This window comes from Polyodon spathula, chromosome 52 (genome assembly GCF_017654505.1).
Source record: "Polyodon spathula isolate WHYD16114869_AA chromosome 52, ASM1765450v1, whole genome shotgun sequence".
Taxonomy (NCBI): Eukaryota; Metazoa; Chordata; class Actinopteri; order Acipenseriformes; family Polyodontidae; genus Polyodon; species Polyodon spathula.
Genome location: NC_054585.1, coordinates 2090779 through 2152814, shown reverse-complemented (window position 1 = coordinate 2152814; position 62036 = coordinate 2090779). Strand labels below are relative to the sequence as shown.

General features: G+C 36.5%; 1 protein-coding gene and 1 pseudogene across 1 annotated transcript; one reads left to right on the top strand and one right to left on the bottom strand.

The window, feature by feature from the left end:
- Window positions 1-8010: 8010 nt before the first annotated feature.
- On the bottom strand, window positions 8011-21173 carry LOC121307069 (annotated as a pseudogene).
- A 461-nt stretch (window positions 21174-21634) lies between these two features.
- On the top strand, window positions 21635-27561 carry LOC121307085 (NADH dehydrogenase [ubiquinone] 1 alpha subcomplex subunit 8-like). Its single transcript, XM_041239202.1, has 4 exons — window positions 21635-21834; window positions 24555-24718; window positions 25260-25425; window positions 26957-27561. The coding sequence occupies exons 1-4, from the start codon at window positions 21784-21786 to the stop codon at window positions 27092-27094; spliced, it is 519 nt and encodes a 172-aa protein (XP_041095136.1). The 5' UTR covers window positions 21635-21783; the 3' UTR covers window positions 27095-27561.
- The last annotated feature ends 34475 nt before the right edge of the window (window positions 27562-62036 follow it).

The window sequence follows — 62036 nt, the reverse complement described above, 5'->3', positions numbered from 1 at the left end:
TTGGGGATATGTTATTCTAAACTGAAATGGAAGTCAATGTTACAACACTAATTTACATATTGGACAGTTTATTTAGTTCTAAACAGTAACAGGTACAGCTGAAGGTATAGTTGGTGTTACACATTCTTAACAAGCAGTATTTTTTTCTTACATTGTTTGTTAGTATGACTGATTCCAAATTTAGAAATGAAAACCTACTAATACATCCTGAATGTGTCACTCGCGTAGGGATAAGAAAGGGTTAACCCTTGCACATTTGTAAATGCTTTACAAAGCAGACCACCGCCTGCCTTCATTTTCCTGTTTTTTTTTAATTTATTTTTTAATATATTATTAATCTTCGTATGATTATATTAGTAATGCTGGGGCAAATATTTGAATATTGGATGACTATGTCCCTATTCGTTTATATAACCAAATTTATAAATGAATGGATCACAAAGATATCATGCAAAGAAAACCAGAGCATGAATGGCACCTGAAATGAACTCCCCAAACTCAGCTAAACAGAATAGCGTTTCTCTCCTTTGTGTGACACGGGGTACCGCTTTTCTTTTTACTCCTGAGAGATTTTCTTTTTTTCTTGTGACAGTATGAATTATTCCAGTTAATCGAATTTGAATTTATAGTTGAACATGAACAATCCATGCTTGTTCCAGGACTTTATATTAGTGTTGAGAAAAACTTTTTTCTGTTTGAATATTATTTTGCAATTCAGATGAATGTTCTAAATAGATTTAATTAGCTAACAATGTATGATGCATTACATCATATAATAAATAATTATATCTAGAGCAAAATAACCCTGTCAGGCATTCATCAGTGTTATTCAATTCAAACAGTGTTGAATAGAGGATTATTCAAATGTTTGTCCCAGCACTATATTATATAAATCGTTTTTATTGTATTTTTGTTTTCATATGAAAATAACCCTATTATACCCAAGAATATGTTCCAATAAATGCAAGGACAATTAAGACAAATAATACTTTAATCACCAGATAGACATCATGAATGGTCTTTTACAAAATTAGATGTGCCCGCTTACATTAAATTACAAGTAGCAATTTAATATTGAGTCATGAAGGGAAAACCCTAGCTGTAAAATCATAATAAGTGATCACCTTTAAGACAAAATACAAAAAATCACAGTGTTTTAGTTTCTATAAATTCACATTTGTTTGTATGCCTGTATATATGTATTTATTTATGAATGAATGTCTGTGCATTTATGTACGTGAGTGTGTGTCTGTTTCCCTCCTCTGTATATGTTTTTTGTGAGCTGTATTTGTATAGTAAACCGTCAGATTCCTGTTTAAAATCTTAGCATAGTAGGGGCATTATTCACAAAACTTTAAAGAATGCTTATTAAGACTGTTTATGAACATACTCTAAAAGTCAAACCGCTTTAAAAAAATTACAGTAAACTCTCTCTAAAACTGTTTAAAAAAAAAGGTTTGTAAATAGATTTATTCATCAAAATAACAATAAAAAATAACATTCCTTAAAATATTCCTTTAAGGTTTATAAAATGGCCCAAGGTGATACCAAATGTTTCCTTTTAGTATTACAAAGAATCAACAGAAATCCACATCAAAATGTGTAGCATTGTATGTGCAGTGGACACGTATCCTGTTGATAAGGTTTGCATCTGTATAAAAGAAAAGAAAAAAAAAACTATTTGCAGGATTATGATGGGTGAGGTGATCTCATGGAAACTACACAAATTAACTGTGTTCCATGTAAATGTTAAATATCTTCCTAGCTATGCTGTCTTGAATCTACACCTTTAACAGTGTTGTGCACTACTGGACAGCGTGTTCCTTTTAAAGTACATCTGTGCATTCCCATCGCTTCATAGAGCCCCAGTTTTCCCTGTATAAAAGACACACACATTATGGTAGGTGTAGATTTGATTTTAACAATACCAGAGAAAGCAATGGATAGTGAGGAGCTGCTTCTATGAGCTTTACAAGAACTCAAACTCCCATTCCCAGTTGCCTCATTCTTTAGCCCTCCTCGCTGCTTTTAACATATGCCAGGCCTCTGAGTTCCTTCACGTGACCTGAAGTCAAATAAGACTGGCAGATACACATTTAACGTAATGCGTGTGTCTTTTATGCAGGGAAATGTAAGACCTATGAAGTAATGGTTATCCATAATTAAGATATACTGGGCGTTTTGTGTTCACTCTGTGTTACGTACTGTTTATATTCATGCTACCATACTATCAGCACTGGTGCTGAAACAATTTTTATAATCGGGGTGCTGAAAGCCATTGAACAAAACCGTAGCTCCGGCTGTATATGATGGAAGCCATGTATATGGTCGCTATTCGTTAAGAAAACGAAGCCAGCATCAGCACCTGTTTATCTATTTAAGTAAAAAAAATAACCAGAGTCTCTGCAATAATGTTTACAAAATGTTAACCGGAAAAATATTTAGCAAATCGAAAAGGAGCGTGTTGCTATGATGCTGTAATTTAGAAATGTTTACTGGTGAGAACAGATTGAACAGCTGTATTGGTTTGAGCTCTGCTGTCATGCTTGTGATTTTTATCATGAGGAAATGGACATCTAGCACGTCCACAATGTAACTGTACGTGTGTTTTTAATATTGCTCCACAAAGCAGCACCCACAGTTAGCTGCATTTGTGACAAACTGATTTTAGAATGCAGTGCCAATCAGAATTTACCAAAAAACTTGACATTCTTTTTTTGGGACATTTTCAATAACCACCCTGCTGTATACAAGCTTCTAATCCAGGCCAACTACTAATCGTGAGATAGCAACCTAAAATACCCCTCCCCTGTTCTGACCCTCAGCACTGATTGCTCTGTTATTGTTTGTGTCCAACAAAGGAAAAAGCAGTGCTTTGCAAACACAGCTCATAATATTCACGAAACTAGCAGGGTTTGTGATTAAACTTCAAACCAGGGAGTGCACCCCGCTCCTGACTATCAGTGAAGACTAGAACTAAGCCCGTTTTAAAACAACACATACAACTTTAAATCAAAACATATCACAGAAGCAATGAGAATCACTCTGAAACAACCTTGGTGTACATTAAGATATCTACAAGGTTTCTTTAAGAAGTATTTTGGTTTTAACAAGAAAAAAGAATGTGGGATTGGGGAGGGGGGAGAACTGGTACCGTTATAATGCTCTGTCATTGAAGCATGTAGCTTCTTTTAATACTGTTTCAGCACATTTCTTTCGGATCTGGTCAAATCTGGGTGTATATACAGTAGTTGTTTACAGCAGTCTTTGTGCAAAAGGGATCACTGCTTTGTATAAAGCTGTAAGTTAGTATGTCTTGGGGTTAAGGTTCACAGAGTGTCCCTAATGAAAAGGGCAGGCAAGGCATCACTGTTCCAGTATTTATTGAAAACAGTAAAACACATGTAAGCACTTTTTCACATGTCTGTTTTGTTATATAAGTTGGTTTTCTTTAATTGTATATTGTAAAATGTATTATTTGTGTAATAAATGCAATAAAAAATGAGCATAAGGAATGCTACACGCATCACAAACAATGTTTTGTACAGATGGGAACCAAGGCAGAATGAAAAGTACTCTTGTAAATAAAAATGTTTTGAAAATGACTGATTACAAGACTGGTGTTTGACAAGTTAGTGTTCAAAACAACGCAACCATATAACACAAATATGTTCTACGTAGGGGCTGGTCATTTTACAATCATGCAGCGTAATTACAAGAGTAGCCAATCACCTTTGGTATAACATCTTTTTAATCTTTTTAAAGCAATTTCGCTTTTATCCAGATTGCCCAATATTATACAATATTACAGGCAATACAAATGCAAAACAAACACATATATACAATATATGCAAAATAAATACAAATAAAGGAAAATACAGAAAGGCATATAAATAGGAATTTACAAATAAAGGTTGAATACGTAGGTTATGAGAAGATGGCAGAAAGCAGTAAAAGACTGAACAGTCCTGAGGAGAACGGCTCGCTGGTTCCATGAAATAAAAGAAATACGCTTTTAAAAAAAAAAAAAAGTATAAGGAAAAAAGGACAATGATGACTGTGACATGGTTCAGTTGCACAATCGTTTTTTTTTTTTTTTTAATTATTATTATTTCTAATTATATTTTAGTTTTACACTTAAATACTGAGTTACCATAGCTAACATTAGATTCAATGTCAGATCCTTCAGCATTTGTTTAATTGCATATTAGTTCCAGTGGGGTTACCACTGAATTAAAGGGATTTCTAAGGCTCTGAAACCGCTGGTTGGTGCTCGTCTCGGAGGATCGGTAGTGCTTTAACTGGATGAGCCACCAGGGAGCCCCCACAATTTGATTTTTAATTGGATAATTTATTACACACACTATTTTCTTTAAATTCATCGGTTCTCATTTCATTTTCAGTGATCTGATTGGCCAAATTAGTATGTGTAAAATAATTAGAATTGCAACACATACTAATGCCAAATTAGAAAGCGTACGAAATATTTGAAACTCATACTAAACCCGTGTGGGCTTCCATAGTAAATTGCCTTGTCACGCTAAAAAGCCGTACAATTGGCTAAAAACTGTACCTTATGCTTACAAGACTTCAGCAGTGAAAATCCCATTGGTGACGTAACCTCACATCACTTTCTACAACAATAAAGGCCAGACCAAGCAATCCTTTTATTATATGAGATTTGCTGGAAGTAGCCATGGCAAGCTTCTTTGTCCAAACAGAGAAGACTAAGCAAACAGACCTCCATTGTTTTATTTTTTATTTGTGTGACACCAGTTATTAATCTTTCAAATTATTGCCATTTGACTCATAAAATGATAGTGCTTTATAGTTTGACTGTTTATCAACAAGGTTATAAAAATTATTAATGCTACTACAAATAAAAAATGCAGCCCTTTGCAAAACATACATACATAAATAAATAAATAACGAATCTTCTTTGGAAAGCACGGATATTTTTTTCATCCTTTTTACACTTTTGCTATCTTCGTGTTTGGTGATCGGATAACCGATTGCTTTAAGCTTAGACTTTTGTGTCCCTTAGCTATAAGATGCAATCCACTGCACACAAGCCTTAAGTAGCATATATCATGGGTACCTACCAAGGACAAAAAAATATAAACTCTGGAGTTTTAGAGACATTTCGTCAAACATAAAACTAATTGAAAACACCTTTAGACCATTTTATAGGTTCCTAATTATTAATCAGCAATCTAAAGGAAACTCATCAGTCTCACGATCCCTGAGGTGCCTGTTCAAATTGAATAAGATTTGTATTTCATTTTGACGAATGTCAGGCAGCAATCATAAGTCTAAAACTCTATTGTCAGGGTGTTCATGGTTCATAGTTCTTAGTAAAGAGTTTCCACTACTGATTTGTGCATAGCATGTCAGAAAGGAAAGTCATGCATAAGAAAAGGATTGATCTTATATTGCAAAGAATTTCCAGAATCCTGTTTCAACCAGGGCAGGTTTAGGGAGGACATGGGCATGCAATAATTTTCAACCTCTAAACCACACCCAGATAAAAAACCAAATATGCAAGTACATTTACATTTATTATTGAGCTCCTTATTATATTAAGGAAAACTATGAGAATTTGATCCACATCATTTACGCAGAAACAGACAATGTAATAAATGGAATCACCCTAAAATCTGAACACAACCATCCCTGTTACAAGCATCCCAGCTCAAATAAGTTGTTATAGAAAATACACTTTTTCTAAATAGAAATGTTAAACAATTCCAGAAACCTTTGACAACATGTGCTTTCAACCACTGGCTCTGAGTTACACTCTAACAGTAATATTTATATGAAATAAAAGAGGGATTTTATTTCACTTTAGTGTAATGTGCTACAAAAACCAGGTCCACTGAACAACACTGACAATATTGATTGTCTATTTCTATGCTTTATTTAAACCTTTTATAGTAATGATATTAAATAGCCTAGTAGCACTTAAGCCAGTACTGGTCATTATATTGCAGTGGAAAATTAAACTGGAACAACACAAGTAAATATGGGATATAGGTTTTTTTTTTTTTTTCCCACTTATTGGTGAGATTGTATTCATCTTGGTCTTAACCATCGAACTCACCAACTCTTCTGATCAATTTCAAGCTGAGCAATTTCCTTTCTTTTAGAAGTATTAAGTGGTCCAACTGTGATTTGATTGCTCTAATGCTCCATAATAGATTATTTGGAATGTCAGAACCTTAACTGAGAAATACTCCTTTGAGGTTCATTCGATTCTACATCAAACAGGACACACTAAACACAAATATTAAAGTAATCTGGGGGTTCTTCTTTGTTGTGCTGCAATTAAGAGAAAATGTTCTTGACTAAATATATTAAACTGCATATTACAGTAGTGTATGTACTAAACTGAAACAAGTATTGAGACAGATGAATGAATGCAGAATGACTGAGGTGGATTATATACACTTCCTAGCCCACTTAAACTCCTTGCTTACAAAATGTCCCTAAATAGAGAAGCATTGCCTCTTGAGATATATGCACAATAATCTAATGTTGTTCTTGCTGCTGTTCCTAGAGGCAAGGCGGCAGCCCCCTTCTTTACCTTCACTGGTTTATCACAGTTGTTTAAAGCTGGGACTTACCTCTTTTCTTTCGGTTGTGATTACCCCCTTTCTTTCACCTGCATTTCCCTTTCGGAGGGTTAATGGGTCCCATCACCTGACCTTGGTTGTGCTCTGACAGCTGACATTAGGAGGGTGGCTCCTTTCAGGTCGGTCTTATTCCCGTACTGAAATAATGTTAGTTACTAGCTACAGTAGGCCCACTGTACTATTTCACATACAAGAACAATCAATACAAACTTTGGAGTTGATTATAAAGTGGCGTGCTTGTTCTGCTAACTGGATTACCATGTTTTCATACAGCATCTCCAATTAATTAATGACACATCTACTTCAAAACTAAAGTTAATAAGAAAAAAAAATTGGCAAGAATATTAACCCAGCACAAACAAATGTCTTGTAACTTTAATTAAAACAAAAACAATTGATACAATCCCACAACTGTGTATTTTTTACCCACAAAGAGTGTTATTAATTTCAGTTTACAAACAACCTAATTACCAACTACAAGATCCTTCTCTACTTGCAAGGATCTCATATTTAAATGCACATTATCTGCTGTCAATGTGCAATCTTCACATACTTGAACTGTAATGTCAGTATTCAAATCCAAGGCCAGGTTATTTTTCCAGTATCTTTACAGTACATTTTTACCACTTTACCACTTGTATTTATCTCAGCCATAATTATAAAAACACTCAATGTTGGTATATGTAGTATTACTAAAAGAAACAGCTGAAGACATTAAAAAAGACAACAGTCATTGAATTTAAAAGTTTATTTTTTTGCTGTTATAATATATTCCAAATTATTAGCTTGACAGCTTTATTTTTGTTTTACCCCACCTAGTTTGAACAATTGCTTAGTGTAAAACACAGGTAAATATTTTATTCCCATTCTTATTTAAAAAAATACCCTAACAACTATCACAAAATGCTGGCTTGCATTGAGTCAGTAATACAGTCTTTAGAGTTTCCATTGATTGCAACCTACACTTATGATATCATCTGTATTATACAGAAAGCAGATATTAATGTCTGGTTTGGGGTTTAGTTATATTACTTCAACTCCTTCTCTACCATATTATTTACCTTTCTTATATAATTAAATGATGCAACAAACATACTGTAACAAAGGTAGCACAATCTATATTAGCTGACCGAAATGTGACTGTTTTGTATTTCAAAGTTCTTGTCTGTTTTCGGACTATTGCCAAAACATCATTAAAATACCAGATTTGTGTTTTGTATATGAAACAGGACCACACATCTCAAAAATGTTTGAAAGAAACCTATTAAGAAGCATTCTGCTATCACACAGACTAGACCGCGGTATATTTGCAGCTTCTTTCTGAAACAGAAAGAAAGTAAAAAAAGATAAACCATGAAGAAGCAGAGAATGTCTGTCGCTAATGTTTAGGCTTGTATCTAGTTATCTCATCCCAACATTTTCGACAGGTCCTGACAATCCATTCATGCTTATCATCATCTGAAAAGGCAGATACACACATTGTCAGACATGTCAATCCTGTATTAACAAAACACAGTGGATACTGCTAGGAGACTTTAACTGCAGAAATTGCATGTGATCATTGGTATGCACATATCACTGAAGAAACCTAACTGGAAGCATTGCTGACTGCACAATAGTTTTACAACAAATATTTCACCGTTGCATGGCACCACTGTTTGATAAAATATCAAAACACTACAGTTGTGGCACAATCCTATCAATGGTTAATACCACTATGCTACTTTGTTCAGAACCACTGCATTGATTTTGCAGATCACTTAGTATAGGTTCACTATAGGTATAACTATATGTTATTGTAGTAGCTTTGAAGTATTTAACATGCTTTATTTAATCATTTGTAATGTTCAGAAATATATTGGTCCTAGGCTACAATATGTATATATTAAGGATCTGGCCTTCACTGTATAAACAATTTATTGAAAAACATTATGAACATACTTCATTTTGTATGTATTTCTTTTATATTTATTCATCCCTGATGCTTTCCTATTTTTCTTTCTTCAAAAATAGCTTTTTCTTAACAAGACAATAAACACTGGCGGTTATCACTGATTGTGGCAGAACTGAAGCAGAATTGTGTTTGCAATTAAAATAGGAGACTTGCTTTCTGAACAGCAATTTCTTTCTGCTGTGTTTACAAGATAGTTATTATTGAAATGATTAATTTAATCTAACGAAAGAGTAACCCACAAAATAAATAACCATAAAAACCTCCAGCCCATTTCAGAAGGATCTCTTTTACACGCAAGCTTTCGAAGGGTTAAAACATTAGATTATAAATATACTGTTTTTTATAGTTGAAATAGAAACGGGGTGCTAATTACAGCGAGGTAGTTCTTTTATGGTGGATCTGAATCACTGCGTGCAGCTGCAACCTCTTCAGTGGTAACCCCTGAAACATGGCAAACTGGGCCTATTGTTCTGAACAGGTCTTAAACCCCTGCCTGATTGTTGGTAATTGCCAGCAATGGCCTTAACAGCCTCTTGACTAGCCTTTTCACACTCTACCTGGCTGAGCAGCCAACCATTTAAATCACAGATGCCTGGTCCACACTGTGGCAGCTGCATGCTAACTAAATATTTCCCCTATTCTTTCCCTGCCCGTTTCCACCACCCACAACATGGAGGTCAGATTCAAGAAGCACATTTCATCACTATTTAAAACCAATTAATGCTTTTTGGTTTGATTGGTAGTAGCGGATAGCTAACTGTAATTACCGTTTCCCAAATTGTGATTCTGTGAATATGCTAATAAGAGAGAGGCACAGGCACATTTTCACCTTTGGTATAATTTTCCTTTTGAAACAGCCGTGATTATTTTCTAGGACTCTTTAATCAGCTCAAAATTGTTAAATTAAAAAGCGTTTCATTTTTTGGCACAGTGTAAATGTCTCTTTCCCTTTCTTTTCTGTCATGAATGACACCAGGAAACATATTACAGTAACAAACGTCAACTGTGAAAAAAAAACAAAACATGCTGTATAAGTGGGTGGCTGGAGTTATTATAATTCAGATGCAATTCATAAGCATTTGAGCTCCATTAGAAACTCTGAATGATAATATATTCTGATGATCGATTTAACTTGAAAAGTATTTAATTGTCAATGCTTGGAAAAGCAGATTTCACCACAAAGGCTGATTGCAATTACTACATTTAGAACAGCATTGCTTTGAATACTGTGAAAATAACTTATTTTCATTACATTTTGTTTATCTATTTATTTATCCAATACAATATACGAATGTTTTTAATCATAGTTTTGTTTTTGCAATTCTTCAGCACTAGTTATTTCTTGGTGTATCTGTAAGGTACGGGACGTGACACAATAGATTCACCACATTACCCGTTACATAAACTCTGATGCTTACACTTACTGATTGGAAGTGCCTCACAAGGTTTTAAAAATAGTTTTCAAATGTTTCAGAAAGTTATTACCTTTTAAGCTCATGTTGGAAATATCAATTCTACAATACTGTTAGGTGTCTGCTGTTTTGTGAGCTGTAATAGAGATTGAAAATGTATATCATTTATAAAAAAAGTAACAGGTTAATCCGGCAGGTTAATTATTTTAATGTAAAATGCAGGAGAAACGGCTGCTTTAATACAAGTGGTAGCTTTACAGTCTACATAGTAAAAAGCCTTCTGTAGCAAAGACATTATTCATTAAAGAGCACAAGTTCTACAATGTTATTTCACAGCCTTGAGCTAATATTCCTGGCTTTGAAGACATGACACACTGACAGAGAAAGTTTACTCCTTCAGTAGCTGGGCTAACTTAAGAAAACAAATCCCAGTCAATGTAATGTTTTCTCAAATCCAAAAAGCACGACTTGAATATAAGTATTGTTTAAATGTGAAAAATGAATTTATTACACATAGTGCCAACTGGCACACGTGTAATATACAGTACAGGAAAGGAAGCAGTGGCACCGTGCTAAAATATGTTTATCTTAATCCGTAAAATATACTCAAAAGGAAAACTGTTTCTTCCAAAACAAAAGAGCAAGAATAAATGAGGGTAAAAAATCAGACTGACTCTCAATAGATTTTTACGTGCAGTACCGTGCACACATAATTAACACAGGCGGCATATGTATTTAGATCGTCATGGTTTTTTGAATGGTAAAGAGGATAATGTTAGGATAATTGAAAAACAGCCCAGAGGTTGAATTTCCATTCCAGAAAGAACCAGTTTTGGCACAAACACATGGATACTACCAGTGGCGTAGCTAGGGGTGGTTTTAGGGCTTTGAACCCCCCCCCCCCCCCCTGAAATTCATTATTCGATGTGGGAGAGAAAAAAATCAGTCAAACACATGCCTAGTTGTGATTGAGCAGTCATTTTTACACCAGATTCAGCCTTCGTCTCCTTTGATTGGACAGTGCGTGTGCACAAACTGTTCATACCCACATGCAATGAGACGTCGAAGTCAAAGATTAATATAGAAATGATGGCCTCAGCTAATACTAGCATTAAGGAAAAAAGAAAAACAAAATCAATGTTTTTTCATTTGTCCTACTGCCTTTAACCCAGTGATTTTCAACTTTTTCATCTGAAGTACCAGTGTTTCCAGCAGGGACCGCCTGGTGTACCAGTAACTATGTGCAATCTAAAGCCCAATTCACACAGAACTAAACATCACCACATAAACAGGTGGTTTCAGAATCTTTAACAAAATTGTTGAAATTTAGTCCTGATTATTTTACAGGACACTGGAAACTTCTGTAAAATTTCAATCCTGCGTCTTTTTACACTCGTGCAAATCGACCACGTCAGAGTTCTGTCAGAATTGATACAGCGTTTCCAGGGTATTCAAAGCAACACCACCCTTTACAATAAACCATAATATAATATTAAAATTGGTATGATCTGCCCTGAGAGTCTACAGTTTAATAAAAGTCAATGATTGGACATAACCAAATTGGGGACGGGCAAAAATACAAAACATAATTGTCTTTTAAAGGTGCATTTGAAGATATGTATGGAAATGCATATGACTCAAAAGACAAAATGGGTATTGTAGCCTTTGTAAAAGAAATTACAATGAAATCAGTTATTTAAACCCGGTCCACTGCTTACAAATCATGCACAAAAGTGCCTTCTCTGGCCACAACATTGCACCATTTTGAATTTACTGACTTTTGTTCCTTAAAACTAACCCATGTCTGGGAGGTTACTAGGTGTCCTCTGCTTCTGACCAGGGTAGTTAATTTTTACTTACAGAAACATTTGTATAAATTTTTACCCATCTGCAAGAAACACACCACTGCATACTACACTAATACTATCTGTTTAAAAATCTTTCATTTGACTTACAATGGAATGGCTGAGACTCCAGTCAGGTTGTTATCCTTGGCCACTCAATGTTTTCAATGTGATCCTTCACAGGTTTCAAAGGGGTAATTATTTTCAACACAGGAAACCACACTGAACAATACACCAATAAAGGTTCAAGCCACTTACTGGAATGTTATAAACAAAGGTAAAGCAGGAGTCAGGATCAATTTGTGAAAAGGAAAACAGGCCCCATGACATATTAAAAATAGATCTGCTTTTCACTGTCTGGTGAAGCAAAGGCTTTCTCTATGTAGGTTTCTGGATGGTGAACTTTAGTAAAGGTTAATCAACCTCAGTTACAGGAACACACTGACCTTAAGTGTATACTGTAAATCTCAAACTAGATCTACAGTTAGGATTTCAAATTGTCAAATTACTTCACTAAATGTACCAGTTACAGGCCGTTTGCCATTTTTTAAATTCATTTATTTATTTTAATTTAGTAGTCGCCAATTGTTTTTATAATTTTCTCCCCAATTTGGAATCGCCAATTATTTTTAGGCTTAGCTCACTGCTACCACCCCATGCGCTGACTTGGGTGCGGCGAAGATGAACACATGCTGTCCTCTGAAGCGTGTGCCGTCAGCCGACAACTTCTTTACACATTGCAGGCCCACAAGCAGCCACCTCAGAGCTACAGCGTCGGAAGACAATGCAGCTCTGGGCAGCTCATAAGCAAGCCTGCAGATGCCCAGCCAGACCACAGGGGTCGCTGGTGCGCGCGGTGAGCACTTTTTACCATTTTACCATCTACATGTTCAGAATATAAAATGTCTTACCTATTTAATATCAGATTTTGCTGTTTTTGTTTAGATCATTTTTTACCAAATTACTAACTAATGTAATTTTTCAACCACACATGCTGCTTCTGAAAAGACTACTTAAAGCTTACTTGCTGAAGTGTGGTCTTTTTAGAAAAAAATTAATGCTTCTGAAAAGACTACTTAAAGCTTTTTTTTTTTTTTTTTGTTATTATATTATCAGCTTTTTTAAATCTAGTTATGGAAAATGTATATTTGACAGTGGCCCTGTTGAGAATAAAGACCAAAATAGCTGTTCCAAAGGAGTGCCTCTGTTTCCCTGTTTTGCAGTAAAAGCACAGCCCTCCACAAAGAACACGGGTGAAAGGCCAGAACCTGGGCATCCTTAAAAATACCACTCCCAGACCTGATAGAGACAGAGCCACTTTCGGTTAACCTGTCTAGCCTTTAGAGCTGTGTAAAGAACTTCCTCAATGTTTCCTACCATCTGCTTTTGCTGCTTTTCAAGACTTGGCCTGAATCCTGGGCATTTCCTGTCCCTTCCTGCCCAGCCTACAGAGCAGTAGTTCTGGGCCCGGTCCCTTTTATTCCAGGCTTTTTCCCCTAGTTCCTCCCACCTGCAGCTGTTCCTTTTCTTTTCCTCTACTGCTCTGGCCCTGTAGCCTGTACCGTCTCTCTTGGGGGAGTCCAGTTCCTCTTCATGTTGAGAAAGTACTGTTCTCTGATACACTAGTGTTCCTAAAGGAAGGCTATTGGCAATATATTTTGTCTTCACACCCATTTTGACAAATGCACCTTTTGTCCAGAAAAGTTAAAAATAAAACAAGGGAACTCTACACTGTATTGAACATATAGTTAATTAAGTTTATTTTAACTAGGTATTTTTCTTGTTCTTGATAGGTCTTTGCTAAGGCCACTCTTTAAAAAAAAAAAAAATACTGGTTTGCAGTAACTCGACTCAGAGGTCAAATCCTGGGTAGGTACTGTAGGTATTTGATTCCCTCCCCCCCTACACATGGTTATGCACTGTGGGCCACATTTACTGGCCAAGCTATTGCTCTGCTTTTTTATTTTTTTTTCCAAAGAGCTGCTAGAAGTTTAGGAGCCCTTAAATTAAAAACTTGAGTTCACGTCTTGTTCTAAAATATTAGCAGTTTATTTCATGTATCATCAACGATGTACTTATCAATAAGTCTTATACGTACTGTGTGTATTAAGCAAATAAATGACTGATCGCTTACTAACAATAAGATGTTAACTACAAGATGGTATTGATGCTGGTATTAATCAAAAGAATTATACAACTGTATTTGGCATTTTCACCTACATTGGTGGCTTACCCTGGGAGTCCAAGCAATGATAATGGACAAATCTGGTTAGACAAAATGGGACAAAAGAAAAACTTATTGGTGTCTTCATCACATTCTATCATAGCCTGCTCTTCTGTTTATATTTTCTAGTGGTACTTTTAGGACAAATAGGTTTAGATTCTCAAAGCTATTTACTCCAGCACACTCTTATATTTTAACAACTTTCTGTTAAACTGTTTAAAAAGGGAAAAAAAATTACCAACCAATTAAAACATACAACATATATTTTCTCTACAGATCTTATTTTACGACACAATAGTAAAGACAGATACAAACACACTCTAATGCCTCTTGCTACACATCTGTCATTTACTAAAAAGTTTAAAGACTTGGAATTGTATACAAAGGCTAATTTGCCTAATACATGTATTTCAACCCTTCTTCCAGGAATAACAGAAGCCTACTTTATATGACTATGTCTCCAACAAACACAATTATACATAAACCAGAGAATGAGTAAAGGAAAAGTTATTCACTTCACTGAAAACCTAAGGTGGCAGACTGACAATTCAGTCAACATTTTCTATTTTGTGATTGGTTTCCTCCACAATCCTAGGGCTTTGTCTATTTTTTCTTATGCCTGAGATTTCACTTGGATGACACAGTGAGTTCATGAAATTAGCTGCTCACGCTTGCAATCCACACATTCATGTCAACAACAGAATCAAAGTATTGGCTAACTGTACGCAATCAAATATTCTTTTGAATATTATTACTGAAGCCTTTCGCCAAACATGTTGTTCTAAAGTAAAGAGCTTTGTATTTGGTAAAGAGGCGATTAAAACCACAGTTATAGGTCAAGACAGTGAGAAACTGATAGCTGATCTGTTTGCTTTTGATATAGCTTCAAGCAGTTCTAAATAAAAGAAAAGAGCTGAGTGACAGGGCAACACAAAAGAGATCAGCAACACATCACTGCATTGAAGTACAAGTACCACAAACCAGTGAAGGAACATATTTGTAATTGACTTGAAAGGAGTCAATTAATTTGGATTACTGTGAGCAAACTGTTTATTTGCATCTATTCAAGCACCACAGTGCTAAAAACTACAAACATTAAAAACATTACACAAAACCATCCTTTTTTTTTTATTATAACATTTTTTGGTCTTGTTAGGGTAAAAAAAAAAAAAAAGTCAAACTCTCAGTATCCCCCCTAATCTAGTCTGCAGTATCCTGGGACCACAATCACAAAGTGCAGCTACTTTTTAGTGTCACGTATTAGTGTCTGCGACATTTGACTGCTGTAAAATTCTCATTCAGCATTTTTTAATCTGAATGTATTTCTCAACACAGTAATCTGTTGCCTATCCACCCATCACACCCAGAGTAATGGTGTTGAAGCTGACACCCTGGGATCCTTCAAGAAGCTGCTTGATGAGATTCTGGGATCAATAAGCTACTACCAACCAAACAAGCAATATGGGCCGAACGGCCTCCTCTCGTTTGTAAACTTTCTTGTGTTCTTATATCCGCCAGTCACATATCCACACTAACCGTTTATCCGCCATGATTAATCTCTTCAGCAACATTAGTTTACTGTTAAACACAGAAGATTGTAGATCCCATCAAAGTTTTCATACAGTCTGTTGTATTGTGTTCTGTGGGCTGCCATTGCTGGTAGTGTCAGGTGAGCTGTTCAGTGTGTTGATATGTAAATAAATCCTGTTCGTCTGCAGGGCATATCAACTTCAACCTCCGTCTCGCTCTCCTGCCTGTCACAGCAAATGCACACACTCACACGGCAGACGGCTACTCTGTCACAAGCATTAATACCCTTTCTAAACAAGGGATTTAGGGGAGCTCCCTAATAAAAGCTGAATCTCAAAACAATAATTGTGTGAATTTAGTAATTGTTACAGCTGTGTGTAATTATTATATCTATTTTTATGTCTCAATATCACTATTATTAAATCAAAAAGTATCTCAATATAGCCTGGCACAGTACAATGCAATGTACATCCAGACCTGTTCGCAAAAAACACTAATCAAATCAATATACCAAGAGCTGGTTACGCCAAAAGTTGTGTGCTTTATCCCCCAACTTTGTGGAGAAGCAGATGTTGGGTGTTCTCTCTCTCTGCAACAAGCCACATTGTTTTAAGTCTGAAATAAGTCTTAGTAACCCCGCTACACAGACCTCACTTATGTAACCTTTGATCCAATATTTGGGTGCAGATGTCAACTACATCCCCTTCCCATAATGCTCTGTGACCTGGGGTGCTGGAGCACATCTGTTCTTACTCAGACAATGGATCGCTGAATCGCTCGTTAAGGGTCTGTCAGGGTCATCCTGGATCAAGAAGGTTGTGCTGGTGACCCATTAGTCTTTTACAGTTAATGTACAGTGTGCTACAGTCAGGCTACTGTGGAATCAGTAGCCTCTCTATGCTTATCTTGTTTAAACAAATAGACTGAGATGTATATCATCTATGCATAACTGGCACATGCCACCTTAAAACTCCTTGTTATATCACAGACATATTTCCAGTGTATTTTATTGTATTCAGGGATTGCGATGTAGTGGCGTGCAGTCAGCTGGTCAGCGGCAGAAATAGGAAACCCAGTTTAAAGCACCTTGACGCACTTTTAATAATAACACAAATAAACACAGGAACAAAGCAAAGGGTTGCACAAACCACTATAACACATAAAACAACACTAACCCTACAGCTATCCCAGAGCTGTTTCTCTTACTTTTTATATCCTTTCCATTCAGGCTTGGCAAACTGCCTCCACTGACCCACCTTTCCAAACACACAGTTCCTGTGTTCTTTTATAGGGTGTGGCCAGGGGTAACTGACTTCAATAATTAAATTCCCACACTTTTCTAATTAACTAATAAAACAATACACAATTACACAATGTAACCATTTAATTATCACGTGGCTGTGCAAAGGCAGCCACAAAGCACACATTTCTCAGTGTGCAGGGCCTCTGCCCTATCACACGTATGTTAATGAGAAGGACAATTCATCTTCCTTGGCAGAAAACAATAGTGGGACTTATATGCAATTAACAGGAGGTGGTATTTAGCTCCGTCACCTTTTAGATCATTGAAATAGTGCCCAATGTCATTAAATAATTTTACAATGCTATTAAAAAAACAAACTCTTCAGGGCATTATTACCGTTCTTTTATTCAGCTTTTATTTCCAATATAATTAATATAACATAGAAAAATAATGTAATTCTTAGTCTTCCCTGGTTTATGCACATACATACCTCAGCTACCACAATCAGTAAAAATACTGAATTATATGTCACGTGGGTTTTGACAGCGGATATAAATGAAGAAATATATTGCAGGATCCTAATGAATAGTTTTGGGGTTTGCTAGCAGATATACATTACGTTCTTGCAAACTAATAAAGCCTTAATTAAACACTCACCTTAACATTCTTTGCAAGCAGCATCAGCATCATGCAAGTAGCCACAAAACAAAACCACTAATACACACTGCACCTCAATGAGGGTTTTCCACAGACCAAAACGGTATCACAACTGCACCGCATTTTGGAATAAGACATTCACTGTACAGCGTTGTTAAACTTTAACAATTCCTAACCCATGAGATTTCCTTTTTGTTGTATTATTGTAAAACACTGGCATCCAAATCTGAATTCCTGTATGAAAACGTGACGTACTGCATTCACTTTAAATCACAGTGGTCGTGGAGGTGTGCGTCATATTTAATTTTAACCCTGAAGGTCCTGGTGTTTGTGTATATATTTTAATTAAACCATTACAGTCTGAATGTGCCAAATAAATCACTTCTCTAGGATCACCACTGCTCCCTCTAGAAGGCAAAGGCTATGACAAGAGCATACAAAGTGCAATTTATGTATGGCAGTAGGTCTAACCTGATCAGTGACCTGGCTGTAACTTCATACAGCTCCTACCTGCCCTGAAGCTAAAATACAGAAACAGGCAACCACTGCTGATTATAAATTTGGCATAGTAACAAACTGGGCTCCAGCTCCAAGGATAGCTAGTTCTGATTTTCCATAGTATGACATATTCGGGTTTTCCATTAGGAATGCTTTTCTGCACAACCCGAGAAGAAGGTCCTGAATGCAAGGCAACAATTATGTGATGTCACCTTACGTATTCACTGCTCCATTCTGCTTTTTCTTTATTAATTACTATAGCTGTTTTCATATCTGCGCATGATGTAACCATTCATAAAAAGCAGATTTGCTAAATACAAGAACCACTTCACACCTTTATTAAAGTATTTTACTACAGTATGCAAATTGCACTAAAACATTTGCAAAAGAGCTACCACTCTCTCTAATCTTACCTGCATTTCTCAAAAATGTGTTTTTGTAATCTATGATGACTCTGGTCTGGGGGTTATAAAATCCATCGCCACAGTCATAACACCCCTCCGGGAAGTTGGTTAGCTATGAACGACCTTGTGAAAAACAAACAAATTCAGCAATGAAAAATACCAATATATTCATCAATTTGACACTTGTGATCAAAGCTCTAAGACTCAGTTTCACAGATAGCAATTACCTACATAAACGATAATCGATACAATTACAGATGGGATTCTATTTAAATAAAAAATCAAGTACATTTCTTTACCTGCTGGTTTAAGTCCATTACAGATTTCTGTGTAAAACATCCTGTCGTAACCGTCACAGTACTCCCAGTCTTCATCATTGTATTTAAGTCCGTCTGCAAATGTGTACTTTCCCTATAAAACAATCACATTTTTTTTTTCTTCAACATCCCAAACATTAATGATGACTTATACAATATCAAATTTAATCAACTGAACCAAATGAGAGGCCATTGCCATAAATGTATTGTAATATAATCTGCAGAAATAGGAAGGCTGTATTGCACATTGGCCTACAATTATCATTAATCATCTCTCTTTAAAGGCCACAAAATACTTATGTCTTGAACATTGCATCTGAGACTGATGTGCAAAGGACTTGTAAGCTTTTATTTTACAGAAGTCAATGATGGCATTTTCACTACAAATTATTCTGTCCAATAAGGGACTGCTTATCCCTCAAAAATGCGTGTGTGACATGTCACAGGTTTTAAATTTTTTTTCCAGCTCTATATAGTACACAATGAATTGGTCTTCTGGGTGGCTACATAGTCTTATCCTTGCACTATTGCACTACTTATATGTCCTTGTAGATATAATTTGCTGTAATTCTTACTTGTTGCATCCTAGTTCATGTTGTGCTTTAGTAGTATGATTTTCACTTACTGTAAACTATACTGTATTGCAATGCTGTACTTAATAACACCTAAGCAGCCTTGGATAAAGGTGTCTGCCAAATAAATACATAATAAATAAATAATAATAATAATAATAATAATAATAATAATAATAATAATAATAATAATTCTCTCACTACACAGTGACCTACTGAATATATTTTGTTTTAGCAGCATAGACACAGATGAGCCCAATCCAGGATGTAGTTTTCATAGTAAACATCTGGCATTTTGAGTTGATGTCATGCATCACTTGTTCTGGCTTACTCTTATTCAGAACTGAATATTATAATTTCTGTTGCGATACCTCTTTTATTATCTTTCTTTTTTTTCAGAAGACACATCTTCCCATAATGTGTGATTTAACCCTTTTCCTTAATTGACAGTGAGTAAAAAGAAAAATGAGTGCATGTCAACAGAACTTGCAATATACGAAAGCAGGAATAAATGTAACGTTTAATGCAATGGTATCTTCATTGACATGTGATTCCAATAACACCGTCCACATCTGGAACTGTAAACCAAAACCAGTCTATGATCTCAGCCAATTATCTCTGTGCAGGGTATCACTGCTCAAATTACATTTGGAAAAATGTAAATTAAGCAAAGTATTTGTTTCTGATATACAGTACTGTAACCAAAATATCACATCAAACTTGATTTAAGCTAATGACGGTGCACACAGCAAAAGACACATTTCTCCAGATACCTCTCCTGCTATTCCTTTTTCCCAAATTCCTTCATATTTATTTCCAAGGGGGAAGTGGAGCGTTCCTTTGCCATGATACATCCCATCCTTCATTTCCCCTTCATATCGAGTCCCAGTTTGGAGGGTATACACTCCACTCCCTTCCAACTTGTAATAATAAAAGGGTCTTGCTCATGTCAGTAGATACCAAAGCTGCATGTACCAAATCACTGTAAAACATCTTTAGAGGGTCTACAGTAGTTTTTACTCCAGTGCAAATTTAGCCCATTGTGATTGGAAAAAAAAGCAGCTAATGTTAGGGAAAAAGACAACTGTCCACAATCAAATAATAAAATAACCCTGATTTTCAGGTTTTAAGTTTCCATTAAGGGGGTAGGGGAAATGGTAGCTGTATTAGTCCAGATATGACAGACAAAGAGAAGGATAGGTAATACCTTTTATTGGACTAACTAAACAATAATTAATCAAGACCTCAGAGGCCTCTTCAGGTGAAAGTGGAAAGATTCATGTTTATATTTGGGGGGGCATCAGAACTTTAACAAAAAGAACCCATTTGAATCACCAACATTGTAAATCATTATTAGAGGTAGAAAAACAAGGAAAGACCAAATAAATCTGGGTTTATTTAGTTCAAATAGCACTTGGCCCTCTGGGCTGCCAGGTCTTGAAATGTCAAAGTCCAGTATTTGTGAAACTCTGTAAAAACAATACCAACGAACTATAGCAGTCACTGTTAAAATTGTGTGCAGCTGCAACAAAGAGAAAATGTACACCAAAATGTGAATTCTAAAGATGTGCTGAATTAGCAATACTGTTTTTATGTTGCAACCAGAATCATATATTGGACATAGAAAGTGTTCATGTTTGGTAATCCAGGATGTGAAAAATTATTATGGCAAGCTACTCGATTTATTATCCAATTTGAGCACAAATCACTGACAGTAAAGTTTTTTTCATATCTGCCATTATTGTAATCTCCTTCATAGGTGCTCCCAACATATTCCATTTCAATTATTATTATTTGCAATTATGTATTTTTTGAATTTTTTTATTTTGTTTAGCTGTTCTGTGATATGTAACCGTCGATGCTGTTTCTACTGCTGCTCCCTAGAATGTACTTAGCCGGGTTTGTGACAACGTCTCCATGACAACACGTGGTCCACGTTATTTCTAATCATAGAACTCCCCAACATACGCAATACACTACGTATGTAGAACGGTAATACAGTATTTCAAATTGGTAATACTTTTACCATATTGTTTTGTACAGTTAGTTAGTTATACGTTATAATTGTTGCTTGCGCCAGTGAATTGCATGCTAAGCAGACAAGTAAACGTTATTCACCATTGAAGCGGAGCGCCTGAAACATATCTATGGTCTGAAAGGTTAAGTTTACGTACGGCGTAAACTGCGCAAGAAATAACATTTAATGAAACTGTCACCATTCCGTCTCTTAAGTGGACTGAGAAGTTACTTAGCTGTATGGCAGATTGAGCCAACATGGCGAAAACAGGGATACAGTTTCATCATAGCCTTGACGCGGCGGCGTGGTGATGTGACGCATGCGCATTAGATTGACCTTCTTTGTGCGGCCTAGACTGTAGCCCTGAGCCCTGTCCACCACAGAGTCAGGGGACCTTGAGTATATTTCGGGTTAGAAACGGGTGTAAATATTTTGTGTTGTCTATGTTTAGACTTTGTATATAATCAACTCTTAGTACAATGCCGGGTGAGGTGGAAATACCCACTCTAGAGGAACTAAATGTCAACGAGGTAAGTACTTTAATGGAAAAAAGATGCGGTGTTCTCTGTGTTGAAATTGAGAATCGGTACACAACTGAGTCTTTAGTTTTATAAACCATCAGATATAATTTATTCTGGTCTTGTTTATGATTTAGCCATGACAGTGGGTAAGTGTTGGTATGCTGCGATGTTGTATATATGTTACACTATAAGGACGGCTATTTTGTTATGCATTTTGTGCTCTGCTAACATAATATGTGTATTTATCATTAATGTCATTATACGGTTGCTTAATGTAACTCAAATACGGTAGAATTTATATATTACGGAATTATTGACCTCGTTCCCTCGTGTTTTTGTGAACGGAGTCTGACAATGTCATTCATTGTCAAAATACACAGGGGTTGCCCGACCGTGTAAAAAAACTTAAGAGATTCTGTCGAGGAACCATATTGATTTATAATATTTTAACTTGTTATCCGACCAACAGCTTGTGATTTTTACTTGCTTTTTTGTATACCGTTGGGCATTTGGACATGAAAACAAAAATGTACGATCCTTAGCTGCTGTTATTAATGAATCATTAGTCAAAGTTAAAGTGACGGTATGTGTTAGCTCTGACTTGGGGTGGACCGTAAAGACCTTTGCGGTATAGATGCATTTAATTAATTATTGTGCAAAGGTGGTATGGAGGTTAGGGCTTAACTTCGCTGAAACTGCCCACTGTCATGTCCAGCCAGGCACTTTTGTATGTTTGTTATTAGTGAGTTTTTTTTTTAACATTTAACAATGAATCTCCGCATTGCTAAAATGGTGCTTTTCAGTTAATTAACAATGCAACGTTTAGCTGCACTTTTGAAAAATAAGTACGATCAGTACTAATGTTAATAATTATATTGGTCAGCGTTGTTCAAGGCGTGTCCAAGTGCTCAGTGCAGTGTTTCACACGTCAGTAACTCAACATGCCTGCTTTGGCTTTGTTTTGTCAACAGTGGTTTAAGTGGGTGTCAGTACAGTCAGACCCTCTTATGGGACCACAACGGCTTGAAAAAGTACAATTTCTGAAAAAAAATCTAAATATTAATTATTTGATATTTATTTGTATACACATTTATAGAAGATGACGGTCTGCTGTTTTTTTTTTTTTTTTTTTTAAACTTGTCAAGAGTTCTAAATACGAAGAATGAAGCCTTTGAAAAGATGACTGTCTCTGCATTATTTGGTTTTCTTATTGCTCCAATCCAACCAGTTCCCTCTGGAACGAAAGCTTTACAAAGTCCAGACTTGTTTTTTTGTTTTGTTTGTTTTGTTTTGCATTAATTAAATTAGTTTTGACTAAAGTGTTTCTGCATATTATAACTGTTAATGCAAGTATCTTTCTGAAAGAAGTTCAGGTCAGTGGTTTACTGCACCCTATTAATGACTATGATTAAAGACACTGATATGAAGGGGGAGGTGGCGGGCAAGCTTCAGCTGCACTCCTAGGACTTGGAAACTGATAGGGCCTGAAAATGTAGCATTTGTTACATCGGATAAGTCATTAATATCAGGAAAGTCCAAGTACTGGGACAGTGATCAACAGAAAATTCTTGTGTTTGACACATTAGAGGACATTGTAATATCTAAAATATATCTATAGCAATATGATGTTTGTTACAGATTTACTTTCAAACAGTGACATTATATATATATATATATATAATATATATCTATATATATATATATATATATAACATACGCATGAAACCTATCATAGAAGTAATGACCTAGACTGCAAAACATTGAAATATTACTGGAATGAGTAATAACTTGCATTTACTGGATCTGTTTTTTGTAATCTATTGAGCAGCAACACTCAGTGTTTTTAATCATCTTTTCAGTATCGCGTTACAGATGTCATTGTGGGTATGGGAAATTAATTGCACATAGAACAGACTAATAGCCTGAAGCCTGTATGTAACAGGGTGATGGTCCGGCCTTACCCCCACCCACAATCACATTATTCCCAGAGGTTCGTTGGAGCGCAGGAAAAAGCAACTTGGTCGTGTTCACAGGCATAAATATTTATTTTGGCACTGGAAGAATACTTCACACAAATTACAAATGACAACTGACTAACAGGCTGTACACAAAATGACTGACATTCACAAAGACAATTGCACGAATGAGACAAAGCACAGGAAAGACACTTCGTTCAATAATCCCCAGCCCCGCCTGCTCCTAACAGGATCAGTTAATCAATAAACAGTTACACCTGGAATGATTTCATCACAAATAAACTATTATTATTATTTAAACATTCATTCCATTTACAATAAACATTCGTATCTTTTACAATAAACAAGTTTCTTCTCCTTTACACGTTTTTATTTAACCTGCAGGAATAACTTCTTTGTTTACAAACAGACAATCGATAAACTATTCCATTATTCTATGTTTACTCGTTATCATTATTATCATTATTATTGTCTAGTCCCTACCTCTTCTTGGAAGATTACCGAACATATGGCTATAACAAAACACTTTAAAGCTATGGCAACTTCATTAAAGTAAGCGCCCCAATCCAATTAAAGCAGTACACCGTCATATCTAAAATATACTTGCTCAATAGCATGCACTATTCATAACCCACGGCTCGAGTATTTCCAGTATAATGACAGTAATAAACACAATAACATGCATTTACATATTACAGTGAGGGCCTCACACTCCCATGGGATTTTGATTTCTTTTGTCTTGTCAATGTGAAGGTGAATGTGTCCTCAGCAGTGTTGAAAGCAGCAGCTCATCACTATGGGTCGCAGTGTGACAAGGCCAATAAGGAGTTCATGTTGTGCCGCTGGGAGGAAAAGGACCCAAGGAAATGCTTGAATGAGGGAAGGAAGGTCAATGAGTGTGCTCTGCAGTTCTTCAGGTAGGCCTTATTGTATGTGAATGGCTGGGGAAAACTCAAGCTGATAACCTGCATGAAACCTCATCGCCAACATAGATGTCATATAGCTACATGTCCTATTGAAAAAGAAAATAATACAATACAAAAAAAGAACGCAAAGATCAAATGCACATATATCTAGGACATTCTCACAGTAATACCCTCTATATTGTGAATTACCAGAGATTAACAATTGTTTTACTGTCAAAAACCAGTCATGACATGACATAAATGCTGTATGTTGTGATTTTTTTTCCCCTCTATGTAACCGGAGACCTGCTTACCCAAAAACACACTGTTGTAAAAGAGTTTGCAGACCACGTTCTGCAAAAAGTAGTGGTGGTGATGATAGGGTGTCAAGTTGGTATTTACTGAAAGTCAGTCATATCCCTTGATTAAGTTCAGAATGTTAGTTTTCTAGCATGTTTTAAATCACAAAAACCATTCTGTCAAAAAGTTATAGTAAAGTAAGTATGATATCAAACTGTATCTTCAAAAACTGTTCTTTTTCATTATTTTTCAGGCAGATAAAGACTAGCTGTGCTGAACCCTTCACAGAATATTGGACCTGCTTGGATTACTCCAATTTGTCCGAGCTGCGCCGCTGTCGCAAGCAGCAACATGCATTTGACAGCTGCGTTCTAGACAAGCTGGGCTGGGAGAGACCTGCTCTTGGAGATCTGTCAAAGGTAAGAAGAAACGTTTGCAGGTAGTCTGTCAGATGAGGCCAAGGACCTCTCCAGGCCAGGGACGTGCGCCATTGCTGGAAAGCTCAAATTGATGCTGCCCTTCTGAGTTCTAGTTAAATGAAGGCCTTAAGTTTCAAACAAGCACCAAATTCACATTTAGAAAGAAAAGATAGATCCCAATCAAGTTATCACTGCTTCTGTTTCCATGTTGTCGACCAAAATACTCACTGGTCAAGAAAATAAATGTACAAGAATTTTTCTCAGGACCTCAACAAAATGGAAGTGATTACTTGTTTTCCTGACTTAATTTATGTAAGGCTCCTGAGATAAATAAATGATCTTGAGATCAAGATCTAGCAGAATGGTAATACAGTGTTCTCTTAGCCGAAATATTCTTTAAGACTGAGTTGAGCACCGGACACAATATGAATCATTAAATAAATAAATATGTATTACTTGTCATAACGCACGTGCATCAACTTATGAAACGAATAAGTAAAAAGTAATAAAGCACTAGAGAATTAAAGGTAAATATTTAATTAATTGTAAAATTGATTAAATATCAATTGATTGCCAAATTGTTATGTAGAGTAACTGTTATGTTATGTAAACTTCTGATTGCAATTTTAACGTTATTCCAGTGACCTCCTAACCTCTGCTCTTTGATCATGTCTAGTTTCCACCATTGGTTTGTATGTGCTTTAGCTCACAGTATTGAATGACTGCTTCCTGCTTGTGTTGCAAAGAGGCACAGAGAGGGTCATGCAGATTGATGAATTTTTATATAAATAAAATATATATATATTATATAGCCCCATATATATATATATATATATATATATATATATATATATATATATATATATATAAAACTTGGGAGACACTGGCACAAAAACAAGCTTAGGTTTTTTTTTTTTTTTTTTTTTTTTTTTAATAATTGATCCTACTATGAATACAGTGTTTTTTTTTCTTTTTCAATTTTCTGTACTGATATGAGATTATATGTCTGACTTTATGCACATAACCCTTAATCACTGAATTGTCATTTGGTATTCACATATGGACTATTCATTTGCGTTTGCTCCTTGTCACATTGAGTGCAAACACCAGAAACAACACCATGGACCGGATGTTTATACAGGAAGTATGGAATCAGTAATGGGCAATGCAGTACTTTTATTATGCTCTAACTTTATATACACACACACACTACTTCAGGGCTAGATTTTGTTTTTAACTCCTAAACTGAGTTATTCAGTAGTTAAACTACCTCTGGGGGTAGGATTAGTTAATTTAAGAGCTAACTAAGTTAGCTTGTTCTCAGATTGTCATCTTGTGTAAAGACCAGCAGTTGCTAATGTAGCCAGTGTTCTCTAACTATTGAACTCACTACTTGACTAAACTTATTATAAAAAAGAACTTTCAGGTCTTGATTCCAGAACCTATGGAGCAGCTGTGGTGCATGGAGGAGTGCTCCATTTACCTCGGAATGAGACATATCTTGTGTTATAAAACCCTTCTGTTTTCTCAGATCACCAAGGTCCAGACAGACAGGCCTTTCCCTGAGAATGCATATCACTCGAGGCCAAGACCAGAGCCCAATCCTGTCATTGAGGGGGAGCTCCAGCCTTCCAAACATGGCAGCAGACTGTTCTTCTGGAACTGGTGAAGAAGTGTCTCACCTACTGAATCTGAATGTTTAGTGAGCCACTGCAGGCTTTGAAATGTGCAATGCAGCTTGTACCATACCAATCTGTTTAATGTATGTAAAAAAAAATTTAAAAAAATAAATTCCCTCCCAAAAATAAAAAAAAGATTAATTTAAAAACTTGGCTATAAACTTCACTGATGTGTATATAATGTATACAGACTGTGGTTTAAAATATAGAGCCGAGACATTCTTTAATGTCTCCAGAGTAGGGATGTTAGTTTCCATTTGTTTTTCTTAAACATTTAAACTTTAAACTAATGGAAATGTTTTTTACCAATCAGAAAAGCCATCAAAAGAAGCCCCCCATAGCTATTTTATAAACTACTGCAAAATTTGTGCATTAGCATTTGTGTTTAAGACTGCATTTGTGTATATGAAATACAATGAGGAACTATTCAATAAACATACTGTGTATTTGGCCTGCATATTTGACACTGGTTAAACATTCATTAAAAGAGTTTAATACTTGGCTAAAATGTTAACATTTATATTAATAACACCCATACTCCTGAGCAAAACTGATGTTATTCATTACTGTTGCTTCTTTCTAGTATATTGTGCAATTGCAAAATGGCATAAACATTTGTATATTACAGGTAAAATAACCTAAAAGATGCATTGCTCCAACCTTACATGCTTTTTGAGGATTACAGTGGGAGTGAAGGACAAACATGTGAACAGAATGTCCATGCAGGGTGGTTTCCAGAAGAGTTTAGACATTGCACATGAAGCCCATTGTGTTGTGTTTGGAAAGTAAGAAGACAGGTTATGTTTCATTGCAGTGGCCAGTCTTTGAATTAGACACATATCTGCTTCATGTCTGAATCCTAGGGGACTTGTTCAAGAAGAGCATGGGTATTATCCCAGGGCTCTGACCAATTTCCTTTCCTTGCAGCTTTAATTTACTTCCTCACTCAGGTCAGGGGACCTTTTTGTATATCACAATACAGGTTCAAAGGACTGTTCTTCTAGAAAACTGTAACACCTCTTTGTAACACAAACCTGACAGAGCACTGGAGTTTGTAATTGAACCAGCAGTGGCACATGCATTCTGAACTTATTAGGTACAGCTGTAAACAATACCCAAACTATATAAGGTTATGTCCATTCATCCAATCAATCGTTCAGTCAATACTTTATTTATATAGCGCCTTTCATACAAAAAGTATATTAAAGCACTGTTCAGGTGTGTGTATCCAATCAGAGGTTCATGTAGTGTAGTGGTGATGTATGAGTTAACACTGGATCCGACCATGCATTCGATTTTAACGTGCGTGTGCATTCCCTATTGCACCTTGCTCACCGAGTCCGGCATTGTACAGCGGTGATGCTTCAATTTTAGAATTGATACAACTTTGATTTAATGTTCGTTAAAAATTATATTGACCAATGAAAAACGACTCTGAAGACACATGGATTCTTGCAGTTCCCTGAACAAAATGGAAAAACTAATTGTGTACATTGCCAAACAAAAATTACTTTATGATAAATCCAACAAAGATATTATCAGTGTTTGCTGATCATTAAGTTTATACTACATGTAACATTTATTTGTGTTCAAAGTTCAGTAAGAATTAATAACAGAATTGTATTAATTTTTTTATTAAAATACTGAAAAGGTATATTTACTACAAAGCCTCCACTGCAATTCAGAGCTCTGAAGTTATCTAGTGTGCAATAGATTGACGCACGGCCTTTTCGGATGACGGATAATAAATGATGGGATGGATCCAGTGGGCAAAGCCCTTTAGACCTACAACCAATCAAGAGTTTCTGAACCAGGTTCCATAAGCAGCAAACAATATCTGCACCACTACAAGTCAGTTGTGTGTGTCTGCAGATTAATCTCAGATCTGGAAAACTGTTCCCAATGTCCTAAGTAAGTTTTAGTTTTAACACATTACAAAAAAAAAAAAAAAAAAAGTCACTTTTATGTTGCAGAACTGTGCAATTTTATTGAAGCGTTAAGATCCTAAAAAAATAGTTAATTTTGAGAGTTTTTTTTCTGCTCCTTTACAAACAGATTTTCACAGTTGCACTCAACCACCTTGACAGGTAACACGTTAGATCCTCTACTTCGGATGACATTAACATCTGCTGAAACGTGTATGTTCTTGAAATTTGTGTGACACGTCTCACTCAACATTTTTACCTCAACATATCTGCAGACATGTCCTTATGAATATACAAAAAATTGTGGTGTTTTTTTGACACCATTGAAAACAAAAGTTTATTCTTTCCTGATTATCAAATTTAAGAAATAATTCAAGTGGAATTTTTGATAGGAGTGGCCTAGGATCTCGCCTTTCAGCTTAAAAGGAGCCACCCTCCTTATGAGGTGAGACCTGATAGAAGTCCGAAGTCATCCAGGCCTGGGTAATGGAACCCATCAACCCCTAAATAGAAAGCAGAGGGAGCAGAAGAAAATAAACTTCAGGACAGAAAGAAATTCCCAGAATAAAAGCAGGGCTGTCAGCTTGCTTCCAGTATATCAGCAAGGCTTCAAATAATTGTCTTTCTTGATAGGACACCAGAAAACAATTTCATGCAGCAGTGTTGGACAATACATTAATAAAGGTATATGGGTATCAACAACCCATTATCTTTTGGTCATGACGCTAGTCTTGATACATAGACTAAAGGTGGACAGTTAAGGAGGTCTACTGTACAAAGGATCCCAATGAAAGTGCCCCACTGTAATGTTCAAATTTACACTAAAATATACTGAGGGTCATTTAATTAGGAAAACCTGTATATTAGGTCAGGCTAGAGAGACTTTGTTGGTTTTGTTGCTGGACTAAGGTTGGGGAGTAGGCTGGAAAAAAGACATCTAAAAATATTTTTACTGTCTTCAATAAAAGAGCATTACACATCTGCCTGCCTTCCTGGGGTGTCGTCCGTCCCCCAGTCCCCATCCCCCCCCCAAAAAAACTTTCCAATTCACTCCTGGCACATTTCCATCTGCACCATGAAACTAGTCTGTAAACCTCAATGTCCTCTTGTCTCATTATCAAACTGGCTGCACCCATCTGCACTTTACAATCCAATCAGCAACCTGACGTTACACAGGTCAAAGATCACCAGTGTGTATCACGTTTTGTATAATTGCAATTTATGAATTCATTTATCAGCCTCTGACAAATACTACTATTCAGCCCTCGTGTTGTGTATGTGCATCATTTTTCTGCAGTCCTTTGCGTTGGCTGCTTGTTAGGGCTTATAGAACCCATACTGAAATTGATTTAATCTTGCTCCGCTGCTTATAGACATGAATGAGTCTGATTTTCAAGTGCTTTCAAGTAAGTCTCAGTGGCAGATGGAGAAGTTGAACTAAACCTTGTTAAGCAGTTTTTTTTAATAATATGGATGTGCCAGATATAAAATGCATGTTGTACAAAATGTTCTACTTTATCATAGAACATAGAAAACATGTTTTTACTGCCTAATGTCCATGAAGTATACAAATTCAATTAAATATTCAAATGTTTTGAACTGTATTCTACTTTAGCTATAACCAAAACTATTTGTATGAACTATTTGTATGCCCAGACAAACCTAATTAAGTCAAGACTTAAAATGCTGGTATCATTCCTGACCTTGCCAAAGCAAATCTATTCTTGGATGTAATTTAGAACAGCGCTTTTAAAAAATGAAGTTTGTTATGGTTATGGAAATTATGTAAAGAAAACAATGGAGAGCATTAACAGATCTACGATGTGAATCAAGCTGGAAAATGAATAAAGAATTCCAAAAGGACCCAGAGATATTTTAATTGTATGATCACTGCAGTTGAAGACTATAAAAATAATGTCCTCACATATAATATATATATATTTTTTTAATGTAATTACTCAAATATTTTGTTTTTTTTATTGGTAAACCTGTGTTAAAGTGCTTTGAATGAGTTCAGGAACTACACTTTAGTTCTTGTTGCCTTCCATAGGCGTATGTAATGTAGGCTAGATCAGACAAAGTGGAGTAAGCGCCAGCACCATCTAGTGGTCAGCAGTATTCCAGAAAAATGCAAGGAAACTTGATCCAAAGTGTAAGATCACTAGATGGCGCTGGTGCTTACTTTTATAAAGACACTGGCTGATCTAGCCTATGTTACATATATCTTTGGCAGGCAGCTTGAACTCATGCAATATCCTTAACAGAGAACTGAGATTAGAAATACTATTTGCATTTGAGTAATTGTAATAAGAACATTGTAGAATAATTGCAAGCATCCAGAAAAATATGAAAAGATATTATTATTTTTTTTTTTTTACAATACTACAAGTTTACTTTCCAATGTCTAGAAGGATAAGTCATAAAAACTATTCACTCTATATCCAAACACTGGTTTTGCTTAGTACTAGTCAATTATCATTTAAATATAAGGAATTTCTTTCTGAAACTCTAGAACAAGCCAGTGTCAAGTCAGAGTTTAAAACATCTTTGTGGAATTTACCCTGACATTTCTTTGGCAGTTTGAACGCAATGACACGCAAGCTACACACTGGGTTCTTGTAGTTGCCAGTAAAACGCATTATTTGCAAGAGGGCCTGAAGTATGTTACCTGGCCAGATCAAGAGAAAAATAACGCTTAAAGTCAGAAAGCTGCAGTCATGTTCGATCACCGTTTAAATGAAGACATCCGAAAATTTCTGTATGAACGTTTCTGTGTTAACCTCAAGAGTTTTTCATTTGGGGATAACCGGGTGATTTTTAGAACACTAATGCATTGCAACCTCTGAACGTTTTTCAAGTTAAGATTTATTTCCACAATTTAATAACTAATAGAAGGATTTAAGCTGTGGTTTATGATTGTTCCCTAAAACGGAAATACCACAGAGGTGGCCTACCGTACAGGCATGAGAAGGATTCTGATGAGACCCATTCACATGTTTGCAAACCAAATTCAAAGTTTTAAGATTCTAGACGTGTTGAAAAAGATAACTATTTTCTGTTTGTGTAGTGTAATGACCCCTAACTAAGTCCTACTACTGAATTCAGTAGTGATTGTTGAAGTACCACGTTTACTAGGTAGCAAGGTGCTTCTAACTGCATGTTCCACATTCTAAAACCTAAATTCTAAATTCTAAAAAGTACTGCATTCCAAGTCGATTCAATTTCTTTGAAGAACTTTTGAACAAAATGTTTCTGAAATGTCATGCCCAAGCTCGCTCTGATTGGTTCGCGGGTTGATTAATTATTAGTAAGTTGAATCAATTAGTATATTTACAGTGATTTTATGATTTCTTCTAGTTTCTGTGTTTTAGTCACTTGAAAAGTGCTTCGGAATGGTTGTTGACAATCTTGCAAAAACACTTTCAGATTGTTGCTGACATAGCTGGTGCCATTTGAATATATCAAATGCACTCCTCGTCAAATACGCTGGATGCAACTTTGATTCAATTTAGAAGACCATGAAAACAGTGCATCCAATAAATTGGTTAATCTTGAATCCAGCTTCTTTAACTGTGAAAACACACCTTTAAATGAGATGCTGATAAATTGTAAAGCATAAGTGCATTTCTTTTCCTACTTAAGTTTCTTAAAAAAAAAAAAAAATTGTGCAAAAATACTTCTTTGTTTAATTAAATTTGTACTTTGTGTTTTTTTAATTTTAACTTTTTTAGTTTAGTGTGCCAAATTATTTTACCCCTGATTTTCTCTCCAATTTGGAATGTCCAATAATTTTTTCCCCTCAGCGCAGTAATTCCTCACACAGCTCAGGAGAACTGAAGGTTCAGTGGGTTTCCTCCAATCCCATGACCAAGCCAACTTCCTCTTTTACACCCAGGAACCAGCCTCCTACCAGCCTCTGGAGGACAAAGGCCAGTCCTGGAGATGTTTGTCTGAGCTCACTAGGTGCCTGGCCAGCAGGGTCTGCTGTAACGCGATGAGGAGAACCAGTCCCTGACGGTTTTGCCTCCCTAATCCATGGGGGAGCGCCAGAGCCAATGAGCCGCTCCCTTCAAAATCCCCATGTGATTTGTTAATAATACACTTTTATACAGCCTTCGTTGCAGTGCCTCTGAGCAGGTCTTGTGTTGGCCCTTCAGCATTCAGTTACAGACAGTGCACTTTTGATATTGTCTAACAGAGAATACAGGATGCAGCAGATGCTTAACCCAGATGCCTTGTTTAATTGTAGATGAATGACCAGGGTTGAATACATTTGAATAAGTAAAATGCTACAATGGAACTGTGTTGATCCCAGATTGAATGAACGATTATTACTGTTTTTAAAGTCAGATTTGGCTGTAATGAGTTATTTTTTTTACAAGGTGCGTGTTTATAGCTACTGTGGACTGTTGTTGCTCAGCTAGTCAGGCTACTCTTGCAGTGGGTTCATGTGTAGTTAAAACATTAATAATAATAATAATCAATAAAAGGGAAGCAATGCACCAGTGGCTATTGAATACTATCCAAGTAGTTTTCCCTAAGTGATACCATGAATACTACTTGGTGTGTATCTGGGTGCTTTTTTTCATTAACAAGCTCTTTCTGTACAAATGGCAATTTGTTTAAGCATTTTAGAATCATTTCAGATAAAATTATTGATATAATGTAAGAGAAAACACTTTGTGAAAACAATTTGCTATTTACATTTTTTATTTAAGGCCTTTCAATGTCCTAGCTAAGTCAAGTGCTCACATGTTTCAGCTTGTGTCTATATCGATTTTCTTCATAAAAGTACATTGAGAAAGGCACCAGCCAAAAGGTTTTTCTAAATTGTACTTTGGAATTCTTAAAGGATTTTTTTTTTTTTAATGTCAATAGATATTTAGTCAAACACACACATACACATACAACCTTGTAGGACAGAATTTGTCTGCTGCTAATTATATTGTACTGTATCCGAAATCATGATCGTTTGAACGGAAAATACATTCCTATTAGATTTCATCGTTCACTTCATTAACACAAACTAGCAAATGTAGCAGCTGCTAACCCGAATAACTGTAATGCTGTGCTATCCATCATATCCATTATATGACTGGAGGCACATTACCTTGGGATGGAGCTACTGACAGCACTGGCATGAGAAAATGACAAGCTTGTACTGTACGCTCACTGTAAAAACAGTTCTAAATGCATATTGTGTCTATCCTTTTATAATGTGATATTTTTTTAAGTTTTTAGCTAGTAAACACATAACAAAGGTTTTGTACCAATACAAAATTGGTACAGTACCACACTTTTCTAACTAAAGTCAGTAACTGGTGTAGAAAGTTTATGCAGTAGTCCGCGTATAGGAACACCTCCTAAGAGAACACTTCGCCTAAGAGAACACCCACCTGTGAAACTGATTTTTCCCATTGAAAATGCCCTGCTTAAAGGAACAGGAACTTCTCTTAAAAGAACACCTTGGCACCGTACCAAACCAGTCTTTAAAGTGAAAAACAATCATTTCAAGGGCTGACATGCATTTTGATAAGGGCAGGAGATAAACCATAGCTGCTTGAGCCCATTATCATCTATGATACAGAGATAACCCACCTTGCCTTTGTGTTGCTAGGGAGCACACAATGGTTGCCGGGTTCCCGTGGTGATTCTCCCAGGCTGGGTGGCTGGCTGCCACTCCAGGAAGCCGCAGACAGTCGGTCCCGACCTTGGCGATGTGCATGCGGCAAGAGACCACGACGGGCCTGAGGTGTGGCTGCAGGGCTCGTGGCAGCTGAAGTGTGGAGCTCTGGAGAGGAAGGGGGGGTCACTGTCGGTTAACTCTGCCCAGGCACAGGAAGCACGTTTTGGCAGAGGAAAGAAATACAACGCAGCAACGGAATCAACTTTCAAAAGCAACGATACGCCAGGGAGGTAGTTGTGCTAGCGCAGTGAAGCATAACAGCTAATTTGCGTTTTTGCCATTGTTCTGGAATAACTTTGACAGATTAAATAAATATTTGAAAAAAAAAGTTGGAAGCAAACACTTTTTTTTTTTTTTTTGAAACCCTCAGAATATTTTATCACTTAAATTAATGGTAAATAAAAAAAGGTTGGACACAAATATAATAGACACTGATATTCTGATAATGGTGCAAATGTAATAATTGGCTCAATCTTTTTAATAAATTTAGTGCTGCAATTTTCAATTTGAAATGTCCAATCGTGTTTGCCCTCACTGCAGCAATACCCTACACAGCTCAAGGTTCCGTGGACGTCCTCCGATTCCACGACTGAGCCAGCTTCCTCTTTTACACCCAGGAACTCGAGAGCGGATGTGAGCAAGCTACTGGCCTCTGGAGGACAAAGGCCAGCCCTGCAGGTATCCTCTCTTGAGCTCACTGGGCACCTGGCCAGCAGGGCTCACTGTAGCGCAGTAAGTAGAAACAGTCCCTGCTGGTTTCGCCTCCTTAAGCCACGGCAATTATGGACACATTTACAGTCCTGATTTGACTTTAATTTAAATAGTATCTATCCAATTGATCTAATTAGCGATGGTTCTACAGTAAATACCACCATCCTTTTAAATCACAAAAATAAAATATCCTCCTTTCCATGTTCAATACTCATTAAGACAATGTCATCATTCATATTCGTTTTTTATGATGGACACGCATTGATAAATAATGCTAATGCCCTAGATGCATTTCTGGCTATTTTGCAGTGGAGCATCAATGGAACTGGTTCTTTGCCAGCCCCAGTCACAAGAAAGACTACATGTAGTTATATTTTTCATACAACTGGCCACTGGTCAAAAATGTAAATTTTTCAAAGAGTAAACAAAAAACTTCATAATTAATTAATTTCATAAATAATGCATGCTTTGATGCATTCCTGTATAGCAATTAATATATGTAAACTAATTACAAACAGATTGACCCTGCTTACAGGATTTAGTTGCTTGGTTTGTTAAGAGAAGTGGGAGCAGAGATCACTGCTGATCTTTAGTCAGACATTCAGTATTTCAAATTGATACATACTGTGCTCCCAATGTCTCAACTTCAGCAGCTTGGCACAAGCAGGATTTGAACCATACTTGCTTGAATCACTCTGTGTTCCACACACCAATGCTTTTATTAGGTGAGTCACGTTTACCCCAGTACTAGGAACTTTTTAAATCTACTGTACTATATTTGAATCTGAAAATACCCACAAAAGACAAAAAGGTAAGAAAACGGATTTGAACACCATAGTTCTGACTTATTTAATGCAAACCTTTAAAAAGATAAAGAAAATGAAAAACTTCAACCTTCTGGTTAATAGGCAATAGGATAACTTATTGACTATTAAGGCGTGTGTCACCTAAGTTCCTTTCTATTTCATTTGTGGAGAGACACAGTGCAGCAGGCCTGCAAACCCCTCTATATCATCTGCAAGTCTGAATAAACAGGAACATAAAAAGCGACAGCTCTGAATCCAGGCACAAGAATAAGCAAACCTTTGTGGTTTTGTTTACAGCCGTTGATGTTTGATCAGTGGCTTGTTTCCAATTCTGAACATATTTCTCATCATGAGCTAGAAATCGCAGTCTTTGATTGAAGGGCAGATGTTCTCTTGCTAAGTTTGTTTAAGAAAATATGTCTATTTCTCCTAGTGAAAACTGAGTCTGAATGATTTTGAAAAGCTATTGTCAAATGATGGCTATTGCATGAAGTATATATATATATATATATATATATATATATATATATATATATATATATATATATATATATATATATATATATATATATATATATAGTTGCCTGTGTGTCTGCATCTGTCAGTGTCTCTTGGCAATAACATTTCTCAAACACCTTTGTTAAGACTGTTTTTGTAATGTATTGCTACTGTAGCTTCTTGCTGTATGGTTACAGGTGAGTGTGTATTGTTAATAAGGAAGTTGCTGTGTTGAAAAGATGAGATGAAGCGATTGACTGACGAAGAAGCAGAAGTTTTTTATGTTAGAAATGTTATCACACCAGTGGTAAAAACACATTATTCATAAACAAAAAAACAAAAGTAATTGGTTTATAGCAGAATGAATACCCGTTTCAGGGGTAGCCCTGCTGATTCAGTAACGTGCCCCCGCCCTCGCGTAGGGGGCAGCAGTTATCTAACAAGTAACGCCTGCTGCGTTGGACACTGGGATTTCATTCACTGCAGTATTAAATATCAAATGGTTGTTCCATTGCTTTTTTTGCATTGTGTCTGTACATTTTCAAATCCACATATTTACAGTCCAGACTAAACCAGCATTTCATGCATATGCTGAACAAAATTCTTCCCTCTGATATTAATTGATGAAAAAGTTGTGATTAATTTATTTAAGGGACATGCATCAAGCATGGTAAACTTAAGCTTCCAGCTAAATTAGCTCTAGAAGCTATATACAAATCGTTTAATGTATCTGGAACACCAAGCAGCCTGTTCACAAATAAGCAAGGCATGGCTCATAGATGACACCAGAGACATTAATGGGAGTCAAGATTCTGTTATTAGTGTTATACACAATGGCAGTGTAAACAGCTGCAGGGTTATTAATAGTCACTGTGTTTAAAAACTACTTTAAAATCACTTCTAAAAAGACAACAGATTTTCTGAAGTGAGGTGGGGGACATATCTTAGCGTTGCACCTGTGCCTCGAAGTCGGTGCATCACTGACATGCTTCCCCACCTCACTTCAGAGTCTTTTCAGAGACATTTGTTTTGCTGGAATAGTAAGAAAACCATGCGAATAAGGAGCTATGCATCTCCGCAGTTCTCTCTTATTCTTTATTGTTGTTTCTGCTCAGGATATAGATGGTTATTATTTACCTTGCTTGCTATTCCAGCAAAAATGGTTTCACAAAATGAGGTGTGCTGTTGTTGTTTGAAAATGTGAGTTACTAAATGGGAAATTTCCATATAAAATTCACAGCTATAGGGATATGGTAAATAATGATCTTAGCAGAAACAAAAATAGAGTACAAGTAACGCGAAAAATAGGATTTTAAACAGGGAAGCATTTAAATATTATGAAGTTATACACGCTATAACGTATTGATATAAATATTTAATTACTTAAGTAATTAAAAAGCAATTTTCAATAATGTTTTAAAATAGAAACTAACAATGGTGAAAACATGTTTTTTGTTTGTTCATGTGTACTGTTACACAACTAAACATGTATAGTAACTCCAAAGCAGTTACAGCTTTCTTTATCCATTATAATGAATTCCCAGTTAGTTATGTATGCCAAGGCTTTGTATATTGGGATGTATAGCTGTTGTACTGAGTGAGCTTCCAGCATGTTGTGCTTTGTCCACTTTTATACAGAAAAAAAATTCATTACCTGTCGGGATATGCATTGCTTTTCCCCGTACTTCTCAAATATCTTTGCTTAACCTTGATTCACTTCAGAAAGCTCAATTTACATTTTCTGCCTTGACCTTTAATTAAAACCCTAATTGCATCCCCTGCAAAAAATAACCTTCTCGGGTATAACTGATTACTCCCATAAATTTTCATGCTGGAATTTTACATTTTGTTCTCTTTTTAAATGTAAAATTCCAGCATGAAAATTAGACTGTTTTACTGTAATTTAATGTTGCTGTGACTGATACAACAGTTGCACATGTGCTTGCTATGCACTGCACAAATAACGGAGACATGGTCTTATTCATTGAGACTCAGGTCCTTAATGAGTTCACAAAGTAAACTGTACAGCCACTTGATGAAACCACCTGCCTTGGTACATCCAGAACTAACCATAAGACCATCACCACTTGGTGGACACTAAATATAAAACAGTCAAGAAATAAATTAAAAGCACTGGTATAAAGTGGTGTCTTACCTGAATTAACAACATATCCTCTGACAAACAAACCTAACAACGTATTGTGTTATCTAAGGACTGTGTTATATTTGTATATGGTTGACTCTCAAATTCTTCATTCAAGCGTTTAACAGATTCTTGTAAAACTAACAAAGGTTGGTATCCATGTGAAACAGTGACAGGGCTGTAATAGCAATCTTTTTTTTAAAAGTTTTGTAGCTGGATTTCCAAACCCAACATTGCAACAGAGGAGAACACTTTGGAAGTGTAACAGAAGAAGTGCAATGTACACAAGCTGCTATCCATCCTCAAACACCTTGAGTGAAGCAATCCAGCTGGTGACAGCGGCTTGCAGGGAGTGTTTGTACAGGAGTAAAGAAAGCAAAGATCCTCCCAGGCAGGAGGCTGTTGTTATTGGATCCCAACCACAGCCTAATTACTCTGTTAGATACAGTCTTGAAATCTATTCACGTCCCCCGAGCACTATGTTCATGCAAGTGTCAAAATATAATTTTTTGTCATATATGGTGAGATTTCTGCTTGATTTTCTTACAATGCCTAAAAAAGAATAGATATAGCTGGATTATTATCATCGTAGTGTATGTAAACAAATACACCGTACAAACAAACAGGTTCCATGGCATACTTGTTATCCTCTACAGGGTTACATGCTGTTTATCCAGCAATGGGAATATAGTGGCAGTATGTGTATGTATGTCTCATTAATCAAGAATTGCTTATATATACAGTCGGCATGCACATATCCAACCCTATACAATTCTTACTTCAGTCATCGAGTGTGACGCATATCTGATTATTTCATTTTGGCCCGTTCCAACTCTTGTCTGTTTTTTCAGGGAAGACAAAAAAGATACAATGTCAAAAATACATAGCTGAAAGGACTGTTTTAAAAGAAGCAGGCTTCCATTCAGATATACTGTAGGTGGTTTTGTTGGTAAAGTACTATATTTTCAGCATAAGTATTTTAATTCATAACGATATGATTCTGAAAATATCAAAAAAATAAAAAATCTGGCATGTATTGTAGCATTATGTAAAATTCCTCATTAACAACCTAACAACAAAATGAAATCAAAATGTTACCTATGCACAGAACTGCATAAAATGTAAAAGGCAATGCAATTTAGCAAAAGATTAAAAAAAAAAAAAAAAAAAAAAAAACAGTTTCCAGAATTAAAACACTATCCAGATTCAGTTTTCTAAATTGCAGAATACAGTGCTCGATAAGGCCCTAATGTCACAGTTCACTTGCAAATGAAAATGCACAAAAGCAACTAAAGAGCACAGATTTTTTTTAAAAATGCATCACGGTATCTAAAACTATTTAATGATTAACTGTTACATAACCCGTTTTCTTTCTTTTTGCTTTATTTTCGTCATGTGAAATTGGAGGAAACACCATGTAACTGCACAATAAAGACAGACTGATTTGGAATCTGAAAAAAAACAAAACACAACCCCTCCAAGAAAAAAAAAAAACGTGGACATATATAGATATCTTCTGGGTGCTCCAATAGTGAGATATCTTCTGGGTGCACCAATAGCGAAATATCTTCTGGATGATCCAATAGAGATATCTTCTGGGTGCTCCAATAGAGATATCTTCTGGGGTGCTCCAATAGTGATATCTTCTGGGTGCTCCAATAGCGAGATATCTTCTGGGTGCTCCAATAGAGATATCTTCTGGAGTGCTCCAATAGTGATATCTTCTGGGTGCTCCAATAACGAGATATCTTCTGGGTGCTCCAATAGAGATATCTTCTGGGTGCTCCAATAGCGAGCCTCACTATAAGGCTAATCTGTATATAGCTACTCCTGTAATAAGGCTGGAGTTTTGTGTTCCCCTATTTTTACCAATATAGTCCCTATGTAACATTGTTCTCATTATAATATGCAAAATGGTTATCTGCCTATAAAAGCATTACAGCGTTTCAAATAAATACAACAAAGTCATACATCAGAGTCACAGGCTTTTATAGAAACAACCAAAACTCCAAACGTCAGTACAAGAAAATGAAACCAAGCTGGCTACAAACTGTTCCTTAGTAACTTGAATAAGACCTCATGAGGTAAAGGCATGAAGAAACATTGAGTAAAATCTATACTATAAGAAAAAAACAAGCAAACATTATTACAAACTGAGGTCTATTTTTTTCACGACAGGGGTGATAAATAACATTGTCCTTAAAGACTAAGCAGCAGAGATCCGAAAAATATAGCATTAGATGTCTCCATGTGTTGCTACAACTGCTTAAATGATGTACCTGTCATTTTTCTTTCATTGTTAACATCCTTCCATTTATAACTTTAAAGTCTGTTTCAAAGCTATTTTCAAAATGTCCGCTCTAGTGCACTGATAGTGTCAGGATTATCGCCCACATTGTCAAGCAGGTAACACAGCAATAACGATTCATGATGTGGTATGGAACGGAAAAGCCAGAGCACGTTTTATGTTTTATTTTATTTTATCGCTCTTCCTGCAGTGATTTAGAGGACAGATCTCAAACCCCAGTGCACTAGAGCGGACATTTTAAAAAGAGCTTTGAAAACAAGGTGCTGTCTTCCTTTTCAGAGATAACCTTTTTTTTTTAATTAAAAAAAAAAACTCTTTAAACTAGTGAACTTGCTCTGTGCACAGACTTCTTTCCACAGTGTTGCATTTAGTGATATTGAAGGTGGTGTCAGTTCGATCAATAACCCCTGAAATATGAATGTGAATGCACATCCTTACATGGCTTGGTATAAGTGCTGGTAGAGTCGCATGGTCCAAAAACGAATATATTATAATGCTAGAATATTTAACAAGGCCATTCATATCATGTTGGTCAACAAAATTGTTGATGTGCAGACTCATACAGTGTGTGGATGATAATTAACCTGAAAAGGTAGCCAGCACTTAATGAAAGATAATATTCTGCAAATTGGTTCTTGTGGGTTCAATGATTTGACTGCTATCCGTAATATGGTAAGGTTTTGTTTCATATTCCTGTCCAGGCAATTTACCATTTCCCAGATTCTCTGGTTTCTATTTTTTGGCTGCCTCTATATGTTCCTTCCACTGACATTCAGAACGGTTCAGCTTTTCCAACTGACTTTTCCAAAACACAAGGGGCCAGCGCTACTCAACAATCAAGCTCTGCTTCGTCCTTTTTTTATTTTGTTCCACTATTCTTTCTTTCCTTTATCCTGTCCCTTTCCCAGGTGTTGTTTCCTTACTCTCCACATCTTGAGATTAGATTTCCCTGCTAGCCTTTCTTCTGCTGTCTCCATCATTGTGCTGCAGTGATCTGACTGTCAATCGGAATGTTTTCGGTCATACGTTTTTTTATAGTGGTTTCTGTTGTTTAGATTGATCTGGTTATCTCATTGTTGGGTTTATTTGTGTTGAGTTCACAGTTGCACCTGGTTCATATGGACAGCCTGCCAGCTTATCACCTTTTAATCAAATGACTCTGTTTGAAATTGATACTCTGCACTCTGTTGTCAGAGCTGCACAGGATTCATTTCCCATTTATATGAATATTGTCCAGCTGGGATATTCTGATATCTGGTTCTTTTCCAGGTTTTTAAGGATACAGTCCAGCTATTCTTGCCATTGTTGAGTTAATTCCCGGGTCCATCAGGAAATTAAAAATGAAGGTCCTGTGGCATGTCTTTTTACAGTCGGAGTGTATTTATCATTGCCGGTGACTCTGTGATCTCCCAGCTGCTTTCGTTCTCTCGGTTCAAGACAATGGTTTTGAGTGAACGGTTTTCTCAAAGCCTTAAAGGTCTTTAGCACTAGTCCATAGAAGCTTCAGTTCAAAGGTTGTCATTAGGGAAGAACTGATTTTTTGGGTCTTTCATTAAACATAAATGCTTATGAGGGTTGATAAACCTAAACAAGCTTTAATTGGAATATACATTGAAATAAAACTAGTGTCATATTTATGAGCATTGACTTCCACATTACACCATACCAGAATACAAAATATGTTGGAGTAGAGGTCTATTTTAAACGGTGTTAGGGGGCTTGCTTGCTGGAACTAGCATATGGAAACACAGCCACTGTCGGTCACACGCTGCATCGGGAAGACTAGAACTGCCTTGGATTTAGGTATAATCCAATAAACTGTTGACTACCTATAGATCAGGATTCCAGTCCTGCTCTTTGTTCCAACCATGTTCTTAAATCGATTAAATCCCCATCAATGTCCTTGTGCATAAAACAGGTTGACTTTACTTTTCAATTAAGAAATGCAGTTGGTTCAAAAGTAATTGAATGCATTTAAAGGGGGGTGGGGGGTGTTCAAAAGCAATGGAAAAAGACCCAGTGCACTGCACACACAGGTCATAAAATTCCTAAAGCTAGCAGGATGTATTATTGCACCAGCAGGTGCACAGCACCCCTGTACTTCAAGCCAGGGGGTGCTGCCGTTCCCGCGGCCCTGGGAGACTTTGTTTATCTGCAGCTGAAACTACCAGCTAAGGAAGAATACAGGAACTACCCATGAATCATATTTAATTATAAACAAATGAAAATGATTGTAGGAGACTGCATTATGTTGTCATACAGTATATGTAATCAATCACACAGCGTACGTCACCTACAATGTGCAGCTGCGATAGGAAGTAACTCATGTCGTATATACCAGGAAGCTGGGAAATGCGCAATGCTTACTATGCTCTTGGCAATAATCTAAGGGGAATTACTTTACAAGCCTATTGTTTCAAAACATCTTTACACCCTCAGGTATTGTCTGCTGAAATATTTAAGAAATTAGCTGTGTTTCAGTTTTAGCCAGGGGATCAAATAAGAAAGAGGGATAGCATTCATATTATATATATATATATATATATATATATATATATATATATATATATATATATATATATATGTGTGTGTGTGTGTGTGTGTGTGTGTGTGTGTGTGTGTGTGTGTGTGTATATATATATATATATATATATATATATATATATATATATATATATATATATATATATATATATATATATATATATATATTCATTCATGTTACTCATGTTCTCATCTGCTTGTGGACTGGGGTTTCGTGCTTTATTGTTGCTGTTGATAGCTGCATGCTGACCCTTGCCTAGCCATGTTTTAACATAATCTTCAGGTCTGAAATAGCAGAGTCATTTTCTTACACAAAAGTATCCTAAAATATATAATTACACATTTTGTTTTTTCAATTCATGGAACATGTTTTTTTTTTATTTCTCATATGGTTCATCATTTGCAAACTATATAATTCACTAATATATAGTTACCTCACTGTATAAGTCTAGTAACATCAGGGACTAACTCACATCATTTACATCAAGACATGTTTATGTTTGTGAATGCTGAATGCAAATTTGAATGTAAGCTATGCAAACTCTCAATATCAAGTTACCAGTCACCACTAGTATTGAAGCCAGGTAAATCGCAATCAATGCACTCCTACTAAGTCTACCTCCTTCTCTCAGTCACCACCTCTTTTTCAACTTCTCCAAGGGGCTTGGCAAAAGAGTGCCCTAGAAGGCTAGGACGAGCACAAAAATCAAGCAAGTCATGCTGTGATGCATGCTTGTGTCAAGTGCCCCAGCCGAACCCAAACAACCAATCTGCTGACCCATGAAGACAAGGGCCTGCCCAGGAAGTCTCCTCTTGGACTCGTAGGAGGCTTGACCAGCAGGGGTGATGGCAGTGCTATTAGTATTTGGCCACCAAATTCTGTGAGAGCACAAAGGCCAGTGAAGCACTCTTAGTGAGTCCCCAGCCAAGATTGGTTCATTTTCTTCTTGTTAGCCGTCTTAAATTCGAAAGAATGTAGCATATGTAGAGTAGGTGGGGCTGGAAGAGTTGAAAGGTCATATTGTCACATGATTTGAATGGAAGGAGGCAAGATATTTGGTCAAATCGCACAGGATTCTCCATACAAGCTCAGAGCCAGGTAAAGCCAATTTCAAGAAAAACTAATAACTCAATACTGGAACTACTTTAATAAGTATTTCTGTGGTTTAAAATCTATTTTTCATCTTCCTTAGCTTGTTTTATTTGGTTTTGATAGGTTTGAAAAGATTAAGGTTGCAACAGCTTCTTCAGCAGTACACCAACAGCACATATGTCACACCACAGACTATGCAGGCTTGGTGGAATTACAGCTATAATCTCATCTGACACTAAAAGAGATTCTTCCAGACTATGACTTGTCCTTGGTTTAACCCAGACTTTACATCATAGGAACTGCTTTGTTTATTAAATTGGGGGAGGGGAGGTGGTCGTAGGTGTTATTGGCAGCTGTCAGGCAGTGATTGACGTACTTAGACTTTGCAGTATGGTACATATACAAAGAGGAAAATCTATTTCTGTCTAGTATCAATGTAGGCTTGAAGGGTGTTTGCCTAATGCGGTAAATAGTTCCAAAGTGCACACATGAGTATGCACAGAGAGCTATTCGTTGTTTTTCTTTCTAGGCTTATACAGATTTTCAAATTAATCCAACAAGTCATTCACAAGTTATAAGCTATAATAATAAAGATCTAGTCGATTAGCATAGTAACAGGATGTATTTTGTGGAAGTTTATACAGTGATACTGCTGTTCCTTATAAAAGTTTCCAAGAGTAAAAACGTTCAAAAGTAAAACAAAGCATAGTGAAAGCATTGCAAAGCCCAGAGAGGAAAATGTTTTCTCTTTTTTCATTTGAGCATTTCTATTAACTATATATATATATATACTGCTGTCAGTTAATAGAAATGCTCAAATGAAAAAAGAGAAAACATTGTTAAGCTACACTTTTGTTTGACGGATGTCCCGGCAGCCTATCGGAAACCAGGGGACCAGGTTTCCAATACGTACACAAACAAGCAGAGAACTTCCACTTTTGCTTTTATTGATATGCTCTTACAGTCCAGAAATTGACAGCACACTCTCTTTCACGAATGTGACTGCAGAAGTTTGTGAGTTAAAACTAAAATAACTTTGAGAACAAAAAATAAACCTTTGAGAATGTTTCGCTGTGAGAAAACTTTTAGTTTACTATAAGACATGTTTCTTAATAGCGCTAAAGTGTTCTGCGTTCTTTAAATAAACAATGGTGAATTTTGCATAGAGGGGCATGAAAGAATGCAGGGTTTTGGTACCCTTCACACACATGTCAGCAATTTGGCTGCCTTGTGTATTTTGGCTTTAAAAAAAGCATTTCAAAGTAAACCAACGAAGGGAAATCTTATCCTGCTGGCAGCTGTGCTTCATAGTAAATTGCTTTCAGCTGATGCACCGCATTTCAAACTTGCTTGGGTAATATCAAGTGATGCATTTCAATCCTGAGAAAACAACACAGACAAAAATAAACAGAAGAAACAAATGTTGGAGCGTTTCAATGTTTATCCTTGACTTTGCTATACTGTATATCTGTGTGCAGTGATTGTCACTGACACTTTGAGAATGATTTATCTAGACCGGCCACTGCTTCCCCAGACAATTCTGCAATGTTTAAATAAGTCTAGTATGTGTACTCTGTGTTTGGCTGCAGAGGTTACCTGAATTTTATATGAAGGTTGTGTTTTACTCATGCTCAGCAGATCTCATAAGCTATCTTTCTATCTATCTACGGTTCTGTCCTGCTAACTGTGAAAGAGGGACTCGTTGGAAGCTAATGTATATAGATGATACAGTATAAACAAAATAATATTATTTACCATGTTTCTGGGATTCACAAAACTATGATAAACACATCAGTTCATTTTCATAAGAAAACCAGACCCTGTAAAACAAACAGAAAGGCAGACCTTTTAAGTCTTAATGAAAGTCTATGGCAGACTATATCGTCTTTAACGCTTTCAAGTTGACCTCTAAAGAGTAAAGTTTGATTCGATAATGTGTTTAACGAGACATGCTTAGTTATCCTGTAATATATCTTCGAGCAAAAACTATATATATATGATTTATATGATATATATATAATGAAGAACTAATTGATAAACTTATAACTATTATTATAATTATTTTAACAAGTAGCAACAACTTTTCAGCCTGCACCTTCTTCAGATAGCATGGTAGGAGAATAGCTAAGCAGCCAAACCATTGTATGATACAATTCTGTCACTATTAGTTTCATTTTAAATCCTCAAGTCCCTGTCCGACAATCAAAATGACACGGTTCACCACATCCTATTTAGAAATATTGTTAAAATCGTTAATGGTTAAATGTGCCATGCTTTTATTTTAACTTTTCAATGGCAGTGGACTTACATACTGCACTCCTGGTTTAAAGCTACAATACAGAAACAAACTCAAAGAGGTTTTTCTTTGTATTTTATTTTTTAGAAGGGCTATCCATCTTAGAGTGTATGTGTCCTGTGTAATATATTGCCACTTGAGAAGGTGCTAAGTGGAAATGGGCCTCTGCTTCGGGCTGCAGGCTGTGCTGAGGTCTATCATTGGCAGCGCAGGAGTCTTTGCCGTCTTTGCTTAATCACTCTGCATCCGGATTGTGAGTAATGAGGGCCACCCTCTGCTTGAGCAGGAAGAGTCTGGTCAGACCTGCTGAAACAGAAGCTAATAAGCAGTTGCACAGAACAGGTCTCCAGTCATGGCCTCTGAGCAGAGCTGTGAAAGTCACTGCTTGTGTTAGCCATCTATGTGTAAGAAGCACAGGGTTCTTGTATAATTGAGGAAAGACTTGCATGTGAAATATTCAGCAGAAATAAAAAATAAGAGTTTGGATGTTGCAAGTTAGAAAGACATGTAAATCATGCATAAGCTTTGAATAAATCTATATAAAACAGCATTTGTTTCATTTGGTTTAAAATACAATACATAATTTAACAATCTAATTAATACAGATGAGACTGCTGAATCAGACAAATATACAAACCTCTAGTTAGAGTACTAAGAAGTTTATATGAAAATTAAAATTACAGATAGGATCTTTTAAAAAACACAGTAGAATCATCTGTTTATGTTGTTTGTTCTTTAAACTTAATGAGTAAGTAGCACATTGTCAGAAAGATAACACAGCAATACTGATCCAACAGAAAAGCCAGAGCACTTGTCATGTTTTGTTTTGTTTTAATGGCTCTTCCTAAACTGATTTAGAGCAGTAGTTCCCAAACCAGTCCTGGGGACCCCCTGTGTCTGCTGGCTTCATTCCAACCAAGCTCTCAATTACTCAACTAGACACTTAATTGAACTGATCATTTGCTGAATCAGGCCTTTTAAATTCAGTTTTCAGCTTCAGTTGCATATTTCAAGTTAGCAATAACATTTTAGAAGTAACTTGAACTCTGCAACTGTTTAAGAGCTGAAAACAAAAGGTCTAATTAAGCAAATTATCAGTTCAACACATTCCCAGTGGAGAAAGTATCAGTCAGTACTGAGATCACTGTATCCGTGACGACCCTGGTAAGTGATCGTTCTAACAGGGCCAATTTCCATTGAAAAACATCGCTTCTTGCTGTTGGGATCGTTAAAAACGGTGGTTTGTTAGAAGAAGGGTTTGTTACAGTGAAGTTATCCTCTACTTCCCTCACCTCCATTAAAAACAAACAAATGACTGTAAATGCCACATTTTAAAACTTTCAGAAACTGAACTTCATAAAAATCTTATATCCTAATCAGCTTATTTGTTATCATATTTTTTTTTAAATACAGTAACGTTTTCACACAAAGCAATAATACCGACATTCATTTTGCAAAAACCAAAAATGTATCCTTGCTTTCCATGTCATTTGTACAACTACTTTGAATTCTTCATTTAATTAAAAAAACCTGAAAATATTTTTTGAAATGGAAATGACCAGGGGCTATATGGCCAACTATGAACATTTAGTACACTTTCAAACAGCTGGTTCACAGACAAAACATTATTTTATTTCATTTTTGTTTAAATTCTTTTTTTAACTGCTCCAAATATGCAGTGTTATTTCGGATAACAATGTCACTTCCCTCAGTTAATCTAAGAATCAAAAACTTTTCTGCAATAAAGAAAAAATATCAAATAACATTAATAAACAATATGAGTCAGAGCTGTGCAGTTTAAAAAGCACTGACTTTATGCCAAAAAAATAAACAATTTGGTGCTGTATATATTATAATCTGAAATTCTAACGTCACGCTCAAAGTGTGTAGAAGTCTATTTTAGCTGTTAACATTTATAACCTTTCAATCATTAGCACTGGCATTGCAGTATCAAATTTGCAAACTGAAAAAACAATTAACTACATACTTGTAATATATGCTACAAAGTTGCTGTAAAACTCAATTACTATAAGGGAAACAAGTGGAGAAAGGAGTAAATAAATCCTGTGTGGTGTTTATTTCTTTTTTGTGTAAAGCATTTAAATACACATCCATTACTTCAAGAGCTGGTGCCCTGTTTAGTTCACTAAGTAACACTAAACAATTCACTGCTCAATTATGTACAAATATCATTAAAGAGTAATAACTCAGGGGGTCCCCAAGTGGCTCACCTGATAAAGCAGGGCTGCATGGTGAGCAGGGCGAGTCATACAGTCAGGGCTCTGCAGGTTTGCATCCTGGCTGTGCGAAGTTGCCGGTCTCCACTGGGGATTCTGGAGGGAGTGGCTGCAGGGGTTGTTTATCCACATTCATGATACAGCGGGCCATGCTCAAGTGGACACTTGCAGGGCAGGCCTTTGTGCTCACAGACATCCACTCTGGAGTTCCTGGGTGTAAAAGAGGAAACCGTCTTGGTCGTGGGAATGGAGGACGCCCACTGAAGAATAATATTTTTGTAGTTGCATCTCATGGAATCAGAACTCTATCTTCGTTAAAATCCCAGTTAAAGACTGGTGTGTTGAGGACTGATTTTTAGGTTGATAAAGGCGCCTAGATTGTATAAAACTAGTCTGGTTCAAAGACATTATAAAGGTCAAGGACAGCTTCAAGCAAAAATGTAGCCAACGTCTTAAAGTCAACATTGGGAAGAGAAATTGAATGGTATGAGCTCAAAGTATTCTTTATTATTATTATTATTGAAAGAAGATGCATTGTAAGACCTATGAAAGGAGTGTGAAAAAGTAGATAATAGCGCTACCCATTACTTTCTTCCCAAGTAGTATCATGATTGTTTTTACACGTCCTTACAGTAAATACATCTTCCTAGTGCCTAGCCTTTCAATTATCTATCTACAGATGCACAATATGTTACAAAAGTACTGTTTAAGGAAAAGACCATAATTCCGCAAATATTCAAGGGCCTTTATTTTGAGTTGTTATCAAAATCCTCCCAGGTTTACACTATACTGTGGCCCACTCTGTACTGCTGTACTTCTGTACTACTTCTGTGCTATTGCAGAGTTTTCTGTGCCTTAGTGGAAGAACTAAAGCGGTTATTTTTTCAGATTGGAAAATGTAATACTAACCATGTTTGGTGGCTGATGCCAGTTCCTTTCATGTTGTGTTAAGTAGCACTGTCCTAAATGTGTAAGGATTATGGCATGTGCCTGTAGCAATTAACATTTAAATCACACTTCAGTAATTCATCCAACTGAAAACTGTCCCATTCATCTTGTAATAATAAATCTTCAGTAACACATGACTCTGGTGAGGAGATAAACTGTCACTCTCTGCTGATTTCATCCATTTAATCTAAATAACTCACGAGGCAAAGCTTTTTGAATAAGGGCCCAAATATTGCTAAACCTCTCCAACAGTTTGACAAACACACCCTTAAACAGACAAAACAACTCCAACCAGATACTGAATTGCAAGTATATTCAAATCGCTACTGTAACCCAGGTCAAGGTTTACTTACATTTTTCCACTACTGTGGAAAGCAGTATTTTTGTAATTGGCTCAAACCTTTCAACATTCACGTTTTAGCCAACTGAACGGTGTCAAAATGCCAGCCTGAGACTCAAGCCCTTCTTATTAATCCACAGGTCAAGGCACTAGCAACTTCCACACATTGCCCCGTAACTATGCCACAACTCTGCCCAGTGGGGTTGCAAGAGGTTCAGCATCCATGTAAATTTAATCCCAGGCTTCTCCTTTTGTGTCGGCAAAAGGGCCCAGTGCCAATTGCTTACAGTTTATGTAGTGGTATAAAACAATTCTGCTGTGTTTAAAGCACCAAATGAACTAGAGGTGAAAAGTTAGCATGCCACCTAACCATTCCTTACACACAAATGTCAACTGCTAAAAATGCAAATATTAAAGTTGTAGCGCCCCACAATCATGTTTATATATGTTGAATATAAGTTACTGGTGTCTGTTTAAAACATTTTTCTATTGTTTGGTCATCTGTGCACTCATCAAAAACAGAACTTGTTGATAGGCCAGTCTACAGTACTTTTCCCACAGGTAGTTTTTAAATGCTTAACTACAAAACCTTGCGATATGTAGCAGTTAGGGTGTGCCGATGCTCTTATTTTCAGAGTAATCCCCTTTAAGAAGTTTGTAGTTTTTACCTATTGATTAAATTCAATAAAACTTGTTAATTACTCAACACACACACACACACACACACACAAAAGGTTCACTTGATTGCCTTGTTTACAGTTATTGAGTAACAATCAATAACAATCTCACAGTGTGATATAATACTATACAGAACCTGTTGTGATCAGACCAACTAAAACCACTATTTTGTCTTACCGTTCTTTTATCGTTTTCATATAAATTTGTTTTGATTTCATTTTATTGGTTTCCTTAGAAATGTCATCTCTGCAATGAACTATGAGATTGTAGTTATGTATACTGGATGAAGGAATACATTTCCCAGTGTGCACAGCAGTAACAAGGTAACAACACTTGGAATATTCTAGTATCAGCACACGCTTAAAACTAGTGTAACTTTCTGACAAGCATTTCCACTGCAGGACATTGAAAAATACTTCTAGTCATATCAACGTTTGTCAAAGATTTCTACTTGTTTCTTTCATTATTGCTGAACAGTTTTATATCTTGATTTCCGCTGCATTGCACCATGCAGCAGAAGGTTGTAAAGTTTAATGCTCTGGAAGTAAAACAGATATTAGAAAAGGGAATTGACTTAGTGGGGTTTTTTGGCCTACTGTTCTAACCTCTTTTCTAACTAGCTAACTTTCTAACTTAGCTGTATCTGTACATACAGAGTAAAGATACATCTGTAAAGATTCCTTCCAGATTACATTTTACCAAGCAGACAGAGAAAATAGTTTTATCGTGGGTTTATAAATTACCTACAGTGGGGCATTTGTTTACTGCATCAGCCATGCGTGACAGTCTCTGATGATTTGTACATTTGCTTGTGTTAGTGAGATATTGCATTATTTATTTATTTATCTGTTTATTTATTTGGCAGTTGCCTTACTCTGTTAAAAGTAGGGTGACCACCTTTTCAAAATGCAAAAACGGGACATCTGCCATTTGTTATACTGTATATTTAATAACAGTGTTTCAAAATTAAATATCAACATATCAACTTTGAATGCTTCTTACAACGTTTTCACCTCAGTATCCAATTCTAAAATCTCTTCTACATAATGTATACAAAACTCTTGCACTTTTCCTAATCCACCTCTATGACCGTTATAACCCATTCCTTTCTGAATTTGCTTCTTTGGTCTTATGTACTCCTTTACTGATGTATCACAATCAGTGTCACTTCAACTTTTTCAGAGTCAGCCATTTCGCGTAAACAAAGAAAACACTGAAAATAAAATATTATACAAATGGTATTTTGTTTGCTGTCGCCAAAGCAGATCTGTGTCAGCATGTTGGGGAACATGTGATGTGAGTGTAAAAAGTCACATGATAGTGAGATGACATCACTTTATGTCTTAGATTGTCTATCCAATGTGTCAATCATTCTGGGGCTGTATAAGGTATTGCAAAGTGATGCGGCAGAGGCGGGGTTTAGCTCCAAACAGATATGCTATGGTTTGACTGTGGCGCTAAAACTGTAAAATTGTATGGTGTAGGAATCCAGGATAAATTCTGTCCCGGAGGTATTTAGTCTGGGACCGGGACTTGATCTTTACATTTAGGGACTGTCCCATCCAATTAGGAATGGGTGGTCACCCTACCTACAGGGCAGTACAATGCAATGCAGTAATGCAATGCAGTAGGGTTACAATGCAAGCTTAATATTTAAATACAGTATAGTTTTCAGCAAGTGCAAAATAAATGCTACTAATAAAATATGAACTAGGATGCAACAAGTTAGGATTTCAACAAGTTATGCCTACAATGACGTGCATGTTAATTGCGCATTCTTCTGCTTGATACTCTGCTTGATATTAATGTAATAATTATCTCGTGAAAACAGAAATAATTAGCATAATTATGTCATGAAAATGTAATTAATTAGCATAATTATCATGTGTAAACAGAAATAATTATTATTATAACTTAATAACGATCTCGTAAAATCATGTTTTTGTTTTTTGTTTGCTGTACCTGGCAGCCATACAATGCCACTGCCTTGAACCTTAGCACTGTCAAAATGTAATTTACAATAAAAAAAAAAAATCTACTCTTATTATCCTCCAGTCTTGTATTAGAATCTATTATTTACATGTGTTTATTGTGTGCCGATTATTTCCGTATTTGGCTTCTACGCTGAGTTAATAGTTAATATCCCTCACGTAAGCCCACTTAATAATTGATAGCATCTGAGTTTAATGGCGCATGTTTCCACAATTTTGTGATATCAGGCAGCCAAAGTATCCTCCAGATATTCTGATTGTTTCCGCTAGCCAGTTCTGATCAACAGGAACAAAAGGCATTACAGCATTAAATAGTATGCAAACATGAAAGGGAGAACGCTATCTCTCTGCAAAAGCCTTGGAAACAGGCCACAGGAATACAACACTACAGGCAGTCTAGAGCTTGTTCAATTCCATAACAAGGCAAGGAAATGGGTTATACCAACAGCAATTAGGGCTTTGCTGGACAAGTGAGTGTTTACCGCGCCATTCTTTATTATCCATTAAATTGGGAATTAAACTTAGAAAAGCTTTTGTCTCAGTAGTTTTTGTTTGTTTGTTTGCAAATGTAATGCTCTATAGAGACAAGGAACACACGTTGCAGGGAGACAGGTTAATGGTTACACTCTGGTGTACTAGAAGTGCTCTGGGGTTTGACGTGTTTCAAAGAGCTCTGTTGAGGTCACGTTGAGGTTTTAAACTCCTGAGTTTTAAAAAAGTAACTTGAGATCTGATGACTAAAACAGAAAATGATACAAATTGAATCTGACAACAACAAGAATACAGCTAAGTAACTGTGATATTTCATATGCACACTGAGTTGCTCTTTCACCAGAGACAGCTGATTGTTCAGAGTTGCATGGTGTTTAGTGACGTGCACCAATATCTGCTAGTTGAGACCACCAGGCTTGTTTCATTTTTAATCTCCACCTAGCCCCACCTATTATTTAAACATTATTAGTAGTGCTGGTAGCAACATTTTGGAACACAGTGATTAATAACTGAAATAAAATGTGACACTCTTTTCCACAGAGCAAACAAGAGGCAAAAAGGGGAAATAATATGTTATGCAGCATTGAGCTCCACATGCATCTGTTTATGGATATTTCTGAATGAAGACAGCTCATAATGGTACAGCATTTGGGGGCAAAGTGTCACAGCTGTTTAATCTTTTCACCCTGGCCTGTGTTGAAATCGGTCTCAAGTGACATCAAAACACCTCGAAATGAGCCCTTTGGCTTAGAGAGCTGAGTGGCATCGCGTCACACTATAGCCATTGTCACTCGCCTTTCATTAGCAAGAAATTCACAAGTGCCAAAATGAAAACCTCGGAAAGTTGTTGTAAGAAAAGGACCTGTTATTTGTTTCTGTAGTTTTCTTTCACAATTAATTAACTTGTTGGTACAACATTTGTAACTCAACCTGGGAAGATTATGTATCTTTTGGTATGATATGGAATCCATTTTACCATGTATTGGAACTTACCACCTCCATGCTTCACAGTAGGCATGGTGTTCTTTTCTTGTACGCCTCACCAGACTTTCTCCAAACGTAACGACTATCACCAAGACCAAATAGCTCGATTTTTGTTTAATCACTCCACAAAATCTTTGACCAGAACTCATATCCATCATTTAAAAGCTGTTTTGCAAACTTTAAGCGATTGTCCTTGTGAAGTTTTCCTATTATATATTGTTGTGTAGCATTATAATATTATAACGTTCAATAAAACAAAATCTAATTAATATAAGGACAAATGACATTTGAACCTAAACCCTAGTGTCAACATTCCTATATTAAGAGCAATGCTGGAGCCCAGAGAGTTTTTTTTTCTCTGTTATAAACTCCTTTCTGCTATAACCACAGTACTAGCGATAGCAGATGATGTGATCAGCCTGTTATAAACTCCTATCTGCTATAACCACAGTACTAGCGATAGCAGATGATGTGATCTGAGCACAGGTTTTAATTGGAGAAACCCAGAGAGTTTTTAACTCAGGGGAGACAAAGCCTTGGCATGGTAGGGTTTCCAACTGTCCTATTTTCGAGCAGACATCTGGCTTTAAGAGAATTTGTACAGCATCCGGTCAGAACCATTGATCGGACAGCAAATCCATGGTTCTCGCGAATCTTGCTTACTCACGGTTCACTGCCATTTGGGTATTTCCATTCTAGCTGAGCCAGTCCTTCAAACACTGCACTGTGCAAACGTGTTTTTTGTTTTTTGGGGTTTTTTTTACTATCTGTGTATTAAGTTTGAGAACTACAATAAAAAGTTTTGCGCATTATTTTGCCATTCAATGCTTAGCGAGATACGATTACTGAGCATCTATGTTTGTAAAAAAAAATAAAAAAAAAAATCACACAAAGTTGTAACAACTTTGTTTAGAAAATATTGAATGTAAAGTATGTAAACGACATTGTATTTAAATGTTAAGCTTGCATTGTAACCCTGTACTGCCCTGTAACACCTGTAAGTCGCCATGGATAAAGGTGTCTGCCAAATAAACTAATAATAATAATAATAATAATAATAATAATAATAATAATAATAATAATAATAATATGAAAAGTGTCAGTCAGAATACAGTAATATGGTTCTACTGCTGCTGGGGTATTAAGGGGATCCCTACCCCATTTTTCTGCCTCCCCAGCCGCCACTGCTACAGTATATCCACATAGTCTGTACCTGGAGTGACCAGGCTCGGTTTTACTGGGCCCGTCCCCTTTTTCATAGAGGTTGCTATACTAAATTAAAAGAATGCGACATGTTAGAAATGAAGGGTAACAGTAGCAGTATATATGTAACACATAGTTAAACATGAGCTTTGGAAATCTGGTCAAGCTAGCTTTACCCAAGTGCTATGTTTACACATTGTTTCCTCTAAAAAAGAGAGCAAAAAGAGAGATGTTTAACAGGTTCAAATAACTAACTCAGCAGGTTCATTTAAGAGCCCATATGTTAGCCTTAGTTAATGCTGCAACACAGATAATTTATTTTGACATTTACCAAAAAAAATAAATAAATAAATAATACAAACTTTGGGGTAAATACTGTGTGAATATGTCCATTAAATCTTCTATTAAGGAAAAGATGAATGGACTCTGTGGTAACCATGTAAAAACAGCCACACATTTTACTTCAAATGTCATGTGTGAGCTTGGGCAAAAAGAGGTTCTGGCTGCTCCAACTGTGTTCTGTTGCAATAAGAGACCCCCTAAAAACAATGCTGTAACTTAAAGAAGACTAGTAGTGAGCTACTATTAAACGTAACAGTGTTGTCTATACCAAGATGAGACGTACTGGCAGTGTGATAAATCCTCAACAGGGATTGCTTGATTTCTCATACCGTGAATCGTAATTATTTTACAAGATGTGTCTTTAGTTTTAACTCAGTGTATTTAAATTGTAATCTAAATCAAGACCCTCTCTAAAATTCACAGAGTATTAGTTGTGTAGGTGCTCCCTGTCTTAACATAACTGACACCTCAGTGAGAGTAAGAATGATTAACTGCAGTCACGCCACTGAATATACAAGCAGAACAAAGCCATTCCCTGATTAAACCCATTATAATGCAGCAAGCTATTGTCAACAAATCCTTAGCAGCACAGAAGAACGGATTTTACTGCTACATTAAATCTGAAAACAGGAAAGCATTAATCAAAGTGTATATTTGTGTGGGGATAACGTCCTAATAATACATGTATGGGTGAATAAGTGGGATTCAAGTGGCATGCCATCCTATTTTAGGGAAATCCCTTGTCTTTTCTTAGAATCTATTCAGGAGAATTAAATGGGACAAGTTAAAAAACCCATTGATCCCCAGCTTTGTCTGTGTCGAAACAAACCGTCCTCGCACTAATCTTTTTTTTTTTTTTTTTGACAAATTTGAGTTTCCAGGAAGTAGCTGAGGTCAAAGCGGCATCTGTTGCTAGTTATTTCCAAGATGCAGGGTTTCTTTGTGTTGGTTACCTCGGCAACTGTGACTGCAATCAGTTTCAAATCAGAAAACTAACAATGCAAAGGGCTGCAGCATCTTCAAAGACCACACGTGACAACGAAAGACGAAAGAAAGAAAGACGTTGTCTGTTTTACCTGGACCCCTGCTAAACATCTTGATTCCCCTGAACAAATTATGCAAACAGATTGTAATGGGCAAGCCATCTAACCAAGTGGCACCCCAAAATTATATTCATGTAACCAGCTGTTTGTAGTTACAGAGAACAGATCCCCAGTATATAAAAGTAGGCTGTCTGAATATCACCCTTACATTTTAACATATACCAAAAGAGCGATCCAGTTTTGATCAAACTTGAAAGTGTCATGATTTTGAGGGTGTTAGAGCTGACAACGAAGAGAGACAGGAGAACTGATGTTGCAACACTGCAAAGACAGCTACAATATATTTGCAATGGTTGCAGATCTTTGCTTCACAGACAATTGCAGTTAGCTGCCACTAGGGTACCAGCAACAGAACTCCTAGGGTGGGGTTAAGTTGGTAGAACCACGTGATATCAACAGTGGTATAGCACTATGGGCGGGGAAACAAACAAAACTGTAACCAAAATACATACAAAAAATGCAAAGCAAGACACAGTGGTGAAAATACAGCAGGGAAAAGATTTGCACACAGTTGGCTCAGCGATGGTCCCACTGAAAGAGATGTCCTGCTGCAAGAGCCTTCTCCGTGACACGTCCTCCGTATCCTGGTTTGGGATTTTAGATTTGCTATTCTCACACAAGGGTGATCCTGACTGTACATGCTGTGACTGCATGCTTGTCCTCTCACTCACCAAACAAAGGAGTATAGAAGATCTGTTTCCTGGAATGTGCTCCTGGCTCATCAGTTCCGAGTGTGTCAGCTGCTTCATTTATATTAAGATGCTCCGCCCTCAAACACCCACCGGCCAGTCAGTGATCCACAGCTGGCCAATCCCTGGCTAGCATACCCTTTAAACAAACACAGCTGGAGGAGCGTCTGGCTCTTTGCTGCAGACTCACACATGTGCCCAAGAAGTACGGTACAAAGTCCTGACACAGAGGCTATATGAAGGCATGTTACCCTTATATTTCTAAAGAATTGCAGATCTACTTGAAAATCACCATTCACAAGCACACGCTATTAGGAGTTTCAGAATCTTGAGGTATATGCAGCCATCAACACTCCCTCCTGATGACCTAACTAGCTATTATCCAATATCCAGTGCACTATTTGCTGCTAAGTTTTTGGAAAAGGTGGTTCAGCACAGGTTCATCTCAGTAAAAACAGTTTCTTTGAAAAATACCATTTCAGCCAGGATTTACATTTGTTCACAGAGACCCCACTGGTAAGAGTATTTCATGGATACTGATTCTGGCTCACTTTCTGTTTTGGTGTTCCAGGATCTCTCAGCAGAATTCATTGGACCCCGGTTGGAGTGCCTGGGGACCTATCCTGGCTTGTCCAGATCTGCTCTTGACTGGTTTGTATCTTATTCTGCTGATCACACCCAGTACAGTACATGGGCTGTCTTTACCTGGACAGATTTACATCACTTGTCATCTCTTTTCCCTCTGATGTTACAACGCCTGTCAGAAATTCTCATAATTGGTTAAAATTGATCACACAATGGATGTAGGTCATTTACTTTTTCATGTTAATTGATAGCTCTAACCGTGGCGAGGGAAGAATGTCACTTCCAGGTTTCTTGTGAAAGAAACATAAAGCTGTCAATGTTACAAAACTTGAGAGAATTTAATGACCATTAAATCATGCAAATAAAATCTGAGGTAACACTTATAAGAAAGGCGTCAGCTGAGAATGCAGAATTCAACTTTTTTAGAATTTGTTTTTTGTGACATTACTGGTGGGTTTTTCATTCACAAAAACAAATGGTGCACTTATAACAGCATTCTGAAGAAGCAAAGCTGTGAGAAACATAAGCTCTTGGTGTTTTCAGTGGCTGAGGTCGCAGACACAGTTTCATCCAAGAATAGAAATATCATTTCCCAGCCAAGGCACAGAGAGGGTTAGAAATCTAAAATTCAAAAGCTGGCAAATTCTTAGTTAACACTTCATTCATTTCTTCAGTCTTTTACTCAAGAGAATCAGTGTATCCAAATAATTCTTCCTCCTGCAACAATGCTCAGTTTCTGTTCCCCCAATAGGCCACTTACTTCAATCAAAGCACCAACATGGTTTCACGAGGGAGCATTATCTGGATACACACTAGGATCCTCATATTCTTTTTTTCCTGCCAAACGCTTCCAAGTAAAAGTCATGGCTAACACCATAACAGGATTCCAAAAATAATTAAATACTTGGAGTAATGTATAAAACATAACACAGACATGCAGTTTTGCACAATATTTTTTTAGGTGCATAATCAGCTTCTGAAGAGTGCAGTCCTCAGTCTTCTTGGTGGGCTAGTTTTGATACTGGGATTTCACATTCTGTAGACCACCCCATACCAGCATATATTTTAGCAAAACTTAACCAGATGTCTAATTCACATACCACTACCCACTGGTAATTATTTTCACGTGTTGTACTACAGTACAGTGTCATTTCTAATAAGCTGTCTTATCTAATCCACACAGAGACAAGTTTCACCTTGATCATATACACCCATCTAGGCTCCAATTAATATTTAATTTCCTTGTCATTCTTGGCCACCCTACACTTCATTCCCAGCTGCCAAGAACATTAGTTTCTATGTCAGATGTACCAAAAAAAAACTTGTATCGCATTAATTTTACAAAGTGTTAGGTTATGTCCCCTTGGGCCACATACTGGTTTAATTTTGACTTTCTATTGCCCCACAGCTGATGTTTTAGATTACAGAAATAACTGCTGTCAAATGAAGTGATGCTCTGTAACCTCCACCCGCAAACAGCCCTCCGTGTGACAGGGTGTACAGACAGGTAGCTGTCACTGCCTGCTGAGAGAAGGAGCTTGGCTGAAAAGCTCTTTTCACTGACTCATTCCTACACAAGTGTTGCCATGCTTTTAGGATCTCATTGTGGGTTTGTTTAATGTGGATGAAAATACCTCAGAAATTCCATCAGCAATGGAATAGCTCTACCAGCCCTGGTTCTGTCTGTCTATGGGATTCCAACTGGTTATGTTGGTTTAAGACATATTGTAGTTCTGAACATTTCATTTATTTAAGTGTATCGTTAAGTTATAAACTATAATTTAACTGCTTGACATTTTCATATGTCTGAACAGTACAGTAACCAGACTAATGGGGGTGTAATTGATCCACACCCTGGAAGTTACAAAGACACTGATGTTCATAATTACTTTTAAGGAGTATTTATCATCAGGAATTAAATAAATCCATTGATTAAGCTGTCCTTCCATCACCTTTACAATAGAATACCAATCAATGGCAATTCACTTCTGCACTGAGTGTTTTAAAAGTCGATTAGAAGCAAATTTTCTTTCATAAGCAGCGCTGTGAGTTTTTATTGATGTACTAAGGCCATGAACACAATGAGTAATGGATTTATTTAATACCTGCTAATAAATACTTCTTAAAGGCAATTACAAGTATCAGTGCACCCCTACACTAGACCAAAAACTACTGGAAGCGCCTAGCTTCCCATAGCCTGCAAAAAACAAACAAAAGTAATATACGTGTAAAGTAAAACACTATGACTGATAGGCTTTTGCATGGTTTGCAAACCAAACAGTTTCCCTCACCAGACGATAAAGGAAAATAAGCAGGAGGAGGCAGGCTGCCTGTCACAGTTCACAGACTGTGTATGAAAGCAATCCCACACGGTTACAACTCTCCTACCTTTTATTTTCAAACATTGGATCATGTGACGTGGTCTGGAAATGCTTGTGGAGAAATCTGCCTAATCAGTCAACTCACAAAACGCGTCCTTTGGCAAAATTGATTTTCTTATTTAACTATTTGAATGCAGGTCGAATTTTAATTAAGTAAAAAATAACAAAAAAAAAATGTAACTTTTAGGCTCCCCTGTGGCCTGCATAGAGTTCTCAGAACCATGTCTACATTTATTTTCATTTTTATATGAATAATTTTTTTAAAAGAGAGACGTTGCATAAGATGACAAGCTCAAGGTACATCAAACACATTTGACTTTCAACTGAAAAAAAAGCACTGTTTGGGAAAAGGTATTAGCCAGTTGGGTGGACAAAATGCATCATGGTTAAAAATGCCCTCTTGTCCTACTCTGTCCCTCAGTTTATTCCCGTTTAATCTATTTTTCTATATGCTGAAGAGATTTCATTTCTCTAGCTGTAACTGTACTCTTGTCTATACAATAAGGGATGCGATTTGCTAATAGTTCCCTTCTCTGTAACTTCTAAAGAGCAATCCTTTATTTTTGGGGTGACCAGAACTATAGTATTCTAAATGGGGTCTGAAGCAATTGTAACTAACAAAATACTTTAATGATTTTCCATGTACTGTATAAGTGTGTAGTTTTTATTGTTTTCGGTTTTCATTTTAAAACACGCTGTCTGGCACTATGCTGGATTAAAGAAATCCGTCTTGGCAGGATCTATTTTCAGATAATATTGCACTTGCTTGGTCATTTGCACTGGCACATTTTCTTTCAAACATGCTTGTTCTTTAGAATAACTAAGTTAGACTTGTATTCCGCGGTTTTGGCTACCTAACCTAACACACTGTTTGCCTGTATGATTGCCCGCCCTTCCTCATTCATAATCCATTCTTTACACTGAACATTCATCTCACTTTTTTGTTCTC

Excerpts from the sequence above, each read along its gene's own strand:
- LOC121307085 (XM_041239202.1), top strand. The coding sequence starts at position 21,784 with ATGCCGGGTGAGGTGGAAATACCCACTCTAGAGGAACTAAATGTCAAC. Across the intron at positions 21,835-24,554 it reads AGGAACTAAATGTCAACGAG|GTGAATGTGTCCTCAGCAGT; the intron begins GTAAGTACTTTA and ends GTCAATGTGAAG. Across the intron at positions 24,719-25,259 it reads TGTGCTCTGCAGTTCTTCAG|GCAGATAAAGACTAGCTGTG; the intron begins GTAGGCCTTATT and ends ATTATTTTTCAG.